Genomic DNA, 72089 nt, shown 5'->3' on the forward strand with positions numbered 1-72089 from the left:
CCATGTGTGATGTAAGCATTTTGGTCTAAAGCAGCAGTTGAACGTAAGGTAAATTATACCTTACATATCTAGTTGGGATACTTTGCGGCTGCTTCCGGCATTGCCTTAAGAGCTCTAGTTATCTTTTCCCCAGAAATTGCGAGCCGTTTCATGAGGTCGTAGGTAGATTCGCCCACAAACCTCTCGCTCTCACCTCTATGATAAGAACTTTGGTTTGGCAGTCAGATACTCTCAATTTGATGGCGTCACTGCCACAATTTCCATGTTTTAGATGTGGGCTTTCTCTATTTTGCTTTCATATGACACGTTGAATTGAACCAGAATTATTTGTTAAATGACAGTGAGTGGAGTACAATATCCAGTTTTATATCACTCTTGTTCATGATTTCCGAATAAGATTTTCGGGAAGGCTATGTGAGCACTCATTATTAAATCTCAGAACGAGATGTAAACAGTAATCGCTCGACAATGTAAAGTATAATAGCCATCTCAATATGGCTAACCACAAAGGGGGTGTTACTGTAGCTTTTTAGCCCCAGGAGATCATCGTCTCCAGCTGGCTTTAGGCACACTATCTGTGCCCTTATGGTATTTGCAAAGGGACGCCATCCCTTTCTCGTAGGCCTAAGTGATACGCACCGGACCGCAGTTTCGAGGTTATTGCCTCTTATCAACGGGCGGTAATCACCGGATCACGATTAAAGAAAAAGCCTGTATGCAAATATATAAGAGTTTTTCTAGTGACTTCTGCCACTGATTTCGAAAAACTGTCTGCAAGCATTATTAAATCTCAGAACGAGATGTAAACAGTAATCGCTCGACAATGTAAAGTATAATAGCCATCTCAATATGGCTAACCACAAAGGGGGGGGTTGTTACTGTAGCTTTTTAGCCCCAGGAGATCATCGTCTCCAGCTGGCTTTAGGCACACTATCTGTGCCCTTATGGTATTTGCAAAGAGAGGCCATCCCTTTCTCGTAAGCCTAAGTGATACGCACCGGACCGCGGTTCGAGGTTATTGCCTCTTATCAACGGGCGGTAATCACCGGGATGGCCTCCCTTTGCAAATACCATAAGGGGACAGATAGTGTGCCTAAAGCCAGCTGGAGACGATGATCTCCTGGGGCTAAAAAGCTACAGTAACACCCCTCTTTGTGGTTAGCCATATTGAGATGGCTATTATACTTTACATATGTGAGCACTTCCAGTCATCTATTCCATCCACTAGACTCTGCTTCTATGGTTCAATTGGGACAGCTGTTCCAGACTACAATCTTTTGTCCTCTGCCATATGGAACATTGGTCGATCTTCTGGTGGCACCATCTTTCCCCTTGCAGTACACATAGTATGTAAGATCTTTTTACGCATTTGATTGTCCTCTATGCAAGCTTCTTTAGGCTGGCTCACTTTGCATGAGCTCTGGACATGACCTAGTTGTCTGCCTTGGTGGAGTAGGCATGTAGCGTTTTCTAATTTCTTCCACCTCACCAAGTTTGTGTTTTGTATGTATTCCAATATTTCCCTAAACTTGAGGCTCTTCTTTGCTGCATCCACCACTTTCTGAACGTGTTATTTTCTGCTAGTCCTCACAACCTTATCCTCTGCATTTTCAAGCATACACAAAATCTTTGCTTTTCCAGTCTTGTATTATTCTGCGATTGACTTTAGGGGTAGCTTCAATTTTGCTTGGAGACAGTAGAAATCAATATGAATAAGGCAAGGTGGGACATTAAGCCATTTCCTTATGTATTTATTAATCTTAGCCCATCATTTCCACTAGTGCTGTTATCACATATCAGGAAAGACTGGACGAGCTTTGGTATTTGCATGAAATGTGGGCACCAAACTTTGTATTTACCAGAAGTCACACTGGTCTATTTCCCACAAGCTCTCTCCTGTCATTTGTTTAGCTTCATTTTCCTTTTTATGTCATTCAAGGAACAATCAGTCACACGAACATCCAAGGCTCTTGGCTAGTTTTTTTACTACTGCTGGAATTGGCTGGTTGGCTACAGTGAACGAGATCTAAACAGCTACTCACCCTCCTCTACCGTAGTAGGAGACTCCGTGACTTCTTAGGTTTGAATCTCATTCTGGGTGAGGTGACTACCTCATCTAACTGCCTCAGTATCCTATGTACTTCTTCCTCCCTCGTGGAAGGTACTATCTTGTCATCCATAAAGGTTATTAGAGGTGGTTTTCAGTTTCCATTTCCAAGGTCTAAACAATAATACTCGTCACTGCCTTCAAGATGACCTTCATTACCAACACAAACAATATTTGAGATATGGCACAGCGCATAACTGTGTTAACATCCAGATTGATAAACTCATCACTCCTCACCAGGGAAAAGAGGAGCTTATGTTCTCTCCCCAAACTTACACACTTTTCAGTCTGAATTCTCCATCTCAATTTTTCTAACATTTTCCTCCCCAGTTGCCCCATCATTATAAACTTCCCTTTGTCTCCCTTATTCCCCTCTCCCAAACCGCTCTTGTGCACTTCACTCACCCTCCCACCCTACGTGTAACTCACCCCAATATACACAATCTGAAGCCCACCACCACACAGACACGTAAATGCATACACATTCTGCTTACACACACACCAACGTAATAATGTATATTCACCCATACACATACACACATTCGCACACACGTATTGTCATTCACGTAATTTCCTCCGCCCCTGCCATTCCTGCTTTGCTTGACAACTGTTTCACACCTAACTCATTAGCAAACACATACTCATATGCCGGCGTCAACATTTTCTTTTCCTATATTTCTTACCCTCGTTCTGTTATTCCCTTTTCTGTTTAAGCGATTTCCTTTTCTGCCATTTTCGCCCACCATATAAATAAAATGATACTTCTCTACGCCTTTATGCCATGTATTCTGACTCTAATCTCTTCGGTTGTTATTTCCCGATTTTACTGCCGGCATTTCTTCAGTATCTTTGATTCTCAAGACTTTCCACTAGTCATGTAATTAAAAGAAAATTCTCTCTGTTTTTTTTCCCCCTTTAGAAATGCTTTAACTTCTACATGTGCTAACATACCAACCGTTATCAGTTCGTCAAATACTATAGACATTCCTTCCTCCCCGAACTTTGCGCCTGTTGTATAACCTTCTTGGACTTCTTATTGGTGAGTTATTGTGTTTTTAATTTTCTTGTCTTACCGAACTTAAAAATTTATTTGTATATCAGTTTTGTATTGTAACTAATTTTTCGGATCTTTTCGGTTTGAACGGCAGTTTTTAACATAATTTCTAGGTAACTAAAAAATTTTAAACTTTGTATACTGATAGAATGTGTTTATAAAACATCTTTTTCTCTTGGCTTTATTGAGAAAATTCTATAGTTTGTAAGATATTTGTTGTCTTTTTTCTTCAATTTCTGCAATTTCAACCAATCAGTGACGTCTGTTGAGTTAAAAACCATTCTGTACCGTATGAATATGTCCCTCGTTTAAGAAGCAGATTGGGTTTATTTACATTTGTGAAGAAAAAAAGATACCCTTCCCCCACCCCTAACTCTAACCCTAATCCTAAAACAGATTGAAATGCAATAGATCGATACTAGGGTCATAATTATGGGTGACAATTTCATATGACACCGCTAGAAAAAACTGCCGTTCAAACCGAAAAGATCCAAATTTATTTGCATATCAGTTTTGTATTGTAACTAATTTTTCTCTAATTTTGATTCTGTTTTTCTCTTACTTGTCTCCTCTTCTTCAAATCGCATTTTTCTTCTTTTACTTGTTTCTCATGTTCCTTTTTCAGTTTTTAAAATGTTCTCCTTTTCATTTATATGTTTTACACCGTTCCTCATGCCTCACTAATTTTCTCTCACAGTACACAAAAAACCCCTTTTAGCACCAGTGCTGTGTTGTAATTATTCTTTCTTTAGTTTTTCTGATCTCATCTTGAATGCTTACCGTTCGTCAAACTTTCCTTCCCTTGTTCATGTCTTTCTTCCATACAAGTACGTCTCACATTCATACACTTATATGGACTTTGATCACACTCTCTACGTTCCCTTTGCCTTCTACTTTACTTCACGCTCACGTCTGCTCCTTCCTCCTCACTTCTACTCTTTTCTCACATACTCAATACAATTACAAACATCACACCTCATACTCTTACTAACCCACGCCACTATACCTCAGCGCTTTCACTCCTCTACAGACATACACCCCTATAAAAATCCACATACACACCACATTCATTCCTTATGTCTATTTATAAACACAGTTACTCTCCTATACGTGCACTCAACCTGCTCTTCTCAGCTCCCCCATAAAACAACCTTCCCACCAGGCTCCTAACCATCCATCCGTTTTCCTTTCTTTCTTCAATCATTTTCTTCTTTTCGTCCTAAGCTTTTCTTCAGTTGAAGAACGAACATCCAAAACGTTAAGACATTTCCCTTCTATCGTTTTTTAAGTGTTAAACAAACTAAATTAATCATATCTATAAAAGGGAGGATGTGTGTGCGTGTGTGAGTGTGTGTACATGATTGTAATTTATGCACGTTCACAAATTAGCACGCATGTCGCTCCAATTTTAGGAGGACATTTGTCAATATCCTATCTGGGTTTTGTCAACTTATTTTTTTCCCCGAGGCACCCGTGGGTAGCGTAAATATCTATTTTCAGACATAGCTTTTAGCCACGAAAAATATTAGCCTTGGCTTTTTTGATGGCGTCTAACAAAAAAAAATAAGATAAAGAAAAGTGGAAGAAGGAGGCAGAGAGTTTCACGGGAAAGACAAAGTGAGAGAGGGAGAGAGAGAGAGTAAGTTATGACGTTCATAAAAAATAAAATGTAAGATGTTTTGTTTTTTGTTTTTGAAAGACACTATATTTTATAATCATAGTATATATACTTTAGTGAAAATCGTGCGAGTGTTAATCTACAAATTTAACAACATTTTTTCCATTCATTTCTGTTTATAAACATGTATGCGTGCACAAAGCATGCAATAGGTGTACGTACGTACGTGTGTGTATGTGTGTTCGTGTCTGTTGTCCATATATATTTATATTATACTATATATATATATATATAATATAACTAATTTCAACGGATTTTGCCCAAATTTGACGTCTATATTACTTAGTTTGGTTTGAAATAAAGAACTTGATTAGCTTAATAATCGTAACTTAATCCCGGGCAAGGCCGGGTTATACTGCTAGTATTCAATAATTTTGTTCATTACATTCCAATGTGCATGCACACACACACATCTATCTATCTATCTATCTATCTATCTATCTATCTATCTATCTATCTATCTATCTATCTATCTATCTGCCTGCCTGCCCGCCTGCCTGCCTGCCTGCCTGTCTGTCTGCCTGTCTGTCTGTCTATCTGTCTGTCTGCCTTCCTGTCTGCCTTCCTACCTGTCTGTCTGTCTGTCTATATGTGTATATGCACGAAAGTATATATATATATGTTGCGTTTACATTCTTTCCTTCTACCAAGAAATCTAATGCCCACAGCTTAGTTTTTTCCTTGGGGCTGGCCGAGTTGGAGCAAATATCAGAATTAAACAGCCAAAATTTGCCATGATGATTCGGTTTCTGACTGAAGATTGAATGCTTCGAATGACTTGTCTGTTTTCCGTGTTCGACCCTTTGTGTATTTCACGTTCTTTATATATAAATTTTATTCCTATATATATATATACACTAGCTGATTTACCCACTAATACCTGGAAAAGCGGGGATTATTTCCAGTTCCCGTTCCCATTACACTGTTTCATGTCCTATTCCGTTCCCTGTTCAGTTCCTGTTTTAGTTCCGCTCCCATTCCTACCTCCAATCCTATGTCAATATATAAATTTTGGAATCAATTAGATGTAATTAAGCCATTAAATATTTTATTAACCTTTATGGTAATAGTTTATTGGTAAAAATAGGTATTACAAACTATTAATACGATTAGTGGGTGAATAAGGAATGTTCCTATATTATTTCAATAAACGAAGAAATACCGGGAAAGCGGGGGTTATTCCCAGTTCCCATTTACCATTACACTGTTCCATCTCCTATCCCATTTCCTGTTCAGTTCCCATCTTTATGCCCAACCCGTCGTTTATGGTAATAACTTAATGCTAAAAATAGGTATTACAAACTATTAATTCGATTAGTGGATGAATAAGAAATCTCCCTATATTATTTTAACAAACCAATATGCATCTGAATAAAATAAAATAAATAGTTAGATTTACAAGTACATTGACAAATAGTCTGCATATTGTAGCTGGCGCTGTCGTGTGTCGTAGCGTGGCCCCATCACGCTTTGCGCAATAAAAATGATTAAGATGTTATGGTGATTTGAATTTAATTCATCAAATTAATCTCATGGTGAACCAGCTTCCAGGTCATTGGTCATTACATTGTTCTATGTCCTATCCATGAATCCTGCAGTTGAGCGTGTCCTTAATGTGACCTTAGTGTGATGTATAGGCGTTGCATGCAGAATTGTTTTCCTTTTGGAAAGCTGAGTTGTTCTCACAAAAGTCACATGCTGTTTACATGAAGGAGTGCACGGGTGAGCCTTACAGAAGCCTTACTTAATTCATATCAGTTGATGTGTTGTTGATTTGTAAATAAGTGCTACAGCACCCACTTAATGGGCCCATTATAGATTTTTATTGAAATCTAATTAGCCTATAATTCAACTGGATGTTAGTTTAACATGCATGCAAAGTTTTGTCAAGATTGGTTCACTGGTGTAGGCAGCAAGATGGTAGCAGACAGACAGAAATTGCCATTTGTGTATAAGATTTATGTATATGTGTATGTATACATACACACACACACACACACACACACACACACATACACATATATATATATATGTATATGTGTGTGTGTGTATACATACATACATACATACATACATATATATATATATAAATCACTTGCACTAGTTAATCACCATATACAAAGCCCAATGTTACTACTAAATACATTATCTTTAATATAACTTATTTGCACTTGTGTAAAATATATTATGTGTAGACTAATCTGTGGTTGAATCTGGAATTGTCTTTGACATTTAACTTCAATGTGAAAAATAAAACTGGAGATCTGATAGGGAATTGATACTTTGCTACATTAACCATTATGCTTCTTGCAAAATATTCTATATAATGTAATACTGTATAATATTTTTAATAATAATCTTTATAATAACATTCTAAATATAAGCTGTATTGGATTCAGAATTTGAAAATCTTTACTTATATGTATTGGGGTCAGAAGAAGAAAGTACTTTCAGATCTAGTTGTAGTTTTGCTAAGCAGCTTTATTAGTAGTGGATTTTAAGATTATAATCTATAATGTTAATCACCAGACTTAGATAAGATTTTAGGTTGAAATGCATTTTAGATTACATTTTAGGATGAGTTTGTTTTTATTGTCCTTTGAATAGCTTGTGCAACCTCCAGCAGAAATTTCATCAGATTCTGAATGAAATCCGTTTGGTTGAAAGATTCTCCTGGATAAGAATCTACTTTCTAATGTGTTTATTTATAGAATGTTGGTTTCATTTTTATGTTGTTTGAAGAGGTCTTCCATTGCCTAAGAACAATGCATTAGCCATGTCTCAGATGTAGATTCGTAGTTCAAGCTTATTAGATGTCACGAAGTGCAACTGAATTGGCTCCACCACCCACCTACCTCCACCTTCACTTATGCAATTATAATAATCGGACCATACTCTAGATATAGTTGATAATCCTTTATCTGATATACCTGACACTGGAAATGCCTCAGATTTCGGATTTTCTTCAAATCTCGGAATACTTGGATATTTGCACCTTTAAAATACACCTTGGGCATAAGAAGATGCTCCTGTTCCCATTCAAGTCTTACACATTATCCATTTGCATTTCCAGCTAGGGCTTATATATACGTTAATATAGAACAATGAGAATGAGTACTCAACACCTCATTGGTGGATAAAAAGTATTTATTCATGCATTAAGACTACCACTGGTTTCATGTTAAGGGGCGTCACTCAACCATTATCAAGCCTGTCATATGGAACATCAGTGTTTGTCTCCATTTTGTGGAGGGACTTCCCTAAACATGAAACCAACGGTAGCCTTAACCCGTATACATATGTGTGTGTGTGTTTGTGTATGTGTACGCATGTATGTATCCATAACACAAAAACAGCAAAGTTTACTCATAATTTATTTAAATAATTTATCAACAAACATAGAATATAACTATGTGAAATAATTAAGTGAACATCAAATTGATTATTAAAAGCAAATGTCCAAACATTACCTGAAAGCTGAAAAAAAATCATTTCAGTTGTCATATGGGTTACAGAAAAAGGGCCCAGGACACAAACATCAACTCCCATCCCACTTGCATCTCAGCTCTAACCACATTCTATAGGCATTTATCTCTTACACCATTAAGGCACTCTGATCCTTGCCCAAGGACAATAACTCTAGACGAACTTCCCTTTAGAACTACTTCCACGATTTTTTTCGTTTCTGGTTTTTGATAACATCCACAAACTTCATGACCACTGATAGGAAACAACCATCACCATACTCTTCTTATCAGCTCTACTGATGCGTTTAGGTTTTACCCAAGTTCGAGTGTGCAAAACTGACTGGTAAAATTGGCTAAAGTAGATCTAAAATACTTTTTTGTATGTAGACTTCAATGTCTTTGTGTGTAACATCATCATCATCAAAGATAAATGAATTGTGCTCCAATGTGAACCATATTTTAACTTTACGAAGAGCCAGCTGCCTAAGTATTTTCTTGCCCAACAGGGAAAAATCTAGTGTTTAGGGTGCAGTTTTGGTTATATTAGGTATGTTTGGTTATCATAAATACTTATCAGGGAGTGTAAGTTTTAAGGTTCTAGTGTATTGAGATGCTTAGGTTGCATGTGAATGACAGCAGTGTGTAGAAGATTAAAGATAAGTTATGGCTATATCAGCTACACACAAATGTTGTTAAAAATAATAGGGAAAAAGTCACTATTGAATAGAGAAGAAAAAGGGAGACAGAAACACACCAGAATTAGAAGTGAACATTGATATACCCAAACATTGATATTCCCAAACATGGAGACCTGGGCCAAAATTTAAATCTGATTTGTCCCACCCATGCCATGATGATGATGATGATGATGATGATACTCAAAATTTTAGGGCAGGTGAAATGTCTTTCTCAAATGCATCAATAAAAAAGGTAAATTGGAAATAGTTTCAACAGTTTCTTGAAACTATATCAGATCTTTAACTGCCTGAGAATTCTATGCCACTTACCACTATTTTAGGAGAAAAATATCAGAAAACTATTTGGCTAGGATAAGACATTTATTGATAAAATATTTCAAACATACTAAGAAATACGGTTCATAAAAATTAATGAACAGTTAGCAGTGCGTGGATATAAATATGCCATAGAAATGACATGAAATTTATTTTCAAAGCTTTTGGCAATAACTGGGCAGTTTAAGATATTTATCAAGATTGGTTGGAAATGACTAATGAACAGAGGAAGATTTTGATTCTGGTCTCTCGCAGGGTTTTGGAGTTACAGATTTTGCCTCAGTTGCCTGGACATTAGCAGCAGATTGGCGAGAACTACATTTAGATTCAATATCAGTTGGTTTTTCATCAGTTACCAATTCTCCTATTTTTTCTTCTTTAATTTGTTCAGGCTGATTTGTTTCTGGGGTTTCAGTGCGAGGTAAGCAATCTTTTGCAACAGCTGGTTCTGGTTTTGGTACATAATTTTTTTTCATTTTTTTGTTAGCATTTTTTAAGGCCTACAACAGAAAAAAAGTTCGCTATATTAATAGATTGCTTCACAAAGTAATAAAACACACACACACACACACCCACCACACACAAATCCACGTCACAAATCCACTGCAGGGTAATTCCTAGCAAACATCTAACTCAATAATTCTTGTATGCATCCAATTCCCCAACCATCTGATACTGATGATAAAGTAAAACCTTGAGCTAGATCTAAATTAGATCAATGACCCTTATAATCCTTTAAACATGAAATTAAATAAAGCACAATAGAAACAATTAAAACTAGACCTAACCTTCCCCGACCACATACATGCACACACACACACACATACAACATACACACACACCCATGTTTACATAGGAGACAAATCTCCGACAAAACATGTGACAGATTAACTAAAGAATGAAGAATACAATAAAAAAAACATGAAATTTGGACTAAGTATGGCAAGAGGATTAAAAATACTAAGAGACATGCATGAGTGTCTCTGTATACACATGGTGATTGTTCCTTCTTTACAGATGATTGCCATCACCATGTGCCTCCTTGTTGTCAATGGCATTTCTGACATAACATCTCTAACCTCTCAGATGACTATTCAGTCCCATTGTAGATCTGCATAGTTTGAAGGGAAGTCGACAAGTGAAAGTTGTAATTTACTGTGTGCTTCCAGCTGGTTAGATTTGCACTCATTGTCAATCTTCTGTCGCTATAAGACTTTCATTAGATGGAACGACAGATGAAGTCACCATAAAGAGACATCTGTATGTCACTGGATTATGGTGATGAATGCTTGTACAACACAAATGCCAATGTTTGGCGACCGCACTGCTACTGGTGCTACATAAAAAGTGCTCACTGCGCTCTGTGAAGAGGTTGGCTTTAGGAAGGGCATCCAGTCATCGAAACCATGTCGATGCAGATAATCAAACATGACACAGTCGTCTGACTGGCCAGCTCTTGTCAAACTATCCATCCCATGCTAGTATGAAAAAAATGGGCATTAAATGATGATGATGATGATGATGATATATATATATATATATATATAGGAAAAAAGAATTCTCTGATGTTTTTTCGGCTGACGAGTACGAGCCATCTGTATTTACTGCATTTTTTGTAGCTTATTAAAGATGTCTTCATACGAAACAATTGTACCGAGATTTTAATCCATTCTTGTTGCTTTTTTCCTATTTGTAATCACCCCACTTGTCGTATGGTTAACACCATATAGATTTCCGGTGCATCCTAGTTAAGGACCATATTCATGTGAATTCATTAGAATTCACTTGAATCTCAATTACTTAAACCGAATATATATATATATATATATATATATATATATATATATATATATATATACGGTTAAGTAATTGAGATTCAAGTGAATTCTAATGAATTCACATGAATATGGTCCTTAACTAGGATGCACCGGAAATCTATATGGTGTTAACCATACGACAAGTGGGGTGATTACAAATAGGAAAAAAAGCAACAAGAATGGATTAAAATCTCGGTACAATCGTTTCGAATGAGGACATCTTTAATAAGCTACAAAAAATGCAGTGAATACAGATGGCTCGTACTCGTCAGCCGAAAAAACATCAGAGAATTCCCAAACATCAAAAGGGGTAGATACAAAAGTTCAAGACTTTTCATCGGATCTCCAAGAATCGAACTTATCTGCGATTCTTGTAAATTTCAATAACAATCTGTTCCTCTACACGATATGACAGTCACTTTGCTTTTTACTCAGACTTTCCTCTACACGATATGACAGTCACTTTGCTTCTTACTCGGATTTTCAGAAATTTTGCATGACTGTATCCGAAAATTTCTTCACACAACTTGATTAGCAATTCAATATGAGCTATATGTAGACATGCACAAATTCTGTAAGTTTAAAACCTTTCATCGGATCTCCATGAATCGAACTTTCTTCAATGCAGTTAATCTTACACCCTCTTTTGTATCTACCCCTTTTGATGTTTGGAAATTCTCTGATGTTTTTTCGGCTGACGAGTACGAGCCATCTGTATTCACTGCATTTTTTGTAGCTTATTAAAGATGTCCTCGTACGAAACGATTGTACCGAGATTTTAATCCATTCTTGTTGCTTTTTTCCTATATATATATATATATATATATATATTATATATATATATATATATATATATATATATATATATTTATTTATAAGTAGAGGGTAATGATATGAGTGATAGAATGACTTTATAGCGGTTTTGGCTGCTATTTTTAACATGTAAGGGTATTGAGGGTGATAGCAGATAAGCAAGGTGTTAATGATATAGAACAGTACAGTGGGAGAAAGTGAAGAATGGAGACAATTAGTGTAGATAGTTGTGTGTGTGTGTGTGTGTGTATGTGTACACACATACACACACACAACAATTCCCTTTCTGTTTCTTTCTAAATCCACTTGCAAGGCTTTGACCAGCCTGGGGCAATAGTAGAAGACACTTGCCGAGGAACCTAAAACCACAAGCTTCTTAACCACACAGTCATTTTATATGAAGATACAAATGTCTTTCATTTTGAAAACTCTCTTACACCAAGGCTATATTCTTCCAATTGTTTATCAAAGTTTTTCTTCATGTTGCTTAAAGCTTTTACTGATTCTTGTCTCCGAGCAGTTGTATTCAGTCCAGAGCACCCTGCAAAGTAAACAATTATGTATGAATTAAAAAAATTAAAATTGAAACAGCTTTTTACTGTTGTTTAAAAAAAAAAGAAAGAAAACAAAAAGAAAACAAAACAAAACAATTTCAAATATAATGCTCTTTTTCAATTGCTACAGTGCAAAAGTATTTATTGGATGTATAATGACAAAAAATATCTGAGGTTTATTTCTAAGGAAGTTGTTTTAATTATGATCTTGTAATCTCATATCTATTATATAAAATCCGTTCTGTCTGTCTGTGTGTGTGTGTCTTCTAGGATCTCGGGCATCCTCCATCCGATTGTGCTCAAATTTGATATGTAGATACTGACGGTATCAGGGCATGTATAAGTCTTGAAAAAATTACAAAAATCGATTCCAGGTGAGAATGTGATCGATAAAGCCGTGGGAATGTGCATTTGTAAAATCGTTTTTCTTGGAATAGAAAAAAAGTCTATCTTTATTTCTTCTTTTGCTGGTGTCTGAAATTTAGGTTAAATCAGTATTTCGCAAAGGGGAGGTCTATGGGATGGTCAGACAAGTTGTTTTGAGAAAATTTGGTTTAAATGTTTGACAACTCAGCACCGTCCATTGGACGGGGGCGTGTTTTGCTAGTATAAAATATACAAGTAATCATAAGTTCCATGTTAGCTGGTATATAAGATGCACAATTTGCGAAAAAGTCTCAAAAAAATAACCCTATATCCTGTATACAAAGTTAGACCTTCCATTAGCTTTAACCCTTTAACATTTAATCTGGCCATATTGAACTGGTACTCCATCAATTATGACAACAAGGGTTCCAGATGATCCAATCAGTGGAACAACCTGTTTGTGAAATTAATGTGCAAATGGCTGAGTACTCCTCAGACACGTGTACCTCTAACCTAATGTAGTTCTTAGGGGGACTTAGCATGAAACAGAATGTGACAAGGCTGGCCCCTTGACATACAGGTACAACTCACTTTTGCCAGCTGAGTGGACTGGAGCAATGTGAAATAAAGTGCCTTGCTCAAGAATGCAACGTGCTACCAGGAATTGAACTCACAATCTTATGACTGTGAACCAAAAATCCTAACCACTAAACCATGCACCTTCACAAACTGACCATATTAGGCCTTGCTTTGTGTTTACACTGACCTCTCACACTTACTCTTCCGTGTCATTCTGAAAATAAACAATCACAACAGTGAAATCTTGAAACTATGAGATAATCTCTGATTAATTCAAAACAGTGTGGATAAATGGGGATTTACTTTTGACAGTAATCTGAATGCTAAAAGGTTAATGCACTAAAAAACTTTTTTTCTTGAATATGCCCTGCTGAATCAGGGTGGGGCATCTAATATACCTGTGTATCTTTTATGCATTCAAATTCAGTTGACAGTTGTAAGCAAAATAATAAAAAAATACCTGGTACTTTTAAAGGGAAATCCCAGGGATCAACGAAACTACCCCATGGAGAATTTTTTGAACGCTTTACACCTTCAAGTAGATGACCGTCATTGTCTGCAATAATAACTGTGAATCCATCTTGTTGTTTTGGATTCTGAAATAAATAGTTCTTTTGTAAGATGAAGAAGAAATTAAGAGAGAGAGAAAGAGAGAGAGAGAGAGAGAGAGAGAGAGAGAGAGAGAGAGAGAGAGAGAGAGAGAGAGAGAGAGAGAGAGTGAAGGGTGATAATAGACTGTAAAGATTGATCAAAAATATAAATTTGAAATAAATATTTCTGCAAACATAAAGGCTAGAGAAATAACCAGTGATTAAATTCGCTGAATCCTGTTTTTGAGAATACACAGCAAATATATGCAATTTTTAACTAGAGACAACTGTTCCAAAACAAGTCAGGAAAATGAAGAAAAAAAAAAAAAATAGAATTTCAAAATGTAACAAAATATACTTATTTTTAATAGTAGAACTAAAAGTAAATAAAACTATAAATAATTTTTCTCTAGAGGCACAAGGCCAGAAATTTTGAATGGAAGGTGCATGGAGCTAGTTGATTACACTGACCCCAATGTTCAACTGGTACTTATTTCATTAAGTCAGCCTTAGTGAAATTTGAACTCAGAAAGTAAAGACAGACGAAATGCTGCTTAAGCATTTTGTCTGCCAACTCACTGCCTTGATAAAGCTATTAATAATAGCATGTAAATATTGGGTTAAAAAAAACCCCAATATTTTACATGCTATTATTATTATTTATTAAGGTGGTGAGCCGGCATAATCGTTGGCACACTAGAGGAAATGCTTAATTGTATTTTGCCCAAGGCAGCGAGCTGGTAGAAACGTTAGCACGCTGTTTGAAATGCTTAGCGGTATTTCATCTGCCGCTACGTTCTGAGTTCAAATTCCGCCAAGGTCGACTTTGTCTTTCATCCCTTCGGGGTTGATTAAATAAGTACCAGTTACATACTGGGGTTGATATAATCGACTTAATCCGTTTGTCTGTCTTTGTTTGTCCTCTCTGTGTTTAGTCCCTTGTGGGTAGTAAAGAAATAGGTATTTTGCCCATTGACATATTCTGAGTTCAAATTCTGCCAAGGGCACCTTTGCCTTTCATCCTTTCAGGGTCGATAAATTAAATACCAGTCAAGTACTGGAATCGATGTGGTTGAGAATCCCCCTCCCCACAAATTCCAAGCCATGTGCCTATAGTAGAAAGGATTATTTATAACTTTGTTTTCACAGTGGTTGACTTTACCTTCAATCTTTTCAGGGGGTGGTAAAATAAATACTATTTGAGCACTGGGGTCAATATAATCAACTAGCCCCCCCCCCATTTCACCCTTGTACCTATAAGAGAAAGGATTATTTATAACTTTGTGGTGCTGGTGCCATGTTAAAAGCACTAGTGCTGGTGCCATGTTAAAGGCACTCATGCTGGATCCATGTTAAAAGCATTGGTGCTTGTGCCACATAAAAAGCACATAGTACACACTGTAGAATGGTTGGTATAAGGAAGGGCATCCAGCCATGGAAACCATGCCAGAATAGGCAATGGAGTCTGGCGCAGTCCCTTTCCTGACCAGCTCCAGTCAAACTGTCCAACCCATGTCAGCATGGAAAATGGACATTAAATGATGATGATGATGATGATGATTGTCTAATTTGAGTTCCACCATTAAAAATGATTTATTTCATGCCTCTTGAAGATTCTGAATTCTTATGGTGTACACAATATTTATTTTTATTTTCATTCCTTTAGACACCCTTACAGCATACGGCTGCAACAGTGTGAGAAACATAAAATTAAGTTACTTAGCAAAATAACAATCATATTTAATTGTAAAGAAAATAAAGAAATGCTGAAAAAATTTTTTACCTGGCTTAGTTTATTTGGAATCTCCCAACGATTTGATCGGCAGAAGGCATCTTCATACTGTAATATTAAAACAAAAAGTTGACCAGGTAAAAGAACTGTTTTCTGGAGAAGTGAATCTAAAACTTGCAGAAAGCCTTCCAGAGAAATACATTTAACTAATTTAGTATATTACTGGTATTTATATAGTGACATAGAGTGTGTTCAACCCAGGGCAGCCCTTGAATTTGCACTCCTCCATCCTATATTTCAATACAGCCTACACAGGCTAATACAGCAGCCCTAAAAAATGCTGTCCCTGTGAAAGTGTCACCTGGGATAGACTGCCTCATCCCACACCCTTTCCTAGGCATGCTACTAGATTTATGCTATAGATAACTCAGTCGATACAGTTCATACCTCTCACTTTTTCATTTGGTGGTGGTGGTGGAGGTGAGGCTCAGAAAAGAAAGGGCAGTATAGATGACCCTTTTCACAAGTTCTAAGACTGGCAGAGAAAAAGAACAAAGTTAACCCAAGAATAGAGACTTGGTTCAAATGTTCATAACAGAGTGGTTCTTGCTAGACACTAAACACTCAAGGACCAGGTAGTAGTGCTAAAGTGGATAGCAGATCAAATCTACCTAATTCACAGTCAAATTCGATTTCAATTAAGATACACAAGACACTGAATCTGAACAACGTATTATGAATCATGTAGCCTGTCCTCCATCCTTTATTGGCACTACACTGCAATTGGAAGACATAAGACTGTAAAAAATATGAATGGACCCTCCAGTTGTCCTGTTTAACATCTTCTATCTGGTGACTTGGGTTCCACTTGCAGAGCCCAGGTCCACTCTGTAGCAAGCAGTTGGGACAGGCCCCTGGTTTGGGAAACTTTCTTTCCTCCTTCCCAGTAGTATTAGAAACCTCGAAAAAGGCCATGAGTATTGCCTTCTCTCCTGGATAAGAGACTACACACACACCCACACACACACACACACACATACACATTGTTGTCATTGTTGCCATCATTGTCGTCATCATCATCGTTTTATACCTGCTTTCCATGCTGGCATGGGTTGGATAGGTAATCATATGTCATTTCTTATTGGACACTACTGCCCTTAAAGACTTTATGTGCCATTTGGCTTTGTTTTTTTTATATCCTTCCTATGACCAACCACTTTTACAGAGGATGCTGAAAGTATTTTCTCATGGCACTAACATTAGAGTACGTTGTAGCCTAAGGCATGTAGATTGAAAAATGGAATAAGGAGACATAGCAATGTCAGCAGAAAGGCCAGAAAAGTGTTGTTGAGAGGTGGGATAGCAGTGCACTCAATAGCCTCAGGTATACTCTTTACTCTTTTACTCCTTTATTTGTTTCAGTCATTTGACTGTGGCCATGTTGGAGCACAGCCTTTAGTCAAGCAAATCGACCCCAGGACTTATTCTCTGTAAGCCTAGTACTTATTCTATCGGTTTCTTTGCTGAACCGCTAAGTTACGGGGACGTAAACACACCAGCATTGGTTGTCAAGTGATGGTGGAGGGACAAACACAAACAAACATATATATATATATACGATGAGCTTCTTTCAGTTTCCGTCTACCAAATCGACTCACAAGGCTTTGGTTGGCCTGAGGCTATAGTAGAAGACACTTGCCCAAGTTGCCATGCAGTGGGATTGAACCCGGAACCATGTGGTTGGTAAGCAAGCTACTTACCACACAGCCACTTCTGTGCCTATGTTTATTTACTCTGGTGAACCAGGAAGAAAGTAGGGAAGAGACAAAGAGTAAGACGTAGAAGATTTAGAATTCTATATATTCAGCTATCTGAGCTAGATCATCAGTATATAGGAGTTTCCATGGACAGCTGGCCTTGAACTTGTCTGTGCTGTCCGGAGGGACTATGATGAATAGAAAGGGACTGAGGATTGAATATTTAGTGTGACTGAATGGTAATGAGTACAGTGAAGTACAATGATGTTAAATTCATAATTGTACTCATCACTGACTTTCATGTTACTGAGTCCATTTTTCTACATAGAACTCTCATAAGCCATTTATCTACAGTTTGTTTCTTAAGTGACCACCAGGTCATTAAGCATGGTACCCAGTCAAAGGCTACACAGAGTTGCTACTCTTTAGTAAATACTTCTGCTGTATTCTTCATACTAGGAAAATGGCATCTAGTCTAATTCTATTCCTGAGCTGTTGTGCTATGACTCTTTTGTTGACTTTCATAACTTGGCCAACAATTTCATATCACTGTAATTTCCTCTCTCCAATACATCTCCTTTGTTTTGGTAGCAGTTTACAGAGATACTATGCCACTAGTTATTGCACACACACACACACACACACACACTGGAAAAAACCACAGAAGAAAAGTTGTAACATTGCCAATGGAATTCAAATATTGCCTGCTGTAAATCATATGCAGGCATCTCCTGCATTACAATTTCCTCAGGTTATGCAATTTTGTGCTTCTGAGAATTGTAAAATATGACTACTGATTTCAGGTTATGGCCTGTAATTTGGAGAATTTAAAAACTACACCTTCTTCTTAACCAAAAGGCTTCTGCTCAGCCAAGATTAAAATATAGATAATAATATGATATACTAGAATTAAGATACATACATACACATACATACACACATACACATACAAATGCATACACACACACATGCTCACATACATATATATGTACTAGGTTGAGTCAAAGGGATTTTTTAATTTTCACTGATGCTATTTGGCAAATTGTATCTCCATGTTGTATCATTAATTTGATACAACTTGTTATCCAATCACTACTGAATTGTTTATTGTTTATTTGCATATATAACATAAAGGGCAAAGACCCCTTTGATCATTAATGACCATGGAATTGCACCTAGAAAGCTCCCCTCCGAGACACAAGGCCAAGCAAGGTGGTTTAAGGAAGACCAGCAGTCACCTATGGATACCAGCTGCCCTTCTCCATGCCACTGATGTTATCCAAGGGAAAGGTAAAGTCCAATACAGCTTGGCACCAATAATGTCACAACTCATTTCTACAGATGAGTGAACTAGAGCAATGCGGAATAAAGTGTCTTGCTCAAGAACACAACACACAGCCTGGTCTTGGGAATTGAATTCACTACCTCATGATTGTGAGCCCAATTCTCTAACCACTGAGCCATGTGCCTTCACATATATAACGTCTTATAATAATTCTGCTTGTCATTGTGTGACTTAGCTCATCAGTAATGCTTTCATGTGATTAGAGAAAAAGAGAGAGAAAGAAAAGAGGGAGAGAGAAAAAGAGAGAGGGAGAAAAAGAGGGAGGGAGAAAAAGAGAGAGGGAGAAAAAGAGGGAGGGAGAAAAATAGGGAGAGAGAAGCATCCGTGATGTGAGGTAGAGGGAATGTAATTGTAATGCTATCATGTGATTGGTTGAAGGGAAAGAGAGGAGAAAGAAAAAGGAGAGGGAAAAAAAGGATAAGGTGAAGTGTGAGACAGAAAGAGGAAGAAAGAAACGAGGGAGAGAGAAGCGTCCATGACATGAGGTAGAGGTAATGTAATATTTATTACATGTTTAAAAAAGTTAGTTGACGGTAGAAGAAGAGAGTTAAAATATAATTTTAGCAGAGGGGTGATGTTCTGATAGTGAAGTTAAAGAATGGCAGAGAGAGAGAGAGAGAGATGACGGTGGTAGAGGTGGTGGTGGTGGTGAATGGATAGTGGAAAGTGTATTTTTTTAAATTGAACTAAGTTTCTTATATCACCTATTAACGTATGTGTATAAGCGCAATTCTGTGAAATATTCACGCTTATTTACGTGGCAGATATATGCAATTTAACTAAAGGTTGTATCATATGTACAGGATATTTTTTTTGCTTATGGGGAAAATGGAAAAATAAGAGCAAATATTCATTATATGAGTATTGTGAATTAAGTCTATAAAATTGTGTATAAAGTATATCACCATCATCATCATCATCATCATTTAATGACTGTTGTTTATGCTGGCATGGGTTGGATGGTTTGACCAGGCTGGCATACTGGAAGGCTGCACCAGACTCCAATGTTTGATTTGGCATGGTTTTCTACAGCTGGATGCCCTTCCTAATGCTGACCACTCTGAGAGTGTAATGGATGCTTTTACATGTCACCAGCACGGGTGTCCTTTGCATGACACTGGAGTGCTTTTATGTGCCACCAGTATGGGTGCCAGTTTGCATGACACTGTATCTGCCACAACTGTGATTTTGCTCAATTCGATGGGTCTTCTTCTTAAGCATGACATAATGCCAAAGGTCTCAGTCATTGCCTCCGTGAGGCCCAACACTCAAAAGGTGCTTTTTACATGCCTGCAATTTTGCTTGACTTGATGGGTTTTCTTCTCAAGCATGACATAATGCCAAAGGTCTCAGTCATTGCCTCCATGAGGCCAAACACTTGAAAGGAACTCAGCCACTTTGTCTCTGTGAGGGCCAATGCTTGAAAGGTGTTCTTTACGTGCCACCAGCATGGGTGCACTTGGCTTGATGGGTTCTCTCAAGCACAGCACATTGCCAAAGTTCTCAGTCACCAGTCATTGCCTCTGTGAGGCTCAAAGTCTGAAGATCATGCTTCACCACCTCATCCCATGTATCCCTGGGTCTACCTCTACTACGGGTTCCCTCCACAGTTGGAGACTGGCACTTCTTTACATAGGTATATATATATAAAGTGCATTAAGTAATCACCATATTCCAATTTCTTTCACTTTTCAATGAGTAGCAGATGATCAACTATCTTTCCATACAGACACAACACAGGTTACACTTTCAGGTTTTTTGGATAATGTTTTCAGAAATAACCCAATAGGTTTGCCATTAATTCCGTGAAATATTCATGGGCCCCCCACTATTATAAACATTAATTGTTTATAATTCTTTATTTTATATAACATATAAACATTAATAGTTTATTCTTTATTTTACAGCTTTGATAATGAATGGGGAAAAAAATTAGAGCTATTTTATGCTATCTGCGTTAAAATGAACTGACAGCAAGGGAAATGGCAAAAAATATTAATGATATGGAAGGCTCAGGAACTGTCAACAAATATGTGACTGGCACAAGACTAATTCAGACATTTCAAAAAAGATCATATCAGGCTTGAAGACAAACCGAGGTCAGGGAGACTTTGTTATGGAAGATGAGGCCTTACTTGAAATACATGACCAACAGCTAAGAACAAGCACTCCTAAATTGTTGGTAAAACTTGGTCCTTCACAAAACACCATCAACTGACACCACCATAACTTCAGCCTTGTGAAAAGACATTGATGAGAAGCTCCTCATGAATTAACCAATGACCAGACTCAATGATACATGAACATTTGCAAACAACTACTGGCAAATCCTCAAGATGCTAATTTTTGGCACAGATTCATAACTGGGGATGAAAAATGGAACTAGCAAGAGAAATCAGTGGTTCCATTCTGGTCAGGCTTCAGAACTTGTTGTCAAACATGAGCAGTTTGAACAGAAGATCATGTTTAGTGTTTGATGAAATTTGAAGTGTGTGTTGTACTTTGAGCTTGTCCCAGATGGTCATGCTGTGAACACTAACCTTTATGTTCAACATATACAATGAGTATATAATGCTTTGAAAACTTGCTACTTGACTTTGATCAATTGAAGATGCACACTCCTACAGCATGACAATGCCCCCAACATGCACTACTAATGTGACCAAGTACAAACTTGAGGAATTTGAAGGGCTGGCAGTGCTACCTCATCCTGCTTGCTGTCCAAAACTTGCACCTTTAGATTACCACCTTTATTGAGGTATGGCTAATTTCCTTCATAAATGGAGGTTCAACAATGTGGATGATGTTGAAAATGGATCCATGGAGATTTTTGCCTCTAAAGTAGCCAAATGGTATAAGTATGGAAATGAGCTTCTGACACAATGATGGCAATATACAATAGAATATGATGGTATACATTTTGGTAAATAAACACTTCTTGTATGTAATTTGTTTGAACTATTAACTAAAGCCAGAAATATGAAAAAACTTTTGACTCAACATAGTATAAATGTGTGTGTGTATGCAAGTTATGTCACTATCAACACTTATAGAGTATGAGACAGAATTTTCCATTGTGAGTATTTGTGTATTTGTGTATATTTCCATGAGTTATGGTCTATCAATTTTCCACCTCTCTACTTATATATATATATATATATATAATATATATATATATGTGTGTGTGTGTGTGTGTGTGTGTGTGTGTGTGTGTGTGTGTGTTTCTACACACACTCTTACACATACATACACACATGTGCATATGCATGTACACACGTGCACACACACACATACACACACACACTGTAAAGTGATAGGTACATACATGCAGTAAGTGCTCAGGCTGCTTTGCTGCCTAAATTTCAACTTGAAATGTAACAAAAAAAAAAAAAAGCATGGATGTCATAGCTACCTAATGAAGATCAGCTTTAAGCAGTGTTTCAATGGAACAAGCATGTGTATAAAAGAATAAAAGTATAAACAGGCAAAGAATTGGAATCAGGTCAAATTATGCCATTTGTATATTTAAAGATTGACACAGCATGAGGGTAAAATTGAATATTACAGGAGTTTAGATTACAAAAGGTTTCTAAAAGATTACTACTACTACTACTACTACTACTACTACTACAACTACTACTACTACTACTACTACTACTACTACTACTACTAATAATAATAATAATAATAATCTTTTCTACTAGAGGCTCAAGGCATGAAATTTTGGGGGAGGGGATCAGTCGATTGCATTGACTCCAGTGTTTCACTGGTACTTAATTTATCAACCCTGAAAGGATGAAAGGCAAAGTCAACCTTGGTGAAATTTGAACTCAGAATGTGCAGACAGACAAAGTGCCACAAGTGCATTTCGCCTGGCATGCTAATGATTCTGCCAGCTTGCTGCTCTAATAATAATAATAACAACAACAACAACAACAACAACAATAATAATGATGATGATGATGATGATGATGATGATGATGATGATGATAATAATAATAATAATAATAATAATAATAATAATACTGACAACTCTATGGAATATAACAAATATGACAGAGATGAATCTGATAGCATTATTTTAACCCCAGATAGATGTCTTAGTAATAATACTAATAATCAAACATAATGGAAGTCCAATAGGAAAGGATGCAACTGTAAAATGCATAATAATTGTCCATTACAAGGCAACTGCAGTAGATTTAATATTGTTTATGAATACACTGTCCTTAACAAACAATAAAACTCCATGAGGATATACATTGGTAACTCATCTGAGCTCTTTTAAATCTACTAAACACAATAAGTCTACCCCATTAGCTAACCACATACACAATCTTAAGAGAAATAGTGTACCATATAATATTACTAGGTCTATCATTAATACTGAAATGTCATACTAGGGAAGCCATGCATCATGCTGGTTATGCTTAAAAGAATCTATACAAATCCTATTACACTATTCACCACAATTACTTGAATTGACAAAATGATGTGTTTATCACTTATGCCCAAAGAGTCTTCAAAACATTCTGATTTTATCATAAGTCTAAATGTCACACTTTGAATCTATCCACACAGTTCTCACCTACATAAACTATAGGTGCATTATATGTTTAATTTAATTTAATTCTTAGAGCACCCTGTCATCCCTCTTTTTATACTATGACATACCATCCTACATCCTTCTCTGAAATGCTTATTTACTATTCCTATTCTAAATTTACCACTTAATCAAACTTTATATGATATCATATTCCATGATTCTTTATTTTACTCTACATTCTGCTGGTAATTCCAGTACAACGATTTAACTAAATATTATATTCCAGTAACCACTTATTGTATTCCCAGTTAATGTAAAAGATTTAAAGCTCTTAATTTTTACTTCTATGCTTCTCCTATACCTACATTTAACCATATTCATACTTTTCATTAAACTTGTTAAATCCTTATTCTTATAATAAACTAGCACAGATACCCAGTGTCACTAATGTCACATGGAATTGTAAAATTAGACTTTTCTTTTATATTTTCTAATGAACTAGAATACCTAGGATTCAAATTTCATCAAAATTGGGGATTAAGAATTTTAATGAGGGTTCTTTCCCTCTTTACACACCCTAACAAAAATTCTAATCATGACATATTTATCCCATACTAATCATCTTTATGCCCTGATTCCAAAATCCAAATCTTAGAAAACCTATTCAAAGGATTTTGCTCCTGAAGAATGGAGCTGAGAACCACTGAATTAACATAACATTTTCCTACCCATACACATTGCACTGATCAACATAGAACACATCTGGAAATAGTTTTGTAGATTTTATCTTGTACTTTACTCCCCACTCTGAAACTGTAGCTCCCTCGTCACATAATGCCCCCTTTGGTTAGCTTAGTTAACTGATAATTCAAATTTACTTGTCTCATACACTTTTGCTACTCTATATGTATCATTCATGCCATCCCACTTAGCATCCTCTTTCCATACCCATATTGGCACAGGCCACTTCTTTCTATATGCATTCCTGTAATTCTTGAACTTTATATATCTATCCCTTGTCATATATGTTAGTTTCTATCTGTTTTCTTATCAACACCTTATATTTTTTGCCTCTTTTCTTTTGAGCTCACGTCAGTATACCCCATACCCATTATAAGGCAAATTAGAGTTACTATGTATTGTATGAGCTGACATTGTCCCTTTGCTCATATGCTACATGAATCCTTCCAACAGAGATTCCATGAGACATTCTAAATGTTGGGTGGCCCTTGCAGACCCCAAGCACAGAGGTCTGGAGGGGAGCCAACATGCTGAGCATTGAGGCAATGATGCACAAGCACCATTTACATTGGACTGGACACCTTGTTCAGATGAATGATTGGAGGATCCCTGAACAGTTGCTATATGGTAAACTTGTTTGTGGAAAGTGTCCCAAGCAGAAAGTAAGACTACAATTTAAGTATTGTGCAAATCCCTCATTGAAGGTATGTGAAATATGAGCAGTTAATTGGGAAAGCAATGTCAGTTATCACAACTAATGGAGGTAATGAGAAAGGATGGAGTAGGTATTTTTGAAGAAACATGCATTTTGCATGCTGAACTTAAGTGAGCTGCTCAAATAAACACCAGCAGTGTAGGGAAGAGGGGAAACTTGATCTACAATATCTACAGACATTTATGTTTATTATGGAACTGGGCTTATTAGTCACCAGTGGAGCTGCAAAAGTAATGTATAATTTTGTCTGAGTTGACAATGTTCTTAATGATCATGTGATGATCTTCCTTGATCACAAGTAGATAGCCATCATATACATATATATTGATCTAGGATAAAAAAAAACAATTCAGTCAACATTTAAAATTTACAAGAGCATCACTTTCTCATGTGACTGGTTTTCATTTCAGATGGAGTTGTTTGTACTATTGTTGTTGTAGCTGTTGGCCATTAAGAAGTCACCGACTGGTAATGCCAGAGGTTGAACTAGTGTAGTCTTGGTGTTGATGCTGATGATAATGGTGGTGATGCTACATGGAACTATTTTATTTATTAGCCATTCTTCATCCATTGATATTGCTCTCTACACTTGCACATTACATTGACCATCCCTCTCCCTGTTTCTGTACTGTGCTTGCCTTTCTTTCAATCTTCTGCACACACACACACACACAGATCCAAAATTAGGGAATGGAGTAGATAAAATCCAGGTTACATGTTTCATAGCTAGCAAACCTCAGAAGTTGTGATTATCCAAACAAGAAGTAATCCACTAGCCACTTGTCAGGCAAAAGACACCTTAATCAAAAGAAGTTTACATTGTTGTCAAGGGATCCCATGTTGACTTGCATGATTTCCAATCAAATCTCCTGCAAGTAAACATAAGATCCCTTGATGACAATGTAAACTTTTGATTAAGATATTGTTGGCCTGATTAGTAACTAGTGCATTACCCTTCATTTGGATAATTACTACTTCCAAGGTTCTGCTAGCTATGAAACATATGTAACCTGGATTTTATCAACTCCATTTCCTAATTTTTGATTTCTTTTTGCATACACAGCAACCCCTGCTGCAAACCATAATCTATAAAACAATCTTTTCAGCTTATTGAATTTCGATACGCGAAAAATTTAGGACCTTCTACATCAATAAACCACTATTATTCCTGAAAGTTGTTTTTTATACCCTCTACAGACTACTTGAAGATCCTACTCTTTTCCTAAACCTTGATACTTGAATCTTACCTATATATATATATATATATATATATATATATATATATATATATATATATATATATGTGTGTGTGTGGTAGTTAAAAAGACATTAGCGTCTATTTCTAATTCAGTATGTGGCGAGGCACTTAGCTGACCCCTGATTATAATTATGTATATAACTGTAGAATATATATATATATATGGTTCAAAATTGTACAGTGTGTGTGTGTATGTGGGTATATATATATATATATATATATAATGCATACTTACATAAAACTGTATAATGCATGTATAAACATATATGCACATTTATAGTGCATGTGTGTGTATTGTCAATCATTATAAAGATAAAGCACGGTGAGGTAGAAGCAGAGAAAATGGATAAATACACTTCGTTACCTGATTAGCAGAGAATTGTCTCGACATTTCGTCTAACTTTTCTTGTTTCGTTTAGAGAAACAAAAAGGTAAGAATGTTTCCCTTGGAAACGGTAACTAAGTCATAAATACACGCATAAAATAGTTATGCAATTTCAGAAGAAAAAGTAAAAAAAAAAAAATAATGAAAAGGAAAACAATAACCAATATTCATTTTTAATAACACATTGTACAAAATTTGAAAAACAGGAATTTCGGAAGGATGGTTTTTAAGTATGTAAGAGCCCAGGAAACTGAATGCGTATAAGTATCCAGCTTTAAAAAATTCCGGCCGGAAATACGTTCTCATTGAAGTATCAATAATTTGATATAATATTTGATAAAAAATTAATAAATCAAAGATCTATGTATTAAGTGAGTCACTGTGTTTATTTATAGTTTTTGTTTTTGTAGAGTTCGTCGGCTTTAAGATAGTTACCGAACAAAATGATGTATAGTTATGTATTAGCTTTGGGGTTTTTTTCCCTTTTACACCGTTTCGTTGCTTGATTAAGAAAGTATTTCTGTTGGCTTCCAATTATGACTTTATTTCACTTCGGGAACTGTGTCGCATTGGCATACGTGCCTTATGTAATAGTGTACAGATGTTCTGGAATGTAAGTATAGTAGAAAATATATTTTAAAAACTTTATGTAAGTGAAAACGAACATCAACATCGTAGCATGTTTCACCGACCGTGTAAGTAACGAGCATGGTCCATCGTGTTTAATTCTAATTTAACTTTCTAAACGTAATAATTTGACTCTCAGATCGTTATAATATACTTTGTTAACTATACATAACTATATAAGGCCACTATAATTTATATAAAATGCCTATATGGCAATGTTTCCCTTTTATTTTGCTTTCTTTTTTACCGAAATAACGGCATTCATTCCTTACCGAGGAGAAATTTACCAAACCAAAAACTAGCAAATTTTAGATTATTTACTAATAATAATTGTGCTTTAAATTCATATCTGTAAGAAACAATTATTTTAAAATTACTCTCTTAAAATTTCGAATTTTTTATCATTGAAATGTCCACCTGCTTTCTGTCGGCTTCCAATTATGACTTTATTTCACTTCGGGAACTGTGTCGCATTGGCATACGTGCCTTATGTAATAGTGTACAGATGTTCTGGAATGTAAGTATAGTAGAAAATATATTTTAAAAACTTTATGTAAGTGATTAGCTCCATGTCAGCCCCAACTGAGCAGATATGTTCAGAGGTATTCGAGCCGCATAGATTCTTCTTTTTCAGAATTGTGTTGGGGCGAAGATAAAGAATACGTAAACCCGGAGGTTGGAGGTTAGGGTTTTAATTACACCGAAAACCGGTGGTTTACCTCCGCCTTGTGTTGAATTATGTTCTCCAATGTGTCCTGTTCTTAAGATGTTAGAGGATCATCCAAGGGAATTTGGTTACTATTTATAGCCGGTCTCAGTTTTAGTGTCATTCTAGGCTTTACAGTAGTAATTGCTTTGGTTTTTTAATTGTGACACCTCCAACATTGTTTATTTTAATACTTCCTTAGTTAATCTTTCAAAAACTTTAGAAGTGTAATTATATCAGCATTCCAAGGCTTTTAGTGAAGTAAACCTTGCAAGACAGTCTGTGACATATCTTCTGTTCAGTATCACCCTCTGTTGAGAATATAGTGTACTAGGGAAAAAGCTGATGGTAATGGCACATAATTAAGTAGATTAATAAGGGTACAGGAATCACCTAAAGATACCTAGCTGTTAACAACCCAGTCAACCTGGTTTTATGTAGGTCTCATAGTGTAGTGCAATAAACATAGTAATATTGGCATGTGAAGGGAAGAAAGTTGTTTAGCATCAGATAAGCTTGAAATGTGCAGCATTATGATCAAATGTATGTCATTCTTTCAGATACTGTACCTAGGATGACATCGTTTAATGGGTACTTTTTTAAAATGATATTGCATGATTTGAGAGAGATTTGGTTACTATTTCTAGCAGGTCGAGTGGTCTTGTAAAGACAAGAATATCAAACTTGTTAGGCTTTGTGGGCTAGACTGAAGATGCAGAGTTATGTGGTAAAAATTCATTGACATGGTTTATGAAATATATATATATATACTAGCAAACACACCCGTCTTTTGGATGGTTTAAGTTGCTTTGGTGGTATTTTTCACCAAACAATTGAACTACTGAGAAGGTTTATGTGTAGCACAGCAATCTGTTTCCGATTAACTTAACAGAAAACCAAATTGAAGGCCGGTTATTGTGGAGGTCATTGCACTTTTATGATCATAGAACATATAAATTTGCATGCAATGCAAAGTAGTGCTACTGAAGTGTTTTGGGAGTAGATTACAGATAATGACTACAAAATATAGTTGTTGTACATGAAAGTGAAATTTCTTGTGGTTGTTTAAAAAAGGCTAGAATGACAATGCTAAAGCATATTTGAAACAATGGACAACAGTCAAAATATCATAATGGATGGGTAAATAAGCATCCTGTGAAATAACGCATTGGTAGGTAAACAAAGGTATAAACAAATAGAGGAGAGAGACGGGAACATCACCTTTCAAGTAACTCATAATAGGTAAAGGTAAGCTTGCCAAAGTTTAATGCAGTTTAAATATGGAAATTAGGATTGTTTGGTACTGGATATTCATTGCGTACAGTGTTCCTGGTCAATTCAATCACCATTGCAAGTGGACAGTCAAAATAAATAAATAAATAGACAAAATCCTTTCACTTTTATGATATTCTCCAATGAAAACACTCGAACAATACACATATATAAAAAGATATAGAAAGTGATAATACATAATTACAACATATAAATAAATAATAAATAAAAAAAATGTGAAAATAACAAAAAAATATTCTGTAATGCAAATATACGACCATATAGATTAAAAAAGTATGGGAAGCAGTCAAAATAAATAGACAAAATCCTTTCACTTTTATAATATTCTCTAACCAAAACACTCAATACACATATAAAAAAATATAGAAAATAAAAATACACAATCACAACATATAAATAAATAATAAACCAAAAAAATGTGAAAGCCACTAGAAAATATTTTCTAATGCCAATATATGACTGTATAGATTAAAAAAATGTGGAAGACCCTACATACAATGAATTAGAGAAAAGCCTGTGTAAACCATCGTTTTTCCTAGTATGCCCATTTATGCAGGAGCTCTGGGTAGAATGTTATTGTGCATGACCATCCTTGGGACATAAGTAATGTGTGTATAAAGTTTGGTGAAAATCAGTTGAGAATTGTGGAAATGTTTGCGTTAGTCAATACACACACACATACTGTGATTTATATATGCTAGATATATACAGTTGTATTAACCCTTCAGCATTTTAACAGCCCATATCCAGCCCAAATATTCAACCCACTTTATGTTCAAACTAGCCAGATCTGGCTTGTCACACCTACCCTGCAATGTCGTTCTAAAAATACTCAATCACATCATTGAAGTCTCAAAGCTACAAGTTAATGCATGGCTAATTCAAAGCAATGTGAATAAAGAAGTATTACTTTTGACAGAATAATCTGAATGTTCAAGGGTTAAGTAAGAACTCTGAAATTGTGAAAGAATCATTGATTTGTCTAATCACAATTCTAATTGGCATCTGACCTTGAATGCATGCTAGCAATATAAACATATTTTACAGAATATTTTAAAATCAAAAATTGATAATGTTTTCCTTTGATAAAACTGGACTTGAGGTCAGATTAAATGCTGCTGCAGGCTGAATGTTTGAGGCTCCTTCATTGGTTTGATTGGTAAAAACAAGTTTCAGAGTGTAATTGTAGGCAGTGTTTAGTGAGTGTAAAGATGGTGGAAGTGGAGAAGGTTAGTGCATTGAGTTAGAGCAACATGTGGCGGTATACTATTAACTTGGTGTTTAGTGGGGCAAAGTCAGATGCAGTAGAGTGGAAGAGAAAGGGTTAGACTGGTCATAGTGTTGATGAGTGAAAACTTGTCAATTGGATAATGTTATTTTTGTTTTCCTCTAAAGAGGCCCAAATGTGTATGTGCATGCTAGGTATATTCTTCTAGATGCATAAAGTGTAGTTTAACCCTTTCCTTACTGTATTTATTTTGAGATGCTCTGTGTTTCTTTCAATTACTTTAAATATAACAAAGAATTTAGTAAAATTACTTAGTTATCATTCAGCCAGTGTTAGGAACATAAACTGTGACTAAGGTTTGGTGGAAGATTTTAATTCAAAACTTATGAAAACAAGACATTTGTACTCAGAGTCAAAGTCGATTTCAGCCGGGTTAGTAATGAAAGGGTTAACCCTTTGGCATTTAAACTGGCCATATATGGCCCAAATATTCTACATGTTTTATCTTCGAATTGGCCAGATTCAGCTTCTCGCATCTATTCTATAATGTCATTCTAAAAATATGCAATCACATACTTGAGATCTCAAAGCTATAAACTTTGAGATTTCAATTATGTGATTGCATATTTTTAGATAATGCATGCTTAATTCAAAATAATGGGAATGAATAAATAATACATTAGTCAAAGTAATAAGGCATAGGACAGCATTTGTGTTTTGTATTGAATTAGATGTTCAGATCTGAAACACTTTCTGGACATGAGCATCTGATTTTTGTTAAGCAGTCTTGATATTTGCTATGTATTTTTTAATATATTTTAGGGCTGAATACAGTGCCTTCTGGAAATGTGTCCAAGCTGGGACTGCATACCTTTTCACTCAACTATGTAAGATGTTGGTGTTAGCAACCTTCTTTCCAGCTACAGAATTTAGTTCTGATTCTTTGGATGTTGTAGGGGTAAGTTGACAAAGTAAAAATTTTATTAATTTATTAGATTCTTTTCCTTTTTTTCTTTATATAAAGAATGCTCATTGAGTTTTTTTACGTTTACTTTAGGTATAGAAAGTACTTTATAGTTTTTTCAGCATTGTTTCTGTATATTATCCTGGAAGATAATTCCAGACAATTTTTAAGATATTAGGATGAACCAGAAATCTTTTAAAATCTCTAGTCACTGACACTTCAAAAGCCTTTACAAAACTAATTATTCAAAATCTTCACTGTCAACATTTCCTATTTGATTCAAGTCTTTATGTTATCCATTCACTTGTTAAAGTCTCCACATCTTCCATTTCAACAGATAAAGCACTTTCTACCTGACTCAAGTCACCTTCTCCTATACATATGTCACAATATTCCAATATATCAACATTTTTTAAAATTAGAGTTTATGGAATTCTACTTTTTTCTTACAGGAAACACTGAAATGCTTTGTTGATCTTGCTGACCTTGTAGGTCTTTATCTTCTAATGAACTCCATTCCAGCTAAAGGCCAGCTTAAGTTTCTTATTGCTGGTATGGGTTGGGCTACAGCTGAACTTATTATGACCAGGTAAGTTGTCTTGCTTGAAACTTTATTTCCCTATACTTTTAAACTTCATTGAAACTGATTTTTGTTCATATGAGATTTACAAAATTCTGTTAAACAGCACCAAATTTTACTGACCATGTATGTGTGTGTGTATATATATATATATATATATATATATATATATATATGGGTGTGGCTGTTGTCAGTACCACCAAACTGGCCCTTGTGCTGGTGGCATGTAAAAGCACCCACTACACTCTTGAAGTGGTTGGTGTTAGGAAGGGCATCCAGCTGTAGAAACTCTGCCAGACCTCAATCAAATTGTCCGACCCATGCCAGCATGGAAAGCAGAGGTTAAATGATGATGATGATATATATAAGACTTTTTCAATTCCTGAGCGTTATACTAATACATCTGTTTGTTTTCTACACCACCTGTCTTTGTCTTATGTTTTTTTGTGAATTCGTCCCCTATATATATATATATATATATATATTTAGGGTAAAGACCCCTTTGGTCATGTATGACCGTGGGATTATACCTAGAAAGTTCCCCTCTGAGGTACAAGTCTGGGCAAGGTTGTTTATGGAAGAAGTCGCCCATGCATACCAGCCTCCTCTCTCCATGCCACCAGTGTTATCCAAGGGAAAGGCAAAAGCCAATACAGCTTGGCAACAGTGATGTTGCAACTCATTTCTACAGCTGAGTGAACTGGAGCGACATGAAATAAAGTGTTTTGCTCACTAACGCAACACACAGGCCAGTCCAGGAATTGAATTCACTACCTCATAATTGTGAGTCCAATGCTCTAACCACTGAGTCATGCACCTTCATGCACATGCACACACACACAGACAGAAACACATGCACAGGTATATAACCTTTCAAACTAATATTTTACTGTTGCAATTAAATGAGAACAAAACTACATATTTCATCATCTTTTTCTGTGATACTAGTTATCTTTCTCACCACCTGTGACCACTTTACTTGGCAGCCATCCTCCATTCTTAATATAGTGTCCCTCTCCACTCACATTTTGCATTGATCATCCTCCCTGCCACTAAATTATCTCTCCACCATGATACATATCTCACTCTCCCCAGGCACTATAACTGCCTCTCTTCTCACACTCTTGCCGCTTATCCAACCGTATGTTGTCTCTTTCTGTTTAGTGTATTGTCATTATTATTACCATTTTGCTACTGAGGAAATGTTTTGTAATCATTTATATTAGTTTTCTACTATGTGGAGTAACAGAATTGTTCCAGCCATGTCAGCAGTACTCTTTCGGTTGTACTCGAGCTTTAAAGAGACTCATCAACTAATTAGATCAAAAAAGTATTTTCTGGTTCCTGAGAGGAACAAATGTCTTTTGTCATTGTTATACATGTGGGGCATTTTTAGTTTTAAGGTTGTTGTGATAGTAGTCTTTCCTTCCTTGCTATATGTAGTGAGTGAGTCTTGAAGCTATTGGAGAGTAGGTTGTCAGATTATGAGAGATTGTGAAGTTTAACATCTGTAATGACTTTCATGTTATTTGCTACAAATATGACTTCCAAGTAAGTTTTATTGTCCTCATCATCATACATCCATTTTCCATGCTGGGATGGGTTACACTGGAGATTGTAAGCTGTTTTGGCTTGGTTTCTCTGGCTGGATGTCTTTCCTAATGCCAACCACTCTACAGAGTGGACTGGGTGTCTTTTACATCTCACCAGCATTGGCCATGATTATGATGTCACTTAACACTGAAAAATTACCGAGGCATGGCTAATATGTACATGCATGGTTGTGTGATTGAAAAATTTGTTCTGAACCACATGTTTTTCAGTTCATTCCAGCTGTGTGGAACTGTGGACAAGTGTTTTCTACTATAGCCCTGGGCTGATCAAGGCCTTGTGAGTAGATTTGAAATAAGACTGTTGTACACATATGTATGTTTGTTTACATTTTGTGATTACTTGAACAAAAGTGTGGCAGTCAGTGTTATAGTCAGTTTTCTTGTCAACATATCATCCAGGCACTTTGGTGCGTTTGAAGCTGTGTGGAATAAGTGTTTCCTTACTTGAAAAACAATTAAGGGTGAGCTTCAGAAAGGACATCCAACTGTAAAACAATGCCTCAAATAATATCCAACCAACCTATGCTAGCATGAGAAAACAAACCTAAAACAAATGAAACTATATTAGTTTTCTTTCTAAAGACAAATAGTATATCTGTTATTGAAAAATGTTTTTTCATAACATTTACTGGTAGTTTTTACTGGAAATTAGGAGTAAATTGTTCAGAAAGGAAGCTGGTATTATCTAACTATTTGTTGGCTGCCAACTCTTCCATTTCGTTGCTTTGCATTTATGTGTTCTCAGTCTCTTCATTCACTGCTGTTTTAGGTTGTTATGAATCAGCTTGAAACAAATTTGTATTATATAAAAACCATTTAAATTAACTCCATTCTTCAGAAAAGTGACTTTTTCATAGCAAAATTAATTTGGAACATTAACTAAATCTCCAGAAATCTTATTACACTTATGTAATGTGCTCTAGATTAAATAGTATATTTAATCTTATTCTGAAATAACTTCTAGTGATTTTTCTTGCAGGTTTATTCCACTTTGGGTTGGAGCAAGAGGTATTGAGTTTGACTGGAAGTTTATCCAAATGAGTTTTGACTCAAATGTCAGTTTGGTGAGTGACATTCAATTCTTAGCAATTAAAAGTATTGATAGTTGACCAATTTATTGGATTGGAGTTGGAACAATGTGATTGCAATAAATTATTACCATAGCTCATAAATTATTACTATGAAAAAATATTGGATGAGATTACTAATTTTATGTATTTTGTTAAATTTTAGATCCAACACATCTCAACAGCTCTTTTGGTATGGCTATGGACACGTAGTGATCTCCGCAAGTCTCTCTTCCCAGTTGTTTTAATTCTTCTGTTGCTCAGTTCTTTCAGACCACTCATTGTAGAGTAAGTAACTAATTGTCATCAATATTATGAAAAAGAATTGATTCTACAAAGCATTATGTGGAACTTTTATCTATTACAACCAGTTCATACTAATCCTTTGTAGATATTCTCATTGAAATAAAGGAGAACAAAATAGTTTTTAAGGTTTTAATTATTTTCATGTCTGTTAGTCATTTTGATAAGTGTATGAAAATCACAGTTTATGAGGTGGGTGTAAGAAACATTTGTAAATTTAGATGTACAGTTATTGGAGAAGGAATGAGGTGAGTTTGATTTGTTGGATGTGATGTGTAAACTTGCAAGGCAAGTTGAATGGAAATGAAGTGAGAAAGAAATTAGAAGATAAAGGTACTAGAAATACATACAGGAAAGATGGCTATGTTGTTATGAATGAGTAATAGCAAAGAATGTGGCATGCTGAGGGGAAAGAAGTGTCACAAGTTGAAGGAAGATATAGAAGTATTAATTAGGTTAGACCTGTGGAGATTGGGCTTGTGTGTAAGATCCACAGAGAGATGTTACATAGAGACTTTTCTGAACCATGTCAGCATTGAAAATGCACATTTAGCATAATGAAAATATATACCATATCATACTCATTTTGCATTTGCATGTTTTCATTCAACATAACTGATAGAGCTTACTTTGTAACTTGCTGTTACAAAGCTTGAGTGTTAATGAATCCAAGAGATCTTATAATAAGGTAGTTTGTGTGATCTCGTATCGAGTCATCTTGCTATAATTATATTAAAATGTTATATTATACATGTAATAATTCTGTATTCTAATAATTTAGCTTTCTTTTGTGCTCTAAATTTAACCCTTTAGCATTCAAACTGGCCATATCCAACCAAAATATTCAATCTGTTTTATGTTCAAACACTAACCCTATAACATCATTCTAAAAATTAAATCTCAAAGTTAGAAGATAATCTCTTTTACTCTTTTACTCTTTTACTTGTTTCAGTCATTTGACTGCGGCCATGCTGGAGCACCACCTTTAGTCGAGCAAATCAACCCCGGGACTTATTCTTTGTAAGCCCAGTACTTATTCTATCGGTCTCTTTTGCCGAACCGCTAAGTGACGGGGACGTAAACATGCCAGCATCGGTTGTCAAGCAATGCTAGGGGGACAGACACACAAACACACACACATACAAATACACATATATATATATACATATATACGACAGGCTTCTTTTAGTTTCCGTCTACCAAATCCACTCACAAGGCATTGGTCGGCCCGGGGCTATAGCAGAAAACACTTGCCCAAGATGCCACGCAGTGGGACTGAACCCGGAACCATGTGGTTGGTTAGCAAGCTACTTACCAAAATATGTGGATAAATAAGCATTACATTTGACAGAGTGATCTGAATGCTAAAGGGTTAATGGTTATTTTAATTTCTTCACTGTTTTGTTTAGCAAAACTTATTCTATTGTAATACATTTTGCTTCTACAGCACTATGCCATGTGTGTGTGGATGTGTGTTATGCATGAGATTACTTTAAAGGCTGTGTGGATGCGAGTATTTATGTAATTCTTTATTTGTTTAACCTTGGTTTTAATTCTCTTTCCACAGGATTCTCATCCATGCTGGCCACTTGGGATCCTGGACCTTATTATTCTGCAAAGGACTGTTCACTCTAAGTATCGGCACAATTGCAATGCAGATGTTCTTGGGGATGTCACGTTAAAACATCTTGCTTCGATTGTTTCACCTAGATTCAATTGTTTAATATTTCTCATATGATTATCTATGCAGACTTGAAATACTTCAGGAGTGAATGCCATATTTATATCAAGAGAAAGCCACAAGGCAGCATCACTGGCGTATTTCTAAGTTGTTGAACTATTTTCTTCATCAATGAAATATTTCATTTTGTATGGAAAAAAAAGAGTTTTATTGAGGAAACAAGAAGGGCAGTAAATGCAATAATAATTTATTATTGTCTTTTATTAAGTTTTTGCAGTATTTAACGAATTACAGTTTTTGTTACAACACAGCTGCAATGAAGGCCTTTTGTTTTTATTTATTTATTTATTTATTTATTCTGCATCAATGTTCAAACATTTCACTTCTCTATTAACTTAGATATGTGTAGTTTTTTTTTTCTCTTTTATTTTAGTCATTGGATTGCGGCCATGCTGGGGCACTGCCTTGAAGAGTTTTAGTTATTTGGATTGACCCCAGTACTTATTTTTTAGTCTCTACTTATTCTGTTGTTTTGCTAAACTTCTAAGTTACAAGGACATAAATAAACCAGCACTGATCATCAAGTGATGGCAGAGGACAAACATAGAGACACAGTCACGCACATGCACACACATGCTCTCACATACACATGCTCTCTCTCTCTCTCTCTCACACACACACACACACACACACACACACACATGCACACACACACACACACACACATAACTGGCTTCCATGTAGTTTTCATTTCCATTTACTAAATTCACTTACAAGGTACCTTTCCAAAGTACCACACAGTTCCAACTTCACCCAAACCTACTCGATCCATATGTCATTCTTCCTCCTCATTATCTTTACTATCTCATCTCACATTCTTTAAACACGTCATACATTCTTTTTCTCATACAACTTCAACCTCCTTAAGATTGTCCTCTAATCGCTAAACTGCATGTATCTGATTGCATGAGTACCTGGCACATTTCAGTATTAGTTCAATTGACTCCTTTCCCCCCCGAAACATACACACACTTGGACATCTTCCCTTCATCAAATTTGTGGTTTATGTTGATGTGAGAAATCATGTTCTGAGTTCAAATCCTGCTTGCATTTCAACTTCCCATGATCAGTAAATAAGTACCAGTCATATACTGAGGTCATTTAAGTTGACTGTATCATCCCCATTAAACACTGGCCATATACCTAAATCAGAAGTTAGAGGCCAGTCACCCTTTACCTACCTTATTCATCTCTCTCTTCATGTCACACATCCCTTTCACATACCTGTATATTGCTCACACTACTATCATCCTTGTCTTTGTTGCTATTTCAGTCAGGTTGCCTAGAATATACATATCTCAGAATACCAAGTACGCCTGTCACTCCTCTCCCATTACACATCCCTCTTATTGCTATCATTCATGCATTTCACTCTCCTGACGAGGCAGCAGAGATGTGGGATTGTAGCTCCCTTTTGTCATGTCGAGTACTTGGCTACCTCTGCAGTGCTGGTGTCACAAAAATCACACCAAGTACACTCTTCTAACATTATGAAGATCCTCAGGTCATGATGACGACATGATACCTCTCTAGTTCTAATGGTATTAAAAAACACCTTGTACTCTGTAGTGGTTGGTGTTAGGAACGGCATCCAGCTATAGAAACTAAGCCTAAATGAAATGTGAGTGAGATGAGGTCCCTCTGACTTGTCTAGATGAGCTATACTCCTTGAATATGTGCTAGTTCTGACTGGCCACCATCCAACCCATGCCAGCATGGAAAAGCAGACATAAAATGATGATTGCACCAGTCTTGTGTCTGTAACCTGTAGCAGATGCTGGCTAGCATCAAAGATAGTCACTCATAGTCATCACCATCTCTACCGTCATCCTTATTTTATGTGTTTATCCATATTGCTATGGGTTAGATGGGTCTTGCCTCAGTAGAGGTTCAATGTTGTAATTTGAAATGAAATGACAGAATGGCTTTTGCATTACTCACTTAGAGGACATAAAGGAATACAATAAACACATCAGTTTTAAAAATCAGTGTAAACAGTGATACAGACACTAAGTAAAATAATACATCTGCCCATGCAAAACCACTTGTCAATCCTCACACACATACATACAGTATATTTTCATATAATTTCTGTTTAATAAATTCCATTTACAAAGCTCAAGTGTAGCTGTATGATTGAGAAGTTTGCTTTCCATCAACATGTCCTAGCAAGGGACACCTTGGGCAAGTGTCTTCTATTATAGCCCTGGACCACTCAAACCCTTGTGAGTAGTTTTGGTAGATGGAAACTGAAAGAAACCTAGGTTACCTCAAAGATGAACGACAATGATCTCATCTTCATGGCTGGGGATTTCAATAGGCATGTTGGATGGCAGCTCAATATCTACCATGGGTACCATGGAATCGGTTTCCAACATGAATAGGGAACAAGGCTACGGGAGTTCTGTGATGGGAATAACCTTTTGATCTGCAACACCAACTTCAAGAAGCCAGCCAACATATCAATCAGGTGACTTTGCTTGCCAGATAGATTTTATTCTCACCAGACGGCAAGATGCATGGTTGCTCTTAAATGCAAAGACTCTCTCTGGTAAAGAATGTACCCCCTCTCCCAAACATAGACTAGTTGTTAGTGACTTTAGACTCCAAGAAGCAGACCAATCTGGAAAAGAAGGATCTGGAAGCTTAAGGACCCTTCATATGGTCAAAGATTTAGAGTCATCCTAATTGAGAAATTTGATGAGAGCGGGCAGCTACAAACTTGTGACATAGAGGGCAACTGGGAATTCCTGTGGGATAGCTTGCTGAGTACCACAGACCAAATCTGTGGCTGGTGCAAAGTCCCTTCCAGACCTAGGGTAACGTGGTGGTGGAACAACACCGTAGACAGGTACATTACAGAAAAGAAACGGGCCTGGAAGAGTGGGGGTAGCAGGAAACTATCAGATAGCCAAAGGGGAAGCTAGGAGACAGGTATATCTAACTAAGGGAGAAACAAAAAAGAAGTTTGCCAATGTTCGGTGCTGTGAGGACCAACGAACTGAAGTATTTCAGATTGCAAGACTGTGTGAGAGAAAATTGTGATGCCATAGGTAAGAAATGTGTCTGCATGGATGATGGTGCACTTGTTTTTGATGAGTCTGCAAAGAAAGAGGCTTAGAGATGCCATTATGAAAGACTGCTGAACATGGAGAATGAATGGAAGGAGTGTCTACCAAATGTTGATGCAACTGAGGGACCAGCTATCTGAATTGACAGTGCCCTGGTAGATAAAGCAATTAAGGATACGAAGACAGGGAAAACCTCCGGCCCATCAGGAATCACTGCTGAGATGCTTAAAATATCTGGTGGTGTGGGTTATGGTCTAGTCACTTGTATTGTAAATCAGGTGATTCATGAAGGAGTCATACTCAATGACTGGTGTAGCAGCACCATAGTCAAATTCAACAAAGGTATAGGTGATGCCTCAGGTAGAAATAATTACAGAAGTATCAAATTGTTGGATCAGGTGATGAAAGTTGTGGAGAGAGTCATAACCAAACTAATCAGGGGGAGAGTTCATCTAGATGAGATGCAGTTTGGGCTTGTGCCAGGTAGCAGCACCACTGATACTATATTTCTGGTAAGGCAATTGCAGGAGAAATACCAAGCCAAAGATAAACATCTGTACTTGGCATTTGTTGACTAGGAGAAAGCTTTTGACAGAGTCCCCCTATCCATGATCTGGTGGTCAATGTGGAAACTAGTGATAGACGAGTGGTTGGTGAGAGCTGTACAAGCCTTGTACAGGGATGCTACCAGTAAGGTGAAGGTGGGCAACGAGTACAGCGACGAATTCAGAGTGCAGTACGGGTTCACCATGGGTTGGTGTTCAGCCCCCTCTTGTTCATCATAGTCCTCCAGGCATTAACAGGAATTCAAGACAGGCTGCCTGTGGGAGCTCCCCTATGCAGATGACCTTGTTCTTATAGCTGAATCACTACCTGAACTAGAGAAGTTCCAGGTATGGAAACAAGGTCTAGAATCAAAGAGCCTAGCAAAATCCAAAGATATAGTAAGTAGGAAGGCAGACATATCACAAATCTCAGGTAGATGACCCTGCTCAATCTGTAGAAAAGGTGTAAGTAGAAACTCCATAAGATGGACCCAGTGTAAGCTTTGGACACACAAAAGCTGCAGCAACATGAAAGGAAGGTTAACAGAGAAACTAATTTTTATATGTGGAAGGTGCACAGGCATAATAAATGCTGAACATGTGCGGAAAATAGACTCCATCAACTGCCAGTGGGGGAAGCTACAGGTAGTAGATAGCTTCCGGTATCTAAGCGACCAGATTAGTTGTGGAGGTGGTTGTTCTGAGAGTGTAGCTGTGAGAATAAGATTAGGCTGGGCAAAGTTCAGAGAGCTCCTACCCCTGCTGGCAACAAAGGGTCTCTTTCGAGTGAAAGGCAGATTGCTTGATGCCTGTGGGTGAACAGCTATGTTGCATGGCAGTGAAACATGGGCTATAACAGCCAAGGACATGTGTAGGCTTGAGAGAAATGAAGGCAGTATGCATCGCATCTTAAGAGAAAAGTTAGGCATAAGAGGAATCAGATGTGGTGTGCAAGATAGACGACTGCACTGGTATGGTCATATAATGCGTATGGTCGAGGACAGCTGTGTAAAGAAGTGCTGATCTTTAACTGTGGAGGGAACCTGTGGTAGAGGTAGCCTCAGGAAGACATAGGACGAGGTGGTGAAGCGTGATCTTCGAACTTTGAACCCCACAAAGGCAATGACTAGTGACCGAGACCTTTGGCCATGCGCTCTGCTTAAGAGGACTCGTCAAGCCAATTGCACTCGTGCTGGTGGCACGTAAAAGATCAACCTTTGAACGTTGGGTCTCACGGAGGCGAAGTGGCTGTGTTCCTTTCGAGTGTTCAGCCTCGCGGAGGCAATGACCAAAACATTTGGCATTATGTCGTGCTTGAGAAGAAGACCCATCAAGCCAAGGAATGTCGCAGTCGTGGCAGATACCGGCGTCACGCAAATGGCACCCGTGTCGGTGGCACGTAAAAACAGCCATTACACTCGCAGAGTGGTTGGCATTAGGAAGGTCATCTAGCCGTAGGAAACTGTCAAATCAGACTGAGCCTGACGCAGCCTTCCAGCGTGCCAACCCAGTTAAACCGTCCAACCTATGCCAGCATGGATAACAGACGTTAAATGATGATGATTTTATATATATATATATATAATGTACTGTTAGCGTTTCTTTGTTTTGACATCGCATGATACTTGTAAAGAAGTGTCACCGACATACAAGTGGTATCCGTTTGTTTCCAGTTTCCCATGGAAATCTGTCTGGCCATGAAGAAATGTTACTTTACTAGGACACAGGTAAGGGTTGGCAACAGGAAGGGCGTCCAGCTGTAGAAAATCTGATTCAACAAATTCCAGCCAACCCATGATAGTATGAAAAAAAGCGCAAGTTAAAACGACGTATTGGCTCCCAGAGGTTATAGTAGAATAATTTTTCGAGGTTTTCCAAGTGTGATTGAACCAAGAATCAGATAGTTACAAAGCAATCTTTTTAGTGATAGTTATATTTGTAACAGCTGAAGATAGTGTTGGCATAGTCTTCAATTGTTTTTCTTCTTCGTTTATTATCTCTGAAGGCTATTAATGATAAAAGTTGTTAATATAATGAAACATCCAGCTAAGAGATCTGTGATTCCTATTTTATCCAATGCTATTTAAAGCAGCTGTAGCACTGAAATTAATAAGTGCTCAACTTGGAGAGGGATCAGGGACTCATTGAAATCTGTTAGGCAAAGTACACTACATAAAGTTATAATAACCCAAGTGCTTAAGAAACTTATATATGCGTAGTCATACCATTTTTTATAAGAATGTAAAGAAGTTGCAAGTCATGTATAAAGATAGTATAAAAATCATATATATATATATATATATATATATATATATAAATTAAGGGTATAAATTGATGTTAGTCAATTAAAACCAGTGGTCTAGCACATTAAAAAGAATCCGAAGATTAAAATATTTATATATACCAATTAAGGACTGAACACAAAAGGTGGACAGTCAACATGCTAGATATAGACGTCAAATCGCCATTCTCCACAAAGATTTTGTTCTCAAATAAAAATAAAATTTTTATTTTTATTTTTATTTTTATTTTTATTTTTATTTTTTATTTTTATTTGAGAACAAAATCTTTGTGGAGAATGGCGATTTGACGTCTATATCTAGCATGTTGACTGTCCACCTTTCGTGTTCAGTCCTTAATTGGTATATATATATATAATATATATATATATACTAGGTCATTTTCTGTCGCTATCATCATTAGCGTTTAACGTCCGCTTTCCATGCGAGCATGGGTTGGACGATTTGACTTAGGACTGGCGAACCAGATGGCTGCACCAGACTCCAATCTGATCTGGCAGAGTTTCTACAGCTGGATGCCCTTCCTAATGCCAACCACTCCGAGAGTGTAGTGAGTGCTTATACGTGCCTCCGGCACGGGGGCCAGTCAAGCGGTACTAGCAACGCTCAAATGCTGTTTTTTACGTGCCATCTGCACGAGAGCCCGTCCAACAGCACTGGCAACAACCTCGCTCGAATGTTTTTTTACGTGCCAGTAAGGCGACACTGGTAGCGATCACGTTTGAATTGTGCTTTTTACGTCCCACCGGCAGGGTACCTTTGAAATTGTTTTTTTTAAAGTCTGTGTTGCATTGTCTGTATTTTGAAAGACACACACATAACGCCCCTCTTAACTAATGTGACATTATATAACCCTTTTTTGAAGTCTGTGTTGTGTTGAATTCGTGTTTTTAATCAAACTTTTTAGTTACTATAGTGACAACACTACTATCTATCATTCACTCACTCTCTCTCTCTCTCTCTCTCTCTCAGCAACTTTTCTACTCCATTTCTAAAAATATGTGATAGACACAGAGATCGGCTTCCCTTTTATAAGATGATATATATACTTACATACACATATAAATGCAAAACCCAACTAATATAGATTAGCTCCAGAATCCAAGGAAACTGGTAATAGCTGGCATTGGTAACAATTAACAAGGTTCATTAAGTTCATCTGCAATGTAGCATAGTGAATCTATGTCTCCTTCATTTTTCACTTTAATAATTAGCAATTCATAGTTACTATTACATTTTTTCACCTTTGGATAAGACAAAGGCTTCTGCTTTTAAGGAAGGAGTCATGCTCGGTATTGTCACTACCACTATATATCTTATCTCATCAGTCTCAAAAGATTAAAATTCATGAGTTTCGCTCAGTATTTGAACTAAAAGCAAGTGTTGAAGAGAAGTACTGTAGAAAAATGATAAGTCATTTAGATAAGTACTGGTTTTGATTTTCAGGTTGAAACCATTTTGCCCCACTCATGTCACCAATACTTGCTTGAAAGACGTATGTCACGTAGCTTCATTTCCATGTCTATAACTTTCATGTTCTTACACTTGTCAAATTATTGTGTTGATGTACATTATAAAAGATTTAAGTAGTTGAACTGCTATTTTAAACATCAAGCGCTAAGTCTTGCAACAAAACTTGTAAAGTATCTAGATGAGTTACAATTCAAGTCTGAGTAAACCAGATCATGTAAATACAAATTCTGTCGTATAATTCCTTCTAAATTTGGCGCATTAACTCCAATGTTAAACTGGTACTTATTTCATTGACCCTGGAAGGATGACAGGCGAAGTTGACCTCAGCAGCATTTGAACTCAGAACATAAAACGATGGAAGAAATGCTCTATACATTTATCCAGTTGAGTAACGGTCTTACCAGCTTGCCACTGTAATTATGTTACATAATTCCGGCAAATACCTGAGCTTGTACAATATATTTCTATCCTGGTTGGGGAAAGATATTTCCTTTTGAAAATAGTTAGCAAACTCGTTAAAAAGAGTGGAAAATTTTGTAGATTGTTATCTTTTACAACTTGATAAATAAACAACGAACATGAAATGCCGGTGAATTAATGAATTTTAAGAATCACAACAGAAGCATTCTCATTGTAGTTTGTGTTAGAAATGTTCAGTGCATTATGCTAATACTATTTCCAGTCCTTGGGAAAACGTTTCGTATCTCACAAACAATGATCTTAGTTTCACAGATCTCTTGTTTCAGTTGATTTAGAAAGTAACGGAGAGATTTGATATAAATATACGATGGCACGTAAAGAGCGCCCTTCGAACGTTGAGCCCCACGGAAGTAATGATAAGTGACCGAGACCAGGGCGATATGCCGTGCTTGAGAAGACTCGCCAAGCCAAGTGAAATCGTAATTGTGGCTGTTGCCGGTGGTACGTAAAAAGCACCCATTGCACTCTTGGAGTGGTTGGCGTTAGGAAGGGCATCCAGCTGTAGAAACCATGTTAAATCAGATTGGAATCTGGTGCAGCTCTCCAGCGTACCAGCTTCAGTCAAATCGTCTAATCCTGCAAGCATGGAAAGCAGACGTTAAATGAATAATAATAATAATAATAATATAATAATAATAATGATAATATAATAATAATAATAATAATAATAATAATAATAATAATAATAATCTTTTCTAATTTAGACACAAGGCTAGTCATTTTGAAAGGATAGGTTAGTTGATTACATTGGCCTAGAACTTGACTGTTATTTTATTTTATTGGTTGAAAGACAAAGTTGACCTTGGTAGAATATGAAGACAACAGTTATCAGCATTTCATCCACATATTTTGTGGATGAAATGTCCTTTTATTGTAGTTGGGCTTGTACTTTAATCATTATTTATGTTTCAGAGGGAATCCATGAAACTATAACTGGGCTGTTATATTTTAGAGGAAAACCATTCTCAGAAAGATGATTGCAGCTAACTTTTGTATATTTTCATCATAAACTGATGTACACAAAGAAAAGAAAAATGTATGAAGTTTTGGTTAGATAAAGTATGATCATAGCGTCTTGGCAGTCTATTGAACAGATTATTTTTACTTGTGTGAGATGAATCAAAAAGCTAATCACACACTGTAAAGAATGCATTTCAATAGTTTAAAACAACGAACAGTCATTTCTGATGCCTCGATAACTGCAACTTTTAGTAGTTTCAAACAATTTATTGAAATTTATGATAAGTGGAAGCTTTCTGAAAACACTATAGAGCAGCCTCCTACTTATTTTTACACTGATCTACCGTTGCGTGTGCAGAAACGAAACAAAGTCCAAGAAATGTTCAAACAATTCACTAAACGAAACACACTTAATTCTATTCTCTGGGTTGCACGAACCATGTTTCTACTATTCAACAAAGGAAGATAATATTTAGTAATCAGCGAAGCACTAGGCAATTCGGTCCATCTAGTTCCCTTTCAATGGCACCTTTTCCGAGTGTCAGAAGATGGAGTTCACAGAATTTAAGACATTGCAATAATCTATGAAGCAGTATCCATCTACGCATCATACTTAGTGTATACACACTGTCGATAGGTTAGCTCTGCTGTATTTTTCTTGAGATAATTGGACTTGCTCTGTTAAAAACAATAAATATCAAAGAGACGAACACTCGTCCCAGCAACGGCCAATGAGAGGGCCAGATGCATTTCGGCCTTTTTCGACTTTTTCAATGACACGGACTCGCAACCAGCAACATACTCGGACGAGAATTTGTAATCACTGACAGAGAAAAAGTGAATAATTTAAGACTCACTTGGTAAACAGAAGGAAAATTTCCGACTTACCACTTCATTTACCTGTCGTTTTATTAAAACTTAAATAATCATCAGTTTCCTACATTACTGGTCAATTAATAAGATTTCTTGGCCTGAAAAGGACGTAGGAGCACAGCAAGAGACACAGCTGTGCCCCACATCTTTTACAGGTATCAAACAACTTTAAGTTTTCCACAAACGTCCTTCCTGTCAATTTCTTCATACTTTTCAACCATCCACTCCAGAGTCTTCCTAAGCTCAGTTGCATTCGGATCGTACGTGTATGGCCATATTCGCTAAGCTTGCCCAATTCTGTTGAATATAATAGTTCCTCTCTGCTAAATGGAATAGATGGTATGAAGATTGCAACAGTTATTGTTATTCCACAATGCCATATAACAATTATGGACATTTAATAATTTTCTTTGGAGAGTAATTTATACAGAGATACCTAAACTTCATCATGTAGTTCCAAATGGAAACTTCTAGATTTTCAGACACACCGACAAAAACCAACCATGACACTGGCCAACAACATCTGGGTACTGAAAAAGCGGAACATTGACTACAACATTAAATAAAAAGTATTTGAAAGAGGGAAGTCATACGTCAACGGATCAGGAAGTACGGGCTTTGCACAACAAGAACCAAACATTTTATAAAGACTAAAAGACCTTGAGAATTGCCTGAACATCATTAATATATTCAAAATGTTCCTACAGGGGTATTTTATCGCAGTGGAATATTCTGCAATCATCAGGTTAACTTCCAAAACATTCTAGATTTTATCATTTTATCTCCTTCACATGCTTCTCCATTTTTACATAATGGATGATTTTGTATATCCAATCAACTTTGTAAGGTAAGCATATAAAGATGAATGCGCATATACATGTATATAAGTGTATGCGGGTGAATGTCTGTTTCTATCTCATTTTTACTAATCCTTTCTATAAGAACATCGACCACTACGAGGGACTCAACAGGTTTTTCTAAATATCTGACTTATGAACACTTTATACGTTTACACTTTTTCTTAGGTTATTTAACATATTCTTTAATTTTTTTCCTTCTAAATGTCCTTTATTGGCATAACAGACAATCCAAGAGACTTCATCTGAATATCTGAAAACGCCAGTTATCGTCCTTCAACATTTTCACATTCTTTGGAATTATCTAACATAATCTCATGTTTCTACCGTGCTTTTTCGCACACCTGAAGAATATGGGTGAAGCAATAACAATTGTACTGGGCACAATTAGTATGCATTTTCAAAAATGTATGCAGGTATGTGTGTGAGAGAGGGGGAAGAGAGAGTGAGGGAAGGAGGGACACATAATGAGAAACAAAGAGAGGAGAATTTTCCCCAGTACTTGAGTGGAATAGAGAAACAAGATGGGCTTTACTACATTGACTTTTTCTTGATATACAGGAGAAATACGAAATAATCAGAAATGCTTTTACGACCTATTAAACTATCTGATTCACCACGTTTGCGATCTATAATTTAGTAATGTGCCATCTTCATGACACTGATACGGTTCATTAGTTTCGATATCAACCATATCACTAGACACTTTACACAAGTACAATATCACAACGCTACGTGATTCATAACATTACACAATTAACACTATGTATGTTTCGTTGTACAAAGTACAATACAGCTCGCCATTCGTGATTGTTCGTAATAAGCTATGCTATAATTTTCGAGCGATTCAGTCCATAGAAACTGTAATTTTATCTATTAACAGACGATTTAATTTAAACCACCCAACTGTTGTGTTTAATAAGTACAGTTCTTCAATGGCCGTGACCGAGAATGTTTTATGATAATTCTAACCTTGGATTGACGTTTGGTTTGTCACCTCTAAATTGATTTTTATCTTATGAAAGCAAAAGTCAATATTCTGATGGCCATATTCAACAGGGAAGTGAAAATGATAGGCGTTTCTATTTCGGATGTTAGATGAAAATGATGAAATACTACAATTAGTTACAGGTGATTAATAAATGAAATCATAGACACCCGACACTGATATTTCTGTTAAACTGAAAGAGTTTATAATAATTTGGCCTTGTCTGTGAAATACTAAACTGCTCACACACTACTACAATGAGTATGTAGTTCATTTGATAGAACAACGTCGAAATCAATGCAAAATTTAATTAATTTTTTGTTTATTCATACATTCATAAATTTTTACTTATATAATAAAAGCTTAAAGATAGGAGGTTTAAGAGGTGAATATATATTTATTTAACCACGTGACATTAATAGGGATACAGCCGTTTTTGCAACCTTCTTTGTATGGATTTAGTTTCAGGGTGTAAGAAGCATACTTAAATGAATACTACAGTCATCTTACGGACTGATAGCTTGGTCCGTAAAAGGAGCTTACTATGATAGACGCACAATTCTTTGAATCCTTATTATATATATACATACAAACATACATACGCAAGTACGCACTTACAGAGGTAGAAATATACAAGCATATATATATATATATATTCATTATTTCGTATTTGTCATTACAACTAAGGAAAAGCTGTAGTTTCAACATCAGATAGATTTTCTTTCATGGCCATATGAACACATTCATGGTCATAGACATTACTGAAAAGAAAATCATAGGCGTTTCTAAATCCGAGGTTAAACAGATGAAAATTTTCCGATTGGTCACAGAAGATTAGTAAATCTTATACATACCTGCTAAAAATATCTGTGTAATATTGAATGAATTATTTATTGTTTGGAGTAAAATCTATTTGCCAACGTAGATCTAAAACTAATTGTTTTCCTCTTTATTTGTTGTTTATGTTTTTCTTCTAATGCAAAAATAACTTCACTTGCTGATTTTTCCTGTTTGAAACCATCGATTTTTACACGCATATGCGCGTGTACACGCACACGCACAATCACACACACAGTGACAAAGAGTATCAATTTGTTATCATTAATTTCAAAATCACTCAGTTCTTTTTTTTATCAGACCCAACGTGTTGCCCCAACTCAACATGTGGTCTACCTCGGGCATAAGGGAAGTAGTCCCTTATTCTGTTTGATATGAAAATTCTGAGAGTGAATCGTTGGCGATTTTTTTCGTCTGTCTTCCTTTTCTCTTGGACTTTCCTCTGTCTCCTGTTTCTGAAAAAGAGCTTTGCTCGAAACGTAAAACCGCCTTTCTTTTCTTCTCTGAGCGTTTACAAGTACTTTGCATGTACTACGTCCTCGCGTTATTGTTTTTTTCTTGTGTTTGCTCTTGTTTTTTTTTATATACTATGTGTGTGTGTGTGTGTGTGTGTGTGTGTGTGTAGAACGACCGTGCGAAAGGAGAGGTGACGAATGAATGGCTCCTTTAATACACCGCACGGTCGCTTACAATAAAATGGATAAATGAGTATGTCTATGTGTGCGACATAAGTACATATATAAAAACAATAATAATAGACAGGCTGTCAAGCATACATAATGTGTATATGTGTACAAACAAGGGTGTATGTGTGTGAGATAAAATGCAGAGCACGTAATAGAGCAAGAGACAAATTGCGCCATCACCAACCTATCAGGGTATTGGACACAATATGACCCAAGCGGCCGAAGGTTAGCTGTTATCTGCTACGTCCGTATTTGTGTTATATATGTCAGAGAGAGAGAGAGAATTTCACTAAGGATACGTAACAGAGCCCTGCACCAGTCATTTTGTAGAAGACAAAAGAGACGATAATAAAGGTAGACAATGGCGGTGCCCCAGCATGGCCACAGCTCGTGAGCTGAAACTAGAATCAATCAATCAATCATATCTGTAGCGAAGAGATGAAATTAGAGCGGTTGGTCATTAAGCTGGCACTGGGTCACCAATTTGTAGACGTCCGTGTGAACGTAAGGCCGACTGCGTGTTTGGCTGTGTGTCGAATCAATACAAAGGACCTCTCGAACTCCTTTCTATCCCAGCAACGATATTATTGCATGATATTCCTGGATTTGTACCCGCCTATGCCGAATCACTATGAACTATTCTCCTCCAGATTTTCTTGCTTTCCTACAACACACACACACACACATACACACACACACACATATGTATATATTCATGCACACGCACACACAAACACGTGTACACAAATATATACTTGCATACAATATACAGAGATACTCAATGGCACCAAACAAACAGAAGTAAAAAAAATAAGAATTATAAATTTAGCAAAGAAGAAATTAACGGCGCAAGAAATTGGTTTACTCTCCAAAGGACACAATTTTACACCAACACTTGAAGATCTAATTACAATGAAATTAAAGACGAAATTTCATAATTCTGAAGAAAATCAGAACTCACAGATGACCCATACGATAAGAATATGGATGAGAGGTCGGTGGCAAAAAACAACAGCAACTATACTCCTCCAAAATGTAGGAACCAAACACTTGATGATTTCAGGAAATACATTATCAATATAAACAGACTTACAAAGCCCAACTCAAACTTCATCAGGAGTAAATAGCAAAACATAAAGAAATCTAAAAGTGATAAACAATTAACAATTAAAGAGGCCAGTAAAGGAAATATAAAGCAGTTCTGGTGGATACAGAATACAACAAAAGTTTTGTGTTTTCTATTTTAGAAGGCAATACATGCAGTGAAAAAGCCCAAAACTACAAGCAACAAAAATTATGTGAAAACTGAGAGTATTAATAAGCCTATATCGAAAGGAACTCACTGACAAAGAATACGACTATATTACCACCTCTGAATGTAAATGTAACCTCTTTTACAGCACACCAAAATTTCACAAAAGCGAAAGAAATCAGTGAAGCGGGTAAAATAGTCACAAACATATATATTAGTGTCTCCACACCGAATGATTTGAAATTAATGACCAACAATAGTTAGTCCAGTGGGTGTGAAACTCACTGTCTGAGTAACTTTTTAGTTACTCGAGCCATTTCTGAAACGCATTAGAAGATTCATAAGAGACAACTATAGATATGTTGGACCACCTTCCGAAAACAGTCAATGAAAAATCTCTAACCGTATATTTCGATATAGCGAATCTTTATTCAAACATCCCTCATAGCTTTAGAACTGAAGGCATTAAATTTTAGTTGGATAATTATACAGGTGAACTACCACAATACAAAAAGAAATTAATCAGAGAAGGACTAAAAATCATTCTAGAAGATAATTTTTAATGTTTAATGACAACTTTTATCGACAAAAATCTGGGACCGCGATGAGGACGAAACCAGCCTCCATCTTTGCAAATTTAGTAATGGTTTGTCTAGAAATTACAATGTACGAAAAATCACTACAGAAATGTGAGGACTCTTTCTTTGAATATATACAAGAAAACTGGGAAAGATACTTCGACAATTGTTTCGTTTTGTTGAATGAAATCATTGAGAAACTAAAATAATTCAAAACATTACTCAATGGAAACAACAAAAATATACAATTTACCATAGAATATAGTCAAAACCAATTCTCATGTTTTGATATCCTAATAAAGAAAGTCAACAATCAAATAGGACTCCAAAAATATCTACATTTCAATTTGTACCATCCTCGAGACACCAAAGTAAATTCCCCTTATAACCGAACCAAATGAATTTGCACAATTGTATCCGACGAAAACATCTATGGCATACAACTTTAAGAACTGAAAGATATACTCCTTGATAGAAATCATCCATCATCCTTAATCGATAATAGAATACAATTAGCTAAGATAATATTCAGGCACTAAGACAAACAAAGTGGAGGCGCGTGGCTTAGTGGTTAGGGTGTCAGCATCATGATCTTAAGATTGTGGTTTCGATTCCTGGATCGGGCGACGCGTTGTGTTCTTGAGCAAAACACTTCATTTCACGTTGCTCCAGTCCACTCAGCTGCCAAAAATGAGTAACGCTGCGATGGACTGGCGTCTCGTCCAGCTGGGGAACACATACGCTATTGAAACCGGGAAACCGTGCCCATGAGCCTAGCTAGGCTTTAAAAGGTCGCATTTATTATTATTTTAGGATAAACAAAGGAGGTGTGTGGCTTAGTGATTAGGATGTTGGACTCATGATCGTAAGATTGTACTTTCGATTGCTGAACCGGGCGATGCACTGTGAGCTTTAAGCATAACACTTCATTTCACGCTGCTCCAGTCCATTCAGCTGGTAAAAATGAGTTATCCTGCGACGGACCGGTGCTTTATCAGCTGATAACTTAATTTTCCTTTCGTTTTAGATTTAATCCATTAGAAATAATGAAGGAACTAAGATGAGCTTTAAATGAAGGAAATTTAATTTAGAGTGCTATTGAAAATTTCAAAACGTTATCGAAGTGCAAAGACAGTTTAGGAAGGAGTTCCAAACAGATCTGCCAACACGACTTACCATCACTCGAATTAAAGATAAGTGTGAAACGGATGGAATTGTTCAGAATATCCACAAAAAATGTTCCAGGTGACAGCGGATACCCACGAGTCACACAAGAGAAGGTGCTAGGAACGTATTGTTAGAGTCCAAAGAAATCTGTGCAACAAGCGAGTTGCGAAATAGGAATCGCATTTCGAAGCGCTGTTATGGGGAAAGTTACGTTCCAAGAAGAGTCTATGCTCTCAATGAAAATGATTTGCACCGAAGAGTGGAGTTTTGCGAGTGCAAAACGTGTATAAGATGTACACTTTTCAACAAAGGATGTTTGGGGTGATGCGGCTTCATTTAAACTAAATAGCTTAAATAACTGTCACAACTGTACTCACTGGAGGCCTAAGAATCCGCATATTATGGAAGAACTTCATGCTAACGTACCAGCAGTTACAGTATGGCGCAGCTTATCATCAAAAGGATTAATTAGGCCATTATTTTTTGACAGTAATGTAACTGGTCCCATCTACTTGAAACTGTTGTCATACTAAGCATTGAAGAAGACTGGATCTTTGCTGGTGTAGTGAGAATATTCAGCATTCATCCGAATGTCGCAATTCGCTAGAATGTTACTCACATGATCAGGGAATTTGACCTACCACGAGTCAAACAGCCGTATTGGTATTAAGTTTAGTTGTGCACTATCCCATAATAAACCAATTGCGAACATTGTTGAAATAACATTTTATTTTATCGAAGTAAATTACAATGTTCACATAGTTGCATCACAATTTGCCAGTTGTATAATGTAGTGTGCTAGAATTGCGAACAGTAGAGATTAGCTTCGCGTGGGAAGCGGGAATAATGCTTGTCTAACCTAGTTCAAGAATTCTCTTTACTAGTGGCCGAACTTCAGCTAAGAAAAACTTACTAAAGTAAGGGCTTATTGCTTGTGCTTTGGAAGTGCGCCGCTCTCTGATTTGATTACGTGCGTTGTGCTTATATAGACCATTCTAAGATGCGAGGTGATATTTCTACAAACTGATATATATATATATATATATTTAAAACTGTATACAGCTATGGTACGACCACACTTGGAATTCGCATCATCAGTTTGGAACCCCTATCTTGCTCAGAACATTGACCTCCTGGAATCTGTCCAGAGACGTGCAACCAAACGCATATCCTACATCAGACACCTACCATATTCTGAGCGCCTTGTTTCCCTGGGCATGGATTCACTGAAGCTCCGGCGTCTAGCGACGGACTTGGTAAACACCCACAAAGTTATCAACCACCTCACCAACAACAACACTGAACACCTTTTGATCTCCATGTGTCTAACACACGTGGACATGCCTACAAAGTCAGAAAACAACACAGCTCCCATGACTTTCGGAAACATTTTTTCACGCTCAGAGTTGCTGAAGCATGGAATAAACTGCCTGCGTCAGTTGTTGACTGCCATGTCACTGCATCCTTTAAGGCCCTCATGCTTTCCGAAATCCGCCGAAACTACACCTGATTATATATACACTTTAGATGAGTTGTAGTGCACCTGAGCACTGTACACAATTATTATTATTATTATTATTATTATTATTATTATTATTATTATTATTATTATTATTATTATTATTATTATTATTATTATTATTTATACATATATATATATATATATATATATATATATATATATATATATATATATATAATATATATATATATATATATATATATATATATATATATACACGTGTTTGTGTCTGTGTAAAGTTTGATAGACAGACAGACAGATAGATAAACTGATAGATAGATAGATAGATAGATAGATAGATAGATAGATAGATAGATAGATAGATAGATAGATAGATAGAGAGAGATAGGAAGGAGAGACAGAAAGAAAAGTGGGTTCCACTAGGCTGACTCTCTCTCAATACACGTAATCAGTAGTGTTCTTATGAGTTATATACCATATCTGCAAACTATAATTTGCTAATGCAACAACCTAATATAATCAATACGGCTCGTTAGTTTTGATACCCCGCATCTAACCACACAATTCTTTACACAACTGCAATGTCAGAATCCCACATATTCATAAAATCACATAGTTAACAGTACAAATGATTTGTTTGTTGACTTCGTCCTTCGTAACTGATTGTCGTAAGCGGTTCACTTCATGTAAGCATTTAAACTTACTCATTAACAGATGACTTAATAATAATTCACTCTGAAACCATACACGACTGTTATGTTCAACGAGTACACACTTCTTCAATGACCGTGACCGAGAACGTTTTATGATAATTCTAACCTTGGATTTCCGTTTGGTTTGTCGTATCTAAATTAATTCTAAAAGCAAAAAAGTCAATATTCTGATGGCCACATTCAACAGGGAAGTGAAAATCATAGGCGTTTCTGCTTCAGACGTTAAACAGATGAAAAATGTTGAAAATACGATTAGTCACAGATGATTAGTAAATGAAATCATAGACACCCGATACTAATATTTCTGTAAAATTTAATGAATTCTTAATCGTATAGTTTTTCGTCACAGAAATTCTTAACAGCTTATACGATACCACTATGAATACGTAATTCAGTTGATGGAACAACTTGAATTCTCAACGTTAAAATCGATGAGAGGTCTCGTATGTATATATGTACAGGGTGTTCCAAAAGTTACTGATGGGTTTCAGTTTTTAATAACTTCCTTAATTTTACAAATTAATGCACGAAATTTTGAAACAATATAAAGGACATAATGGAAATTAATATGCACAAGTCAAATTTTGCCACACCACTACATCACATATGAAAAATGACATCACTTAAATGGCAGCCGTTTTCGGCTTCGCTCGCCCGTGCTCTTTCCAAACCTTGCACCATAACATTCTCAAGAGTTTCAGACCCCATTTCTCTGATTTCTCTATTAATGTTCTCCTTCAGTTACACCAGGGTCTCTGGTTTGTTGACATAAACTCTCTCTTTCAGGTATCCATGGTTGAGACCTTTTTTCGCCCAGCCATTCAAAATAGACCTCACACATGGTTCTGGCAAGATGGAGCAACTGCTCATACCACAAGAGAAACAATGCAGTTGCTACGGCAGTGCTTTAGAGAGAGAATATTCTCCCGCTACGGCAATGTCTACTGGCCTTCACGTTCCCCAGACTTGCCCAGCCCGGATTTTTTCTTGTGGTTATACCTGAAAGAGAGGGCTTACGTCAATAAACCGGAGAACCTAGTGCAATTTCAGGAGAACATCAATAGAGAAATCAGAGAAGTGGGGTCTGAAACTTTTGAGGGTGCAAGTTTTGGAAAGAGCACGGGCGTGCGAATCCGAAAATGGCTGCCATTTAAGCGATGTCATTTTTTATATGTGATGTAGTGGTGTTGCAAAATTTGACATGTGCTTATTAATTTCCATTATGTCCTTTATATTGTATCAAGATTTCATGCATTTATTTGCAAAATTAAGGAAGTTTAATTAAAAATTGAAACCCTTCAGTGGATTTGGGGACACGCTGTATAAATGTATGTATGAATAAAAAGATCTTGTTATCTTTTTATTAGAAAGAGATTTCTAAATGCATATGTGAGTACTATACTTTAATCCAGACATGCATTTATACATACATGGATCATGCATGTATACATACATACATACATGCATGCATACATACATGCATGCATACATACATACATACATACATACATACATACATACATGCATGCATGCATGCATACATGCATGCATACATACATACATACATACATAACATACATACACACATACATACATACATACATACAAACACGTGCATCCGAGCCTACGCGCGTGCATACATGCAGGGATGTTCACACACACACACACACACACACACACACACACACACACACACCACACACACACACACACAGACACACACACATTTTGGTTCGTTTTATCCATCACGACTTTGAGAATCAGTACTCTCGTCTTTAGATGACCATATGAATATATTCATGGTCATATACTTAATTGAAAAGAAAATCATAGGCGTTCCTAATTCCGAGGTTAAACAGATGAAAATGCTCCGATTAGTCACAGAATATTAACCAGTCAAATCATACATGTCTGATACAAATATTTATGTCATATTGGATAAATTTTTACTTATTTATTTATTTATTTATTTATTTATTTTGATATAAGAATGATTTCAGTTGTTGATTTTTTTCCTGTTTGAAACTATCGACTTTCTTGCGTTTTCTTTCGTGTTTGCATGTATTAGCTACACCTTTTTCTTTAGTTTACCTAGGTGGATATACTACCTCGCTTAGGGTGGCACTGACCACTTCCGTGAGATGAACTCAAAGGTGTATTTGCATCCATTAATTTCTTTTGACTTGCATCATAAAAGTGTAAACCGTTTATACTGTAGGCTAGTTAATGAACTAGTCGGCAGAAAAGGCACTTCCGATGAGGCGGATAACAAGATCGGGGCTTTAGGAGTGGATCGTTCTTCGTCTCGTTTCTAAATATTTGGGACGCAATAAACAACGGTTCAACAAATCACTGTTGTTATAGTAGAAAGGATTATTAACGTCACAAGTGAAATAACTATAATATATTGTTATCAAAAACAATTTACTAACGCTGTTTACAGGAATTCTACCCTTTATTCAGCTGTTACTAGATGAAGTAGTTCTTAGTTTATAGTTCGATGAATAGCGAGTTGTTTTGCAAGAGAAACTATTTTCTTTGTGGGGTAAACTATATGACCGGGTAGTAATGCAGTGATTAAATAGAATATATCCAGTACCAGTGGGGTAAATTAAGATTTTCCAGAAGACTTATCTTTAAATCTACTTTTAAATCTAATAACTATATTATTGTGTTTCATACAAGATTATCCTACCTGACAAAAGCAATAAACTCATCGATATTATAACTGACGATTTATCTTAATCCAAGGATTACAGCATTATATAATGTGTAATATATTAAGATTTACAGAGGAAAATTCTTACTATTTTCATGCTTTTGTATTTCTTACAGAACATTTGCAGTTCAAAATCTTATTTAGACAATAAGCTAAATTTTGTTGATTAGAGATTTACTCAAAAGAATTGTAGTGATGCTACAGTGTAGGGTTCGGCGCGCATGCGCAGAATGGGACTACTTCCGGGTGGCCACCGGAAGTCTTCCCCATGCGCATGTGCGGGAAAACATCTCTCGAGCCCGCGAACCTCAAATCTCTCTCTTCGGCTCAAGACAGCACTGCGATCGGTCACGGTTTTCCTGGCTCTGACAGCCACACACCAGCTTCAACCAACTTCAACCAACCTCAACGACCAACACCAGCAGTATCTCAGAGGCTGTCTATTCCCCCATCAGACAACGTACAACCATGAATCAATAAACCAAGTTGTCTGTTCACCTTTAACCTGAGTTTCGTCTGTTTGTTTTCTACAAGAATTTTTGTATGTGACTAGAAAGGATCTCGACACCCTGCCAGTGCTTCGATGATAGATCCTTTCACGTTACAATTATTCTTGTAGAAAACAAACAGACGAAACCAAGTTGTCTGTTCACCTTTAACCTGAGTTTCGTCTGTTTGTTTTCTACAAGAATTTTTGTATGTGACTAGAAAGGATCTCGACACCCTGCCAGTGCTTCGATGATAGATCCTTTCACGTTACAATTGGTGACCCCGACGTGATTGACTCTGTTTCTCGTTCCGGCTGGTGCTGGTACCATTCGAGATATGCCGAGAAGGCAGATCGGTGTACCCAGCCGTGCACTTTCAAGCCCTCGGAAAACTAAATCCGGAGGAGGTGAGCACGTCACCTTCTTCCATCTCGTTTCCCAAACATCGTGCATTCTATGTAAAAGATCTGGTGTCGAAGACATTCTTCATGCAAGACAATCGAAGAGCGCTTGGGCTTGTCTGCAGCCAGACGAAGGGGCCAGATGCTGCAACAGGAGCCGGTGTCTACCATGAAGAATGTCTTCGACACCAGATCTTTTACATAGAATGCACGATGTTTGGGAAACGAGATGGAAGAAGGTGACGTGCTCACCTCCTCCGGATTTAGTTTTCCGAGGGCTTGAAAGTGCACGGCTGGGTACACCGATCTGCCTTCTCGGCATATCTCGAATGGTACCAGCACCAGCCGGAACGAGAAACAGAGTCACTCCGACTGCGGGAAATAGAGCTACTGCGACTACGAGATTGGCGTCCGATCGCACGGCACAGATCATCGATCCTCCGCGTAAGCGCGTCGATGTTCTCGGCCAGTTTATCGTTCGTCGGAGGGGTCGGGGGGGGGGCTCTGTGCATGCGTACAGGCCCCGCGAGGGAGATGGGCGCGAAAACTCCAACACTTTGTCGGCCATCGTGGCGATCTGGTCCACAGACACAGCATCCAGTGCCGTGGCCAACATTGTCTGCACGTGGGCAGGCAGCCTTGAGAAAAATATCTTGCGTAAGAGCGGCGCGTCAGCGGCGTTGCCGCTTAGCTCTCTTAGATGGCGCAGAAATTGGGATGGAGTTCTGTCCCCTAACTGCTCGTCGGCCATCAGTTCATTAAACTGACATTCCTCTGAGCGCGTGTTGCGACGGAGGATCTCCGCCTTTACTGACGCATATGTGGCGTCAGGATGGGGACTCACAATGAGATCCCTGACCGATGCGGGGCCTGTACGCATGCACAGAGCCCCCCCGACCCCTCCGACGAACGATAAACTGGCCGAGAACATCGACGCGCTTACGCGGAGGATCGATGATCTGTGCCGTGCGATCGGACGCCAATCTCGTAGTCGCAGTAGCTCTATTTCCCGCAGTCGGAGTGACTCTGTTTCTCGTCCGGCTGGTGCTGGTACCATTCGAGATATGCCGAAAGGCAGATCGGTGTACCCAGCCGTGCACTTTCAAGCCCTCGGAAAACTAAATCCGGAGGAGGTGAGCACGTCACCTTCTTCCATCTCGTTTCCCAAACATCGTGCATTCTATGTAAAAGATCTGGTGTCGAAGACATTCTTCATGGTAGACACCGGCTCCTGTTGCAGCATCTGGCCCCTTCGTCTGGCTGCAGACAAGCCCAAGCGCTCTTCGATTGTCTTGCATGCTATTGACTCGTCTCCCATAACCACTTACGGTCAGGTTTCGCTGCGCCTCAACCTCAACTTCGTCGAGATTTTCGATGGGTTTTCGTCATCGCTGACATCCCACATCCTATTCTCGGCGCTGATTTCCTGGATAGGTTTAACCTATGGTGGATGTCAGGGGTCGGAGGCTTCTTGATAGCACGACGTCGCTCTCTACACCGACTGGGAGTTCACCACTGCGGTCCTTAGCCCGGCATTCTTTGTTGCCACCTCTGGAGACCCTTTTCACTCTCTTTTGGTTTCATTTCCGGAGCTAGTGGACATTGCCTTTAAACCGGAAAATCCTACCCACTCGACCCTCCATTTCATCACCACCAATGGGCCACCTGTATTCTCACGCCCCCGGCGCCTAGCGCCAGACCGACTTAAAACGGCCAGAGCCGAGTTTGAGCACATGCTTCAACTTGGCATTATACGCCCCTCCACCAGCCCATGGGCATCTCCCCTTCATTTGGCGCGAAGGGCGAGTCTGATTTTCGCCCGGTTGGAGACTATCGACGCCTCAATGCCGTCACAATAGCCGATCGCTATCCGATTAGAAATCTCCGGGACTTTACAGCAAATCTCCATGGTTGTACATTTTTTTCGAAGGTCGATCTGATACGCGCTTACCACCAAATACCGGTCAACCCAGCCGACGTTCCAAAAACTGCAATCACTACCCCGTTTGGGTGTTTTGAGTTTTTGTACATGAGTTTCGGTTTGCGGAATGCTACTAGCACCTTCCAGCGTTTCATTGATGAGGTTGTCCGCGGTCTTGATTTTGTGTTTGCCTATGTCGATGACATACTCATTGCGAGCGACACACGAGAAAATCATCTCCGGCACCTTTCTCAACTCTTCCAGCGTCTTCGCGCGTATAGCATACGCATAAACCCCGACAAGTGTGTTTTCGGACGCTCTTCCCTAGATTTTCTAGGGCATCATATTGATTCGACTGGAATCAGCCCCCTCTCGTCAAAAGTCGATGCCATTCAACGCATCGCACCCCCCACTTCCTTGCGCCAGCTCAGGCATTATCTAGGGATGGTCAATTTCTACCGACGCTTCATTCCCGGTTGTGCAGATAAGCTGCTACCTCTCACCAGGCTGTTAAAGGACTCTCCTAGAAAGGACAGTCAAGTCACCCTCTCTGTTGAGGCAGTGACAGCCTTTGAGTCCATTAAGAAGGAGCTGGCTTCTGTTTCTTTGCTTGCACATCCAGTTCCTGGTGCTTCTCTCTCTTTGACTGTGGACGCATCGGACACTGCGATTGGCGCTGTGTTACAACACACAGTGGATGACCATGTTCGACCTCTAGCCTTCTTTTCCCGTCAACTGCAACCAGCTGAACGACGATACAGCACCTTTGATCGTGAGCTCCTAGCGATCTATCTATCGGTTCGTCATTTCCAGCATCAACTTGAAGGGCGAGATTTTGTGATCTATACGGATCACAAGCCCCTTACGTTTGCCCTGTTTTCAAAAACGGACAAACTCTCACCCCGTGCTTTTCGGCACCTGGATTTTATCTCTCAATTTACTAGCAACATTCGACACATACCTGGAAAAGAGAACGTTCCTGCTGACGCTCTCTCTCGCCTTCCAGTTTGCGCCCTTTCGTCTCCTGCTGCTATCGACTTAGCTGCCATATCGCAGGAGCAGCCACCTTTGGCGTCGTTAGATTTAACTTCTCCCAAGTTCTCCTGTTGCCAGTTTTCCTACCTTCCGCTTCCGTCAGCCGAAGGCACCATTCTTTGTGACACTTCAACTGGATCTCCCAGGCCACTGGTGCCTGAGACCCATCAACGCTCAGTGTTTGAAGCACTGCACTCCTTATCACATCCTGGCATCGCTGCCACCCTCAAAAACTCACTGCTCGGTTTTTCTGGCCGAATATGCGTCGCACAATTACTTCTTGGACACGCACCTGCTCCAAGTGTCAACGATCCAAGATTCAACGGCACGTTCGTGCCCCGCTTGGACAATTTCCCCCCACGGAGGCCCGTTTTCGCCATGTCCACATCGATCTGGTTGGACCATGGCCTGTGAGTCGCGGGTTCTCTTATCTATTAACTTGTGTCGATCGTTTCTCCCGCTGGCCAGAAGCCATTCCGATAGCAGACATTTCTGCTGAGACTGTTGCGCGAGCTTTCGTTTCAAACTGGATTTCTCGCTTCGGAGTCCCGTCCCGATTGACAACTGATCGTGGACGACAGTTTGAGGCCTCGCTATTTCGCGAATTGTCGCGAATTTTGGGTATGCACCATATCCACACCACAAGCTACCATCCAGCGTCTAATGGATTGGTTGAGCGGTTCCATAGACAGCTCAAGGCCGCTCTTCGTGCCTCTTCGGACCCACAGTCCTGGATCGAATTTCTGCCCATTGTGCTTCTCGGCTGTCGGACTGCTGTCAAGGCAGACCTGGGGTTTTCTGCTGCAGAGCTGCTGTATGGTACCACACTGGCATTGCCCGGTACGATGTTGGTGCCAGACACTTCCCCGCCCCATGATCCGGCGACCTATGTCACCAGACTGCGGGAATATTTTTCAAACCTTCCGCCCATGCTTCCCAGAAAGCAATCTCCACCGTCCCATCTTCCACCGGATATGAACACCTGGTCGCATGTTTTTGTTCGGGACGATTCTGTGAAGGGCCCACTTGTTTCTCCCTATAAAGGACCTTTTCGTGTGCTTTCTCGCACACCAAAGGTTTTCACGATTGAGATAAATGGTCGTTCGGAGACCGTTTCCGTGGACCGTTTAAAAAAGGCACATTTTGAGACGTCTTCATCTTTTGATGACAACCTTGACACACCCACCTATGCACCTTTAACAACACTTTCACCTGCACAAACGCCTTCACCTGCACAAACGCCTTCACCTGCACAAACACCTTCACCGGCTCCTACAACACCACCCTCGCCGTCAACGGGTGCCCCGAGCACACCGTATGTTACAAAATCGGGCAGAACAGTGCATTGGCCCAAGAAACTTTCAAAAACAATTTACATTTAACTTTCTTTAAAATGTTTCTTATTGTATAATAGTATGTACCAAGTCTTCTGGGGGATCGGCAAGCCTTCTGTTTTCTGCAGCACCACCACAATATTCTGGTTGCCGTACTTCGCACTCGGAGGGGAGCCCTGTAGTGATGCTACAGTGTAGGGTTCGGCGCGCATGCGCAGAATGGGACTACTTCCGGGTGGCCACCGGAAGTCTTCCCCATGCGCATGTGCGGGAAAACATCTCTCGAGCCCGCGAACCTCAAATCTCTCTCTTCGGCTCAAGACAGCACTGCGATCGGTCACGGTTTTCCTGGCTCTGACAGCCACACACCAGCTTCAACCAACTTCAACCAACCTCAACGACCAACACCAGCAGTATCTCAGAGGCTGTCTATTCCCCCATCAGACAACGTACAACCATGAATCAATAAACCAAGTTGTCTGTTCACCTTTAACCTGAGTTTCGTCTGTTTGTTTTCTACAAGAATTTTTGTATGTGACTAGAAAGGATCTCGACACCCTGCCAGTGCTTCGATGATAGATCCTTTCACGTTACAGAATATATTCCGGTATACATTAATGGTACTTGTTTTATCGTCTCTGAAGAAAGGAAAGAGTTAAGACGATCCAAGGGGAATTCGAACACAAGAAAATGAAGCTAAATACAGGAACGCTTTTATTCTGGAGATTCTCCTAACTTATCACCAAACAACTTAAAAGTTATAAATAACTAAGAGACGCCATCTGCACAAAAAGCAGTAGTTAAGTTAATGTTAAAATCTTTAATGTAATGAGCATTAAGAAGATAATTAGAAATAATTTTGCGGCGAGGAAAAAATATCAAAGTTTTAACGCTTTAAGTGCGCGCAAAAGACGACTATCAACATATATGTCGGTATTATCATCATCTAATTAGAGAAATTTCTCTCAAGAATTTTATATTCTACACCAACTAACCTACCATCTTGTACATTTACTTATTGATTCTTCCATCGCTATTTTGACAACTATGTTAGACCGATATTTTGCTAATGAGATCTTAAGTCTGGCATGATTTGAGTCTCAAGATCGAACGCGAAAAGGCCGAACGTGAAATGATTGAACGTGAGAAGGCCAACTTTCCAATGAACTAAACACTTGAAAAACTGAATAATGAGAACTCCAAATTTTGAAATTAAGTCTTACAAAAAACAGATTTAATTTGAGAAGTACATAACATATTTACGTTTTTAATATATTACGTAAGAATAGCTATTTTAAGGGAAATTAGAAGATAAACTGCGTTAAAACTTTCGTTTGCAGTTTTAAAATGGGATTTATTTGAGAAACGTATTTACTTTTCATTTTGTTTCGCCCGAAAGACTATTCTTGGAAAAATAAGAAGAAAAACTGTCTTAAAAACATTTATGCGTAGTTGTTAAACGGAACTTATTTAAAGAAACATGGGATTTCTTTCTTTATTTATTACGCTACGACAAAATAATAAGGGCAAGCTCGATATGTTGACCATATTTACTGATAAATAAATAAATAAATGAATAAATAAATAAAGTGTATTACGAGGAAAGGATATCGAAGATATCAGCGCAAACTTAGTTTGTCGAATATTTCTTTTCTTCAAATTATCTCACTATTGAATATTTTCCTTCCTTTTGTTTCAATGCAAACATGAATACACCAAACTATTATAAGGCTGAATTCTGATGCACTAAAAACAGGCTTCTGCGAGGGTTTATCCTCGTTTGCCCTCATTCTTCCCTAGTGTAAAAAAATTTGGCCTTTTAACCGTTTGATAGGTTTATGTTTGTATTCAAAGGAAGAAGCAAAATATTCAATAATAAGTTTTAAAGAACAAAAGTATTCACAAAATAAACTATTTAAGCTTTTGGATATATCTTCAATATCATATTCCAGCAATACACTTATTTTGCTTTTAGTAAATATGCCCACCACATCTCGCTTGTTAATTTGATGTAGAATAATAAAAAAGTAAATATGTTATATGTTTTTAAATGAGGTCCGTTATAAAACTGTAAGTATTCATTTTTAAGGCGTTTACCTTCGTATTTTCCTTCATAAATGTTTTAAAAATTCCATATTCTGGCGCAGGAGTGGCTGTGTGGTAAATAGCTTGCTAACCAACCATATGGTTCCGGGTTCAGTCCCACTACGTGGCATCTTGGGCAAGTGTCTTCTACTATAGCCTCGTGCCGACCAATGCCTTGTGAGTGGATTTGGCAGACGGAAACTGAAAGAAGCCTGTCGTATATATGTATATATATATATATATATGTATGTGTGTCTGTGTTTGTCCCCCTAGCATTGCTTGACAACCGATGCTGGTGTGTTTACGTCCCCGTCACTTAGCGGTTCGGCAAAAGAGACCGATAGAATAAGTACTGGGCTTACAAAAGAATAAGTCCCGGGTCGATTTGCTCGACTAAAAGGCGGTGCTCCAGCATGGCCGCAGTCAAATGACTGAAACAAGTAAAAGAGAAAAGAGTAAAAAAGTAATTCTAAGCTGTCGAATTTTAAAAGTTTTCGGTATTCTGATTTCTAAATAATTTGAAATTCGGCCTTCATATGCTCAGCTTTCTTGCGTTCAGCACCCATCTAGATTTTTCTCCTGTATTTGCAGAAACATTTAAAAACAACATTGGTTATTGGCTATATTGCTTTAGCTTTTTCGCGTAATTATATCTATTTAACTTTTTTAATACTCCTTACATTAAATGTTAACTGTAATTTACTAAAGGTAGCACACATGAACAGTCAAGTGATGCGCTTCCGAAAATCTTTTCTGTGATGTCTGAGAGACAAGGTCACGTGACAAAGGCCATTCCTATCGCCGCCAAAGTTTAGGCTGTGATGATCTGAGGGTATTATCACAGGACAATAAGGGTGCCTGAGAATGAGAGTGAGCCGTGTACCTGTATGTATGCATGTGTACTTTTGCCTGTGTGTTAATAATTGAAAGACAGCTATGAGTTAATAATAAAACGAAATAAGGCTTATCTTAATAGTAAGTTAATAAGCGATGGAGATAGAATAATAGCGAACGAGGAAGATAGCGTAAGAGATACCGCTACATAATTTCCAGAATAGAAAAAAGGCATTCTTAATATATATTACAGTATATTTAATGAGGGCCGAAAGCTTCCGATTTATAGAGAAAATAAAATAAAACTATGTGATGTTCAAAAGTTTCTCGGTTTTCGAGCCAGCTACGATGAGAAATTGAAAAATAGACAAGAATGCAGCTCACTTTCACTTATTTTCTATTATGATGTTGATCCAACAAGAGTCTACTGCAATATATTCAGCACAGAACATTTTTGCGTAAATGGTTCAGACACCGCCGCTTCAATAATCATGTTTTTAACATTAGAATTGTTATCTTGGGCAAATTCTCACGCAGTATTTCGTTACAGTTTTTGCATTCTGACCTCAAATCCTGCCGAGGCCAAAATTTACCTTTCATTCTCCCCTGGTTTGATAAAAATAAAGTATATTAAATATTGTGGTCAATATAATATATATAAAACATCCCAGACATGAATGATAATATAATGGAAGACTGCGTGCTGAACATTGTCCACCGATATACTTTTTGTTTTCACGATATTCGTTTGTGTTTGTCTATATCAGGGATAAGTCCTCCACATGGTGACAGCTGAAAACTGTTTTCGTGTAGTTTATCTACAGCCAGGGTTCTCAACCATTTTTATTTATTTATCTATAGACCCCTTTGATTACTATTTTATTCAATTGGACACCCGTAGCCATTCGATGTTTAAAAACTAGTTTTGTAGAAACATTTTTCATACTTCCTATTTTGTTTTCCACACATAAACTTGTGTGGGTTGAACTATGTAAAAGTAGCCTCGCCGTTTCTGGGAATACATACCAATACGTACATCTTAAACAAAATTTTCAGGGGCCCTTAAAATATTATTGTGGATCTCCAATTTACTATTTTGCTGTGTGGACCCCGCAAAATCTGGTATAGACCCTCAGGGGCCATATGGATTCCATTGAGAACCACTGATCTACAATACCTTTATTTCTCTCTTCCCCTCTCTCTTTCTCTCTCATCCCTTTCTCATTCTCTCTCTCTCATTCCCCTCCTATTCTCTCTCTCTCATCTCCTTCCCATTCTCTCTTTCTTGTTCTAAGTCATGAAGTGGAACTTTCATTGCAAGTTAACGAAACTTGGGTCAATTCATACAGTAATCTTGCTGTTTTCAACAATGAATTTTACCAGTCCATGGAATCTGTATATGAGCAGTTGGACTATAACCTTTCGTGAGTAAAGTTTCCTGTGACTTGGATACGATAAGAATTTCTTGATTCTTCGATAGACTTCGCTATTTGTGAGTCTATGTATATCTTTCTTTGTATCTAATCACTAATTTACCTCCAAATACTTTGCAGCGTTCAGAACAAGGGACAGTCGAACAAACTGCTGGTGTTGGAAGGGTTTGGAAAGCGGTAAAGGCAGCAGATATATTCTCACTGAGGATGTTGAAGCTCTCCACTGGTATGGGTCTGGGCGGGGAAAAGATTAAGCTAGAATTATTACCATAATGGAGCAGGATAAAATTAAAAAACAGAATTTTTTCTTAGATAGGGAAAAAAGAGGAATTTGTAAATGAAAGTAGATTTTTAACCCGAACCAGTATTTTGTTAGTTACATCAGTTATTTCTCGTAGACACACACATTGAAATTGAACAGTCAAGTGATGGGGCTACAGAAAATATGAAATAAAAGGGACTCAATTTCTTGGCTAAATAAAGGGTAGGAATTGATGAAAAAAGGGTTAATGTAATCTAGTTTTATGTTTGAATTATCACTGCTATTGTAATTAAAATGTATGTAAAATGTACGGGTAATTGGATTCATTCCCTTAATCTTTTCTAAAATTTCACTCGGTTTATGTTTTCTCAGTTATCTTCTTTGGTTGTTCTTTTCGGCGTATGAAAGGCAGATTTGGTGTTCGTAATTGATAACGTGAAAGAAATCAGAAACGCATACGACCTACCATCCAGTGACGTCGAACACCACCCGATATGTTTTTACACACATTGTCTAGGAGGAAAATTTTCCCCCGGGATGATTTCCGTAACGAAAGGGCTTCACACGTCCGAGTGTACTCGAACGTGTCATATGACTTTACACGAATATATTTCATTCAAAGGTGCTTCGTGCGACTTTATTTAGGGAGTTTTTATCAACTAACTAATTGGATTATCTCACTTGATCGAAGTTTTTCAATTCGGTTTTATTACACATATGACATCTTATCGTAAATGTGTTAAATATCTCAAGAGTTTATCTTGCCACCATTCTTCCAGTTTATCTCCTCTATCTCTTATAATGTGTGTGCATGCATAAACCCTTGTCAAACTTAAAATGAATCATCACTCAAGTACACCCATCTTACTCCCACATGAAATAATGTATACGGTAGCGATTATTCCAAATTTCCAGTAAAAAAAATCCCTTTTGATATATTTAAACTGAAGCTGACTGTATTGAGATTAAATGTCACATCTTATCCGATCAAATAATACACCGGGAATTTTTCCTTTTTGCCAAATCGATTCTGCGTAAACCCTGTTCCACTATTTTTGTAATCTGTCCTTGTATTTTCCCATCATTTTGTAACAAATAAAGCGATTATGATTATTATTATTATTCATTGTGTTGTTGTTGTTATTATTGTTGCTGTTGATGATAATGATGGTAGTGATGTTGATGTTCCCTGTTTCCTTAGGCCGCTTAAAACTACTGCTGCCATGTTGACATTTCTTACTTAGAATGATGTAAAGATGTATTTCATTAAACCCATTTGAGACAAATAAATCAGAATAAATTACTAATTCACGGTGATTTTGTCTTTGCCAAAAACAAAGAAAATACAAAACTAAAGGACACGCGGTATTTAGAAAATATTTAATGCGCAAAAGTGAAAATAATTGAGAAACAGGAAAAAAAAAAAAAAAAGATTAGCGATTAGCGAACGATCAAAATACATACATACATACATACATACATACATACATACATACGTACATACATACATACATACGTACGTACTCCCTCTGTCTGTCTCTGTCTCTGTCTGTCTTTTTATCTCTCTCTCTCTCTCTCACTCACACACAGTATATATGTGTGAGTGTGTGTGTATATACAGTGAGCGCGTAAAATGCCATGGGATCGGGCATAATTTTTTTTTATATAATACAAACGAGTACTCGATACATTACATAAAGGAATGTTGTGTGTGTGTGTGTGTGTGTGTGTGTGTGTGTGTGTGTGTGTGTGTGGTGTGTGTGTGTGTGTTGTGTGTGTGTGTGTTGTGTGTGTATGTGTATGGCCGGGTATGTAGGTATGCAGAAACACCAATTCACATGCAATAACATCTACCAATATATCATCTTAGACGCCTATAAACACGAAACGTTACACATTTGTACACACATATGTCTGTGTGGAAAATATTATATTGGATTTGCCATCATTTGCATAGCGTATCATCTTTCGTTTTTGCTGTTTAGTTGAATTGTTTATGCTTTATTTTTTTTATATTCGCAGTAGATGTAATTTTTTTTTTTTTACTATTTAATACAAAGCATAGGATGAAAATTGTAATCCGGTTAAAGTTTAGTATGTTGTATTTTTCTAGAAGGATATTTCCTCCCATTACCTGTATGAAGCTTCAATGTAAAGCATAAAGTTTAGGTTCAAATTTAATCAAATTTACACATTCTCTTCTACATTGTTTCTTCTCTCCAACCTCAGTCTCTGTAGTTACACGCTTTGATATCTTTATATCCCATCGGTACACATAGAATTTACGAGGGGCGTTGAATAAGTAATGTTCCTGACCCACTTCCCATAGCAGTAGAGCAACGAAACTTGGCACAGTTATTAGTCTTTTTCTACATAGGAACCACGCAGAGTTACGCATTTCTCCCATCGTTTGATGCAGCTCTGGAGACCGTTTTTGTAGAAGACCCCAGCTTGGTCCTCCAACCACGACGTGACTTCATAAATCAAGGCTGCATCATCTAGGAAACGCTTTCCTTTCAAAAATAGCTTCGTGGCTGGGAAGAGGTGAAAATCAGAGGGTGCAAGTCAGTTTTTCAAAGTTATGTATTGGGAAATGAAATGAAATAGAAGTGCTGTTAGAAATAACTTCGTTAATTCTTCATTCCACACCAAAAGTAAATATTGTTACTAAACAGTAAGAAAAGAAAGATGATAATACATCCACAAAATGCCAAAATAATGGTTTCAAATTTCGGCACAAGGCCAGTAACTTCGGGGGAGGTGTAAGTCGATTACATCGACCCCATTGGTCAACTGGTACCTATTTTAACGACCCCGAGAGGATGAAAGGCAAAGTCAACCTCGGCGAATGTGAAATCAGAACATAAAGACGGACAAAATGCTGCTAGGCAGTTTGTCGGATGTGTTAACGGTTCTGCAGGCTTAAGAAAATCCTCTAATAATGACAATGAAGGTTAGACATCACTCTGAATAAGGACTTGAAAACATGAGCTAGTTTGTTACTATTTCCGACAATAAATAGCTTTATATTGTCCGTCCATGATGCGTGGTACGATACTCCTAGTGCACAAACAGATTTTGGTTTCATCCCTCGTAACCAAAATCTCCCAGTTTGAATGAATTGTCCAGGTGAAAAACATTTAAAACCACTAGATAGTCTTCACCACAACTATATTCAGTCCTTGAAGCTGTGTGGTTGTTTATGTGCCAAAGACCCACAGAGCTATACCAGCGGAGCTTAAGATTTCTGTAGGGTCTCCTATGTTGGGCAGGAAAAAGGATAGAAAGCAGACTAATATGGACCATTTCTCCGTACTGATAAAAATGGGTTTCAGTAGGGCTATCTAGGACAAAAAGCATCGGTAACAATTCAAAACCAACAAGACCTAAGAACAGAGGGTTTTTCCTCAAAGAAACATATGACGCTGTGCAGCAAAATTCGAAAGGAAGACTGAAATAAAGCTGAGAATGTAGAAATCCAACTGGAGAGAAAAAAAAAGGTAACAAGAGTCGAGAACAGTAGAGAAGTCGTCGATGGCCTGTGCTTCACAGAGAGTAAAGAGGTTAAATATGTAAGTAAATAAATGCATCTATGAAAATATCTCTGATCGCATCCGTATTATATTTTTCTCCTATGCGAAATTTGAAAAAGTCAACATTTTACTTAAATTCACCAGTTGCTCATGATCTGTATCGATGAGATATACAGGGTATTCCAGAAAGATTTACCCACTGATGTTTCTTAATTATTTAAAATAAATCTAAGGTAGGATAATGAAATTTGGCACACACGTTCTAATATAAATTGTCAATCCATTGGAGTAATTACTTTTCAAAATGACCACATCTCGCCTTGATCATAGCCTGCAAACTAGTGATCACTGAGTTGTATGAGCGTCGTACCACCTCTTTATCCAACTTGATCCATGAAGACAGAAGGGCTTTCTTCAGATCTGACACATTTGAATAGGAGCGAGCAGAAGCATTACTCTCTAAGATGGACCAGATAGCTAAATCCATGGGATTGATATCTGGATTTCAGGGGGGCAATATCGTTTTGTCCCCAAAACCACTGAAATGCTCTTTGTATCACTTCTGTGTCAAATTGTATATGTGGGCCGTAGCCCTGTCTTGAGTGACGATATAACGGTCACCAAAGGTTTCTGTGACCCAGGGTAACACTTTCTCATCCAACATTTCCACATAAACTTCACTGTTGACCTTGACGCCAGCATCGATGAAGTTCAAAGGAGACTTGGACCCATCAGATGCAACTGCGGCCCACACCATGAGTGAAGCAGGCTTCTGACAGCAAAATGACACCTGCTACCTTCGGGCAAGTCTCCAATCATTCTGCCTGTTGGTAACTTCCTCCACACTGAAGATCTCATTAGACCATATCAACACTTTATTAGTGGTGCGCATCATCTCAGCCAACATGGTTTTACCCCTGTCGAGCCTTTCCCTCTTGGAAGCTGCTGAATTCAACTGACGGGATTGTTTCTTGTGTGCAGTTAGCTTTAAATCCACTTTAAAAATCCTGTGCATTGACGATTTCGAAATATCAAGAAATTTTGCAGTATTTCTTGCACGTTTGCGGGGATTTCGGTTCTTCACAGCTTCAACAGTTTATTTGGTACGAATTGATCGTTTCCTACCAGGAATTGGCTTGCTA

At 37.4% G+C, this 72089-nt stretch overlaps 2 protein-coding genes across 3 annotated transcripts; one reads left to right on the forward strand and one right to left on the reverse strand.

Moving 5' to 3' along the window:
• Positions 1–9351: 9351 nt before the first annotated feature.
• LOC115212286 (protein Flattop homolog) lies at positions 9352–26643 on the reverse strand. Its single transcript, XM_029781129.2, has 5 exons — positions 26497–26643; positions 15822–15878; positions 13909–14044; positions 12387–12490; positions 9352–9819 (listed from the first exon to the last, which is right to left on the reverse strand). The coding sequence occupies exons 1-5, from the start codon at positions 26521–26523 to the stop codon at positions 9535–9537; spliced, it is 609 nt and encodes a 202-aa protein (XP_029636989.1). The 5' UTR covers positions 26524–26643; the 3' UTR covers positions 9352–9534.
• A 347-nt stretch (positions 26644–26990) lies between these two features.
• On the forward strand, positions 26991–36896 carry LOC115211882 (transmembrane protein 147). Of its 2 annotated transcripts, none has more exons than XM_029780621.2 (6): positions 26991–27130; positions 31194–31329; positions 31788–31924; positions 34508–34592; positions 34762–34883; positions 36466–36896. In XM_029780621.2, the coding sequence occupies exons 1-6, from the start codon at positions 27054–27056 to the stop codon at positions 36578–36580; spliced, it is 672 nt and encodes a 223-aa protein (XP_029636481.1). In that variant the 5' UTR covers positions 26991–27053; the 3' UTR covers positions 36581–36896. The 2 variants fall into 2 exon arrangements, with proteins under 2 accessions (XP_029636481.1, XP_029636480.1); XM_029780620.2 differs by lacking the exon at positions 26991–27130 and adding an exon at positions 27561–27661 and having other exon boundaries at positions 36466–36889.
• The last annotated feature ends 35193 nt before the right edge of the window (positions 36897–72089 follow it).

The sequence above is a fragment of the Octopus sinensis genome, linkage group LG5, assembly GCF_006345805.1.
Source record: "Octopus sinensis linkage group LG5, ASM634580v1, whole genome shotgun sequence".
NCBI classification, from domain to species: domain Eukaryota; kingdom Metazoa; phylum Mollusca; class Cephalopoda; order Octopoda; family Octopodidae; genus Octopus; species Octopus sinensis.

Excerpts from the sequence above, each read along its gene's own strand:
- LOC115212286 (XM_029781129.2), bottom strand. The coding sequence starts at position 26,523 with ATGTCGAGACAATTCTCTGCTAATCAG. Across the intron at positions 15,879-26,496 it reads GACAATTCTCTGCTAATCAG|TATGAAGATGCCTTCTGCCG; the intron begins GTAACGAAGTGT and ends TTAATATTACAG. Across the intron at positions 14,045-15,821 it reads TTCCAAATAAACTAAGCCAG|AATCCAAAACAACAAGATGG; the intron begins GTAAAAAATTTT and ends TATTTATTTCAG.
- LOC115211882 (XM_029780621.2), top strand. The coding sequence starts at position 27,054 with ATGACTTTATTTCACTTCGGGAACTGTGTCGCATTGGCATACGTGCCT. Across the intron at positions 27,131-31,193 it reads GTGTACAGATGTTCTGGAAT|GGCTGAATACAGTGCCTTCT; the intron begins GTAAGTATAGTA and ends AATATATTTTAG. Across the intron at positions 31,330-31,787 it reads ATTCTTTGGATGTTGTAGGG|GAAACACTGAAATGCTTTGT; the intron begins GTAAGTTGACAA and ends TTTTTCTTACAG.